The following is a 69,462-nucleotide window of genomic DNA, read 5'->3' as shown; positions in this document are numbered from 1 at the left end:
AGTTGCAAGCCCTAAACCAGCATAAAAGAAAGTGAATGATGAAGCAGAAAGAAACATTGAACAAGACCTGCAACAAGGAAATTTTAAGCTATTGAGGAAAGACCATTCAGAAGAAAAAGTAGATGTGCCTATGAATTCTGAAAGGAAAACCAAAAAGCAACTCTTTGAGGAAGCTTGTAAGCCAATAGACCCAGAAAAATACAAGACGCTGCCTTATCCTCAAAGAGTCCAAAATCCTAAACAAGAGGAACAATTCGAAAGGTTTATGAATGTCTTTAAGAAATTACAAATTAACATTCCTTTTGCATAAGCTTTGGAGCAAATGCCTTCATATGCAAAGTTCATGAAAGAACTACTTTCCAGAAAAAGGAAGCTAGAGCATGACAAAACAGTACCTTTGACAGAGGAGTGCAGTGCCATTCTTAAGAGAAAACTTCCTCAAAAGTTGAAAGACCCTGGATCATTTGGCATTCCTTGTGAAATAGGAAACTGCACTATGGGAAGAGCATTGTGTGACTTGGGAGCAAGCATAAATCTGATGCCATTAGCTGTTCTACAGAAACTTGGCATAGAGGAAGTGAAGTCTACCAACATTACACTGCAGCTAGCTGATAGATCATACACTTATCCATATGGAGTTGTTGAAGATTTATTAGTTAAAGTTGATAAGTTCATTTTTCCTGCAGATTTTGTAATTCTGGACATGGAAGTGGATTCTAACATTCCTTTGATCCTAGGGAGGCCATTTCTTGCAACCGGGAGAGCTTTAATAGATGTGCAAAAAGGTGAACTTATGCTTCGAGTTCAAGATGAGAAGGTAATATTTAATGTGTTTGAAGCTTTAAAATATCCAGTTGAAGATAATACATGTATGAAGGTAGATATACTGGATGCTTTTATTACACAACACCATATGAAAGAATTTGATGAAACTGCTGTGTTAGAAGAAATAATATCTGCAGGGAATGACAAATCTGAAACTCTAAATGAAGAAGATATCATGGAAATGCAGCAGCAATTGGAAGCTCTGCCGATGCAAAAACCTGTAGAAAATTTGGTGAAAGAAGAGCTGAAAAAGGACGCTAAAGAAGAGGAAAGGCAAAGGCTAGAACTGAAACAACTCCCTTCCCACCTGCGGTATGCATTTCTGGATGAGAAACATGAAAATCCAGTCATCATCAATAATGAACTTAAGGAAGAACAAGAGAAAAAATTGCTCAAAATTTTAAGAGAACACAAATCTGCAATTGGATGGAGTATTACAGATCTGAAAGGTATAAATCCTTCATTTTGTAAGCACAGAATTTTATTTGAAGAGAATTTTAAACCTGTTGTGCAGCCACAAAGGTGGTTAAACCCAGCCATGAAATAGGTAGTTAAAAAAGAAGTTATTAAGCTGTTAGATGCAGGAATAATATATCCTATTTCTGACAGCAATTGGGTAAGTCCAGTCCAAGTTGTTCCAAAGAAAGGTGGTATGACAGTTGTACCTAATGAAAAGAATGAACTTGTCCCTACTAGGACTGTGACTGGATGGAGAATGTGTATAGACTATAGGAAATTAAATAATGCAACCAGAAAAGACCATTTCCCACTACCATTTGCAGATCAAATGCTAGAAAGACTTGCTAGACATTCATTTTATTGTTTTCTTGATGGGTATTCAGGATATAATCAAATAGCTGTGGATCCTTTGGATCAAGAGAAAACTGCATTTACATGTCCATTTGGAGTCTTTGCATATAGGAGAATGCCATTTGGTTTGTGTAATGCCCCTGCCACTTTCCAAAGATGCATGCTTTCTATTTTTTCTGATTTGGTAGAAAACATCATAGAAGTGTTCATGGACAATTTCTCTGTTTTTGGTGATTCTTTTGATGATTGTTTAGCTAATCTATCCACTGTTTTGCAGAGATGTCAAGATACTAACCTTGTGTTGAATTGGGAGAAGTGCCATTTCATGGTACAAGAAGGCATTGTCCTTGGTCACAAAATTTCAGAGAAAGGAATGGAGGTGGACCAAGCTAAGATAGAAATCATTAGTAAATTGCCTCCACCTATCAATGTTAAGGGAGTTAGAAGTTTTTTAGGACATGTTGGTTTTTATAGAAGATTCATAAAAGATTTTTCTAAGATTGCTAAACCCTTGAGTAATTTACTTATAAAAGATGCAGATTTCATATTTGATGATAATTGTTTGCATGCATTTTCTGTTTTAAAATGAGAATTTGATTTCTGCACCTATTCTTGCAAAACCAGATTGGAAATTACCTTTTGAACTCATGTGTGATGCAAGTGATAGTGCAGTGGGTGCTGTGTTAGGACAGAGAAAAGATAGGAAATTACATGCTATCTATTATTCAAGCAAAGTGTTAAATCCTGCACAAGTGAATTACACAACAACAGAAAAAGAACTTTTAGCTGTTGTACATGCTTTTGATAAGTTTAGACCATATTTAATGGGTTCAAAAGTGATTGTATACACTGATCATACTGCTCTTAAATACCTTTTGACAAAACAAGATACAAAACCCAGGTTATTAAGATGGATTTTGCTACTCCAAGAATTTGATCTAGAAATCAAAGACAAGAAAGGAAAAGAAAATTGTGTAGCAGACCACTTGTCCAGACTTCCTTTGGAGAGTTTAACCACTGAATCATTGGAAATAAATGAAGAATTTCCAGATGAAAAGCTGTTTGCAGTGGAAAACATGCCTTAGTTTGCTGACATTGCAAATTTTAAAGCCACTCAATTCATTCCAAAGAGGTTTACTTGGCAGCAAAAGAAGAAGTTCTTATATGATAGCAAATTCTATGTGTGGGAAGACCCATATCTGTTCAAAATTGGAATAGATGGGTTAATTAGAAGATGCATTCCACAAAGTGAGCAAGCTGAGATACTATGGCATTATCACAATTCAGAATATGGAGGCCACCATGCAAGTTCAAGGACTGTTGCAAAAGTCTTGGAAGCAGGTTTCTTTTGGCCTACACTCTTCAAAGATGCCAAGAAGTATGTGGAAAACTGTGATAAATGTCAAAGAACTGGAAATATTTCAAGAAGACATGAGCTGCCATTAACCAACATCCTAGAAGTGGAACCATTTGATGTATGGGGGATTGATTTCATGGGACCATTTCCCCCATCATTCTCACACGAATACATTCTAGTTGTAGTGGATTATGTGTCTAAATGGGTAGAAGAAATTCCCACCAGATCAAATGATGCAAAGGTAGTGATTTCTTTTATAAGAAAGAACATTTTTTCAAGATTTGGTGTGCCTAGAGTGCTGATAAGTGATGGAGGTACTCACTTCTGCAACAAGTATCTTGAAGCTGTATTAAGGAAATATGGTGTGAAGCATAAGGTTGCTACTCCATACCATCCACAAACAAGTGGACAAGTGGAGGTTTCAAATAGAGAGATCAAGCAAATTCTAGAGAAAGTAGTGAACAGTTCAAGGAAGGATTGGTCAAAGAAACTGGATGACTCACTGTGGGCATATAGAACTGCTTTTAAAACTCCAATTGGTATGTCTCCATATCAGCTAGTATTTGGAAAGGCCTGTCACTTACCTCTAGAGCTGGAGCACAGAGCATATTGGACTACCAAGTGGCTTAACTTTGATTTGTCAAGTGCTGGAAAGAAGAGAGTTTTACAGTTGCATGAATTGGAAGAATTCAGACAACAAGCTTATGAGAATGCAAAGTTGTACAAAGAAAGAACCAAGAGGATCCATGACAAATTTATTCTGCAAAAAGATTTCAGACCTGGCCAGCAAGTACTATTATTCAATTCAAGATTAAAATTGTTTCCAGGGAAACTGAAATCTAGATGGTCTGGACCGTTTTTAATTAAGCAAACTTCTCCCTTTGGAGCAATTCTTATAGAAGATCTGAAAACAGGGAGAGAATTCAAGGTCAATGGCCAAAGATTGAAAATCTATCATGGAGAGGCATTTACAAGGAACATATCATGCATGAAACTGGTTTCTCTTGAGTGAGAAACATTTAATGTTAAGCTAATGACATTAAAGAAGCGCTTTGTGAGAGGCAACTCACATTTCTAACCCAATTTAAGTTTTCTGCATTATTTTTGAATTAACAGTATTCATAGAAGTCAAAGTCTGAACTTTTCATCTTGGTTACCTTGCTTAATCTGATGTTTGGAATAAATCTGGTGGCTGAAACAAGAATGCAGATTTGAATTAATTAGAATGCTTAAAGTTCTTGTACAGTCTGAATAATAGTTATCAAATTCTGCAAATTTTCTGCAAAATACAAAGTTCTGCATCATACTCATCATATTCTGTAATTTTGATGCAAAAAGTAAATTTTGAAGCATGCTAAATCTGTCATTTGTAGCAAATCTGATAAATGCAATTGGACTTCATGCTGTAATGTGTTATGGAAAAGTTAGAATTGCATTATGAATATGTTAAGCAGAAATTCTGCAGAATTCAACTGTGATGTTTGTTGCATGATAGGAATGTGTAATGTAAAAGTCAAAATTGCATAAGTAGGGAGTGAATACATATTCTGCAGAAATTCTGCAGAATTCAGCCTTGGATGAATGTTGCATATGTAATTAAGGGTGAACATGATGAGGGAAGTAGGTATTTTATATGGTGAGTGTGTATTGGAATGATTATGATTTGTTAAGTGAGCCAATTAAAGTTTGGAGAACTTGGATTGATGAAAGGAATCACTCTTTTGCAGGAAAGCAATCACGCAGAGATGGAATTCTGAGATTTCCCCTCTGGAACAATCACTCTCGCTGATGAGAGTGATAACGCAGAAACTGACTGGGAAACACAACTCTCTGGAACAATCACTCTCGCTGATGAGAGTGATAATGCAGAGGCAGATGGGAAAAACACACTCTCTGGATCACTTCCTTTCCTTGTCAAGAGTGACCACGCGCAAGTAAGTATGGAATATTTCATAGCGCGTTACTCCTTTTAATGAAAAAAGTGACCACATTCAAGCAAAAAGCTTGCGCGTTATCACTTTGCCTAGCAATAGTGATAACGCGCATTGCATTCAAAATTTCCAAGCTCTCTGGAACACTCACTCTGTTCGACAAGAGTGATAACGCAGAATTTTATTGATAAGGGAACGTTCACTTTTCACTTAAAAAGTGGTCACGTGCACACGCGTGACCCCTGACTCAATATAAAGGAACCACGCTCACATCCATTTAAACCTAAATCCCTATTTCCCTCTGAAATTCCTCTGACTTTCAATCTTTCGTGAAGCAACCAGCAAGCAATTACTCCCTCTTTTTCACTGTCATTCACATTTCTGAAGCTTAAGGTACGTTCTCTGCATTCTACGCAAGTGTATTTAGGGGTTTCTTTGTTGCAACTCTGGAAAAATGTCAAAAATGGCAAGTGGGGAAATATCTTGAGCGTATTCGATTTAAGGAACTTTAAATACTGTGAATAAGTTTTCAAAGCCATTCAATCTCCTCTGTTAACATATTCACATCTGCATTATGCGAAAAACCTGAACATGACTTTGAAAGAAATAGAAATATTGCAGTTGCCATCAACAAAAATACTCTTTGCATGCAATATTTGAATGTTGATGTCTGAACTGAATTGTATGGAATGAGTTACTGCTGTATATTTCACTGCATGATTGTACAGATACCATACTGATAAGTCCTGCATTAAGCTGATAATTAGTCTTTGATGATAATGAATGAGGGCACTGTTCTAATTGTATGTGATTCAAAGAAACAATAGGCAATATTCTGGATGGAATTTTACTGTCAGAAGATAATTTCTTTTAGGAACCATTAGTAGTTGAAATTTGGTTGAAAATGGTGATTCTTTTTCTGCATTCTTGGTGAAATTGTGAACTCTGAGGGAACAAATTATGAAGGCCAGTCTAAAATCTCCTGAATATGGTTTGATTAATTTTGTACCTAAGTTCTGGTATATCTGAAAAGTTAAGAGAGCATGTAAAAAATATGTTGATGACCTATAATAGCATCTCTACGTTAACTTGATGTGCTTTGAGAGTGTGCACTCTAAACTACAAATTTAAAGGTTTAACCAATTTTGACTGTGATTGCTTAGTAATTTGCAATATTGCTTGCGTGTTTATATGATTACATCCTCATGACAGCAGCTGATTGTAAAAAGATACATACTGCAAATTGGAATTCTGCACATGGATTGATTGAATTTGTCTAGTAAAGAGATGTATACTGTCACAATTCTATGTCATGAATTTTAAACTGTCAAATTACTTGCTTGTTTTTGCAGCCACTTCAAAATGGTCAGAACTTCTTTGAATACACCAGTTGGACCTTCTAAGAAGACCAAAGCTGGATCTGCCAGCAACACTCCAAGAAGGAGATCTATCAGGAATATGCAAGCTGGAACAGCCAGGAATTCTCCAACCACCAAAAGAGCAAGAACTGATGGTGTCTCACCTTCCTCACCCATTGAAATCGCTGACCCTCCTCAGCCAAGAGTAACCACACCTGCAACCTCTTCACCACCTCAGCCGACCAGAAGAAATGCTCCTTCTACCTCTACCCCTACTGATCATGATCCAAGGTTCAGGAGTATTGCTCACAAAAACGATTTCAAGGCAAATATTTTGAGGAGGAAGATTGTCCCAGATAGAGCCTTTGAAATTGCTGAAGGCAACTACCCTGAGTACTCAGAAGAAATTCAGAAAAGGGGATGGGACAACTTCTGCTTCTTGGCTGATAATGGTCGGAGAGAAATTACACAGGAGTTTTATGCAAATGTAATGCGGTTCAAGGGAGACCAAATTCCCAAATTTCACACAATGGTCAAGGGTATGAGGGTGGATTTCACTGCTACCAACATCAATCGAGTGTTGGAAATTTACACTGAAAGGCAACCTGGGCAGATGGACTTCACTGACTTTAAGAATAGTCCAGACAAGGATTATATTGAAATCCTGCACAGAATTGGAAGGCCAGGCACAACTTGGTAGCTGAACCTCGCCCAAAAACCTAAGTGTATCACCACCAAGAACCTGCTACCATTTGCTAAAGTCTGGAGTACTTTTCGGTTGAACTCTTTCATGCCAGTCAAGCATAGTTCAACCCTGGCAGTAAATAGGGCTGAATTATTGTTTGCTATCGTTAATGATATGTACATTGATGTGGGGGAAGTAATTAGTGAATGTATCTTAAATATTTTGAAAACAAAAAGAGATTCACTAGTCTTTCCCTCATTAATCACTTTACTTTGTGAGGATGCAGGGGTTGAAGTTGGAGAATACCAAGAGAAAATCAGATCTGTTCCCCCTATCTCTGTCTCAATGGTAAAGGAAATCTATGCCACCACCTCCTGCACTTCAGCTGCACCTATCCCCATCCAGTTCAGAAAGGAGAAACTAATGAAGATGAAGGACATCCTACATCTTTTGGTTGAAAGGCAAAATCAATTGGCTGAACGACAAACTGAGCTCCACAGCAGTTTGAAGGCAGGAACTTTGCTATTGGAATGTGTGTTGATGAATCTTGGTTAGAAGATGGGAATGACCAAAGATGAACTTTATCGCACACCAGATTTGGCCGAGAATGCTCAATGTCTACGCTCATCAGTCTTTAAAGACTTGCCAATTTACAAGACTCATTTTCCACATCCAACTGAAGAAGTGGTGGAGGAAGAAGAAGATGAGGAGGATGAGGAAGAAGATGAAGATGAAATTTCTGATAAGGAGGACGCCCAAGATGACTAGTTTAGGATTTTTGTTTTCTTTTCTGTTAATTCGAATTTTCTCTTGACAGTCTTGTAATTAAGTTTCAAACTTTTTGGTTTCATTTTAGAATTTAGGTTTGTAATTTGCACACTTGTTATATTTTGGTTTCATGCTAATTCTGAACAATTATGTTTTGAACACACATTAATTCTGCATAATTCAATCCCTTTTCACTTGATAATTGACGGAATTTTTGGTGTTTTGTGCAGAAAATGTCACAACCACACAACACTCACACACCATGGAAGCTGACACTTGCACAAGCTGCCATGAAAGGGGGGTTTCATTCTCTACCTCTTATTCATGAGTTAGCTTCACATTACACTGAATTAGTCCTGAAAAACACCAAAATACTAGAATAGATAATAAATTGTTGGCTGTTAATCAAATAAAAATGATTGACAATTTTGTGAATTCTGTGTGAATTTCTTTTTAAGTTGTTTTTCCCATTCTCAAAATGAGATCACACTTGTATTTTCAAAAATGACGTAGTTGCCACTAGGTGCATAGATTTCTGAAAAGTGCATTGTGTTTTCATTAATCCACATGATCACTTATAAATACCTAGTGAGATTTGAGCTGTCTAATTCTTTTTCTTGTGTGATTAATCATATTTGGCTGCATTCTCTAGAACTTGCCCTTGTTCTTAAAATGAATATGCATGTTACAGTTTTCACCCACATGATAGAGGCCATGATTGATATCCTAGTCAGCCTAAATGCCTTCCTTTATGATTGAATGTCTTAGTTCACCCTTTTGAGCTTAATATCACTTTTCTTGAAATTACCTCATTATAAGCCTTGCTGAAAAACCAATTTTTACCATTCAATTAATCAGAGGCATAGTGAGTTTAATCAAGAATGAGTTTTAAAACTAAGTTTGGGGTGGCATCCAGATTTTAATTGCTTGAGGACAAACAATGTTCTAAGTTTGGGGTGGGAAATAGCATGCTATCTAAGTTTGAGTTCAACAAGCCAGAAAGAAAGAACAAAAATGCTGCAGCAAAATGAAAAATTTATGAAGCAAAGCTGTGAAAAGAACAAAAATGTGACTTCAAAAGAAAAGAAGTGCAGCAAAGTGTTGCAGAAAAAGAAGAAAAGTATCAGTGAAAATTTTGCTGTAAGAAAAATTTTGTTTGCTGATAAGTGAGAGAATTAAGGAGGAATAATGCAGATCCAAGCTAGTTTTAAAACAAATCACTCAAAATGCCTCTGATCTTTTGAAATTGCATGTATTGTTTTCCATTTTCTTTGATACCTACCTTAACCTTAGCCTTGTTATAACCTGAAAAAGTCCTCTAGATGTGTGATTAATTGTACTAAGCAGAGGATATGGAGATATTGGGCAAGCATATGGTAGAGTGCAGTGAAATTGATGATTTAGAGTGAAAACAGCACCCAAACCATGTTGTGTGATGAGAGAAACACTTCCAAGTGAGCTGTGATCATGTTGATTAATTGTACTCACATGAATTTTGATGAAATATATGAACTTAGTTAGCAATTCTTACTCAATGATGATTATGCAGTAGGAATATCATGATGAGTATTTGGATGAACAACTTGATTGAAAATCTTGTAGAAAACACAGAATTGGAAATTGGAAAATCTGAGAAAAGCAGTTTGCTAATTGAATTTGAAAATGGAGGAACTTACCCTTGGTTTAGTTTGATTTGCTTGGGACAAGCAAAAATTCAAGTTTGGGGTGGTGATGAATCCATATTTTTACTGATATTTTAGCATAATTTTAGCTCATTTAATAAGGAAAATATATGAAGAAAGCAGAAAAACTCAGAAAAAGAGAATGATTGAAAGTTTTATTTCAATTTGTGGTTATTTTCGCATTTGTAGAATTTATGCTTAGTTCTTAAGGAATTTATCTTGTTTTTGAAGGAAAATCTAAGCAAAAGTCATGGAAATGGATTATCAATGGAAAGGAAGAGGAAGAATGGCAATGTTGGACTCCAAAATATAAGAATTATGGGATGCAGGCTGGGCGTGATCACTATTGTTAGTGAAAGTGATCATTCCAGAGCCTAAATGAGAAGAGAAGCCTGTGCGTAATCACTTTTATTTACAAGAGTGAGCGTTGCCAGTGTGCGTTATCACTTTCGCTAACGAAAGTGAACGTTCCAGAGAAGACTCCATTCCTGATGAGCTGCGCATTGTCACTTTCGCCAACGAAAGTGAGCGTTCCAGAGGCACTTGTATCAGGACAGCTTGCGTGTGGTTACTATTACTCACGAAAGTGATCATGCGCAGCCCTTAACCTCCTGTGTTGCCACTCTTATGAATAAAAGTGAATGTTCCAGAGAAGCCTTCAACTCTACAAGTTGCGTGTGGTTACTCTTGCTCTTGGAAGTGAACACGCGCACTACATGAAGCTTCTGCGTGGTTACTCTTGTGAAGAAAAGTGACAACGCGCAGAACTAGGGTTTCTATATATACAAGATTGAAGCGCGAAAACAGGGGTCTTTTGCTCATTTTCTGTTTTGTTAGTTAGATTCTAGTTGAGAGAGAGTGGAGAGAAGATCGGGGTCGAAGCTTCCAAGAAGAGGGATTGGATTGGAGCTCGTGGCCATGGCTGCTCTGCATTCTTCTTCATCTTCTTCTTCTTCTTTCTCTGTTTTTGTTGCAATGTGTGCTTAATTTCCCATAGTTAGGGGTTTATGGAACTCGAATTGATGTATTGATTCGACTTTATCTTCTGAACTTTAAGTTCTTGGATTAATTGAGTTGTTAATTCTGCTTTTCATGCAATCTTTGAATGGAAATTCATTTGATTAATCAAGAGGAATCTTTACCAATGGGAATTGGATTGTTTGCTCCGATTTGAATTGGCAACCAGAGTTTAGGGATTTCTTAGGGATAAGGAGACCTAATTCTGCAATCTTATATTCTAATTCTTAATGCAACCTGAAATTGAATCTCACCTAAGGGATTAGGGAGGTTTAGTGGATTGTTAGGGTCAATGAGTTAAGGAATTAACCTTTGGCTAGGTATATGTGAAACTGATTGTCAATTATTCAATTGCTTGAATGTTCAGAGGATTTAATTGGATTGATATTGATATTGTTGTGAAGTAAATTCCTAACTATCCTTCATTGCTATTTCATTTCATCACAAATCTTATACTCTATTTTTTTGCAAGTTCTTTACTTTTGATTGCTCTGATTATTGCTTTTATATGATACAACTCTCTTCCCAAATTTGTATGGCTCAAATGGTTATTTTTCTATGAAGTGATAATTGAGTTCCTAATTCCCTGTGAAGACGATACTCAGATCTTAAATTTCCTTATTACTTGCTGCAATCCTAGTGCACTTGCTAGTGTTTAGATTGCAAACAACAGGTGATAGGAACCGTGTGGATGTTTTCAAAAATTACAAAGTCCTAGTGCCAACCAACTCTTTTGAATCACTCTCCCTTCACATCACTCATTGTCTTATGGAAAACATGCAAAATTTGATAAACACCAAACCAAAATCAGCAAGGTAACTACCTTGGTTGGCCACCCACACACCAAGACACTTACTAACAAAAATCTCCTCTAATTCACTCTCCTTTCTCCCTAACCGAGAAGCACCCCTCCCATCTCACTCTCTTCACTCAACCATTCCATCATCACACACAATCTCATTCTCTCATTCTCTTGCATGCAACCGTGAAGCCTTACCTTTCCAACACTATCTTTTTCTCTCAAATTACCCAAACAAGACCGAGAGCCCTCAAGTCCCAAAACTCCACCACTCTTCACTCAAACACTCTCATTTTCCCCTTATTTCTTCAAGAAAACCAAGAGCATGTAAGCTCTCAAGTTCCACTCAAAATCCTCCCACTCTTCCTTTGTTCATTTCAAGCAAACTAAGAGGATCAACACTTTCGATTTCATCCATTTTTAACTCATTCTCTCAAGGTAACCGAGAAACTCATAGCCCTTTCTCTCTTTCTTTTTTCGTTCAAACCTTTTGGAGTTTTGTCCAAGTATTCTCCTTCTTATTCCCTTGAGTTTGATGGTTTCAAAGGATATTTTAGTGGAAGATTTTGAAGCTCTTAGAACAACTCCTTCTCGAATCCAACCTTGCGTTTGGAGAGTTCAAGCTCAAGCTACCTTCCTCTCTTCATTTTTGTTCTACACTTAAGGCAAGGAGGAGTTCTCACTCTTTTCTTGTCTATTTGCTTACCCTTGGCTGTTTTCGTGATTTCTAAATGAAAAATAAATGTTTTGCTCCTTGAAAATCTCTTTGTATTGTGAATGAGTTCCATGCATGTTGATTTCGAGACCTTTCTTGCTTGAAACCTTAAATTCTGTTCTTGCATGTGTGTTACCCCTTCAAAGTTCTCATTTTTAAGCATTACATGTTTATTTGGCATTATCACTTGCCTTGGTTTTCAATTGTCCCTTGCTGGACTTCTATTTAAATTGTTCCTCTTGTGTTAAAGTGATGGACCGTGAGTGTGTGCACCAAGATTTATCCCTTGCATGTTGTTTATGGTTTTAAAATTTCAATCTTTAACTTTGTATACGTCAACCATCTTAAAAGTTTCCATTTTTAAGCTTGCATGTCAATTTTAACTTGTATGCTGCCTCGGTTTTGTTCAACCCTTTGCTGAAAAATGTATTTAAATTCCTTTTTGCTTGAAATGTTGAGCCGTGAGTGTGTGTACAAAAAAATCCACTCTTGCATGTTGATTTGTTAGTCTAAAAGCTTTGATCTTTAGCCTTGCATGCATCGACCTCCTTGAAAGTTCTTATTTTGACCATTGCATGTGAAATTTCCTTGTGTTTGGCCTCGGTTTTTGCTAGTTAAAAGTCCAACATCTTGTACAAAGGCATTTCTACCTTAACGTGTTGAATGTTTGTTGTTTCTCTAAGAATTTCAGCTTGTGTGACCCTTGACACTTGGACAATGTTAGGAAGCGATTGCATGTACATTTTAAGAGGGCGTAAAGGTAGAAAATTAAAGGAAATTGGATGAGTTTAGGGGCTGGACAGTTTGGGACTTTGACATAAAAAGAGTGTTCCCTTTGTGAAATTTGATGTGGTGACATTGGGGAAATATTATGTGAGTTTAAGGGAAAGTGTTGCTTGTTGTATTCAAAAGTACATGTGTTGAGAACTTTGAAAATCATTGAGATAAGGTGCTGGACAGAATTGGAAAAGTGTTCAAGAAGAAAGTTTCATAAAAAAGAAATGGTAGGAAAAATCGTTTTAAACAAAGAGTAAAAATGTGGTGAAATTCCTTGCTGAAAATTATTTGGACAGCCTTAGTTTTACCTTTAAAAACTTGTTAAAGTAACCCCTAAGGTTTGGTAAAATTGCCTTGATACGCCTTAGTTCAAATTAAGACTTTTTGTTAAAAAGAAAAGGTTTCAATTTATTTTTACCTTAAGAAAAATGGCTCTGGAATGTGTGAATGAATATGTGGAAGTGCTTATAACTCTAAGGGTAGCCCCATGTGAATGTTGGTTATATGCTCATGAGTTTAGCCGTGAATAGGTGTGTGAAAATGTTGAATTGCCTATGATCTAGGTGCTGAAAAATGTGTGAATGGTGTGTAATGTGCGTCACTACTTGTGTGTGTGATTTTGAATGGACAAACGTGAAGCATGAACGCATGAAAGACCCAAAACATGAAAATATATGTGGCTGGAAATTGATGAATGATATGCCCTTGTGATGGATTGGTGATGTGTTAATCAATTTGGAGTGTTCATGCATCATGGTATTCTAATAAGACAAGAATCTGATGTAATAAATATGGTGCAACCTTTGACTCTAGATTTATGATGTTGATAAGTTAAGTTACTCTTGGGATTTTGTAATCCAAAATGAACTTGTGGCTTGGTAAATGGATGGCTTGTGGCAAGTAAGGAACCGAGAGTGTAAGGAGGTAAATGGTGTGAATAACTTGTAAGAAAAGAAAGAAAACCAAGAGAGAATACTAGGAGTGTGTGGTAAAAAGGTTTAGAACGTGTGAAGGATTAAAAGTAACTAAGTTAAGTCCAAACTTCAAAATTAAAATGGGAAGCCGAGAGAATAGGTAGTTTGTATTCATGTGAGGAAACATACTTAAAACAAAAGATTAGGTGGGAGCTAAGCAAAAAGAAAAAAAAATAAAATAAAATAGAGGTTCCCTAACTAAAGAGAGCAAAACCAAGAAGAGAAACCTAAGTGAAAGTGTGATTCAATAAAAGTGAGTTAATAATTTAAAAATAAATTAGAGGTTAACTTAATGAGAAAGTCAAGATGGGAAAAGTAGCGGGCAACAAGAACACTTGAACTAAAATATAGAAGAGAGAGAGAGGATGTGGATTTAACAAAGGAATGGTGAATGTAATAAGCCACTGAGTCTTGATATACTTAATAATGCCCTACCCTAAGAATTGTGAGAAGTGGAACCTATCCACAAGGATGTTTGAAACCATGGAATCTATCCATGTCTCTAAGTCATTTGACTGGAAACTTGCATCGTTATATTCTTTCCATACGATGCTGGGTTGTTGTGCTTAATTCTTTTGAAATGAGAAAACTATTGAATAAAATTGAGGATGTCACTTCATGCATCATGTCATTGTGTGAAACGACTCGAAGGCAATTACAAACGCATAACTTGAAGGTGTGGTAGGTTCGGTCCCATGGTTGACCTACTGGGGGTGGTGAAAGTGGATCTGGAGACTCAAGTGGTAACAGGTAAGAGGCGCGCCTGCAGCCGAGTCATGATCCACCTGCAGACCTTAGCCAAACCCGACAAGGACCGCGCATTCTATGGTCGTTGAGATCCATTCCCGAAAAGACCCACTGAGGGGCCAAACACCATTGGTGTTCTTTGATGCTGAGCACATCCGATATATGTATAAATTTTATACTGTTGTGCAGAACGATGCAGGGAATGGAGTCCTCCGATTGCCTTTCCGACTCGAATTGTCTAACTCTATGGTACAACTGGGAGAGTCGCCAGTCATAGAGGATGGGATCCCCATGCATTCCATATGCATATGATTGAAACATAAGAGGCAACCTCTGTGAGGCTGAAACTTGCATCATGCATCATTTGCATTACCTTTAGAAAATGAATTGATTGTGCATGATCGTGATTGAGACTCTTCGAAATAAATCTATGTTGTTTAATGCACATCGTATGTGGTCATGTCTTGAATATCCTAGAAATAGTACTTGCTGTGGTGACTGAAATTGATTATGTCTGAGATGTCGCCTTCCTTGGGGCATGGCAATTGCTTGTTGTTTGTATTTGGAGAACTCACCCCTTGGTTCGTTGTTGTCTGTGTTCTTTCTATATGTTTAGATGGCCAGGAACAGTGCACAGATGCTGATCATTCCCTCTAAGGAAGACATGTGGGTGTATGACGCCACGGCCCAGCAGAGTATATTTCGTGGCTTCGCTCGCCTCAGCTATGGACAAGAAAGTGAAGGCTCTTGGTTGACCCATCTTGTAGCCGATACTCCTATTGAGATTGTTTTCTCTATACCCCCTGGTGATACACAGTTACCCTATCCTGCTTTGAATACTACCCCCTCACCTATGTCTGTCGACCGTTCTCCTACCCCTGGACCTACTCCCCAGCCTGTACCATTCCCTCCTTTCCACACTGACTCCCCACCTGCACCTACTGAGAAGGATGTCCATGTGGTGGAATCCTCAGTGAGGTGTGGAGCTAGACCATCTTACATGTCACCCACCTACCGGTCGCCCCATTCCCCTTTTGTTTTCTCTCGCTCACCTCCTAGCACTGCCGGTTGGATTGAGGAGAGTGATGGAGAACCTGCTGTTGCTGCTGCTGTGTCTGCTTCACCTACCTCGTTCGAGGAGTCTGATCCTATAGAGGATTATTCCCCTCTCGATTGATTTGGGATAGTTTATCTGTTATTGTTAGGGAACTGCTCTTAGGGAGTCGACTATGTTACGTTTTGAAATTTCAGATTTTGCTATTTACTTCCTGCTATGCTTTAAGTTCTATGACTGACTTTGTTGAATCATTTCGCTTCTATTTACTGGGGAAGTAGCTTAATACTAGAGATATGTTGGCATGATTTCTCTTTAACTCAATTACTATGATCTAAAGTAGCGAACCTCTAATGAGGAAAGAATGTGTTGGTTGAAATGACGTTGTGCACGTTAACTCTCTCACCTTGCAAAAGAACTTTTACCATGTAAAAAAAAAAAAAAAAAAAAAGGTCTCAGATTTTGGTGTTTTCTGTATGTGCGATATCAGAGATATGTTTCTACAATGTGTGGATTTGGGTCATTACAAAACTGATTGTCATTCTTTCCAATTGCTTGTTAATTCAGAACTTTATTGATTAAACATTGGAGTTTTGGTGAAGCAATTCCCTAGCTATGATTTCTTCCTCTATTATCACATAACTGTGTGTTCATTATTCTGTTTTCTGCAAGTTCATTTTACTTTTAATTGTTCTAGTTTGCTATTATTACATGTTACCACTCTCCTTAAAATTTTGAAAAAGCTTAAATGGTTATAATTCTATGAAGTGATACTTGAATCTAAATTCCCTGTGGAGACGATATTTGGATCTTAAATTTACTCATCACTTGCTGCAATCCTAGTGCACTTGCTAGTGTAGATTGCTAACAACAAGTTTTTGGCGCCGTTGCCGGGGAATTTTGCATTTCAATATCATTAGTAGTAGAAAAGTAACTAGATTGAGCATTTATTTTGTTGCTTTGCTTTCAAATTGCTTTCTGCATAATTTTACTGCACTTTGTGTAATATTCTGCATAATATTTCTGTCTGCTACAAAGAGTTTTTACATCATTGTTTATCTGCATAATTTCAGTTTTCATTGTTCTTCATATTTGTAATTACCATTCTGCATATTGGTACATGAATTTACAATTCGGTAACTGCTAGATTTAAGTTTCTATATGCTTTTACTGATAGATTTTGCATGAATTCTGTTGTACATTTCTGAATATCAATTGTAGTCTAATTTTGCTTTAATCTGATTTGTATATGCGTGGTAAAAACAAGAATAAATCAATTCTGGTCTTTGATCTTGACATAGACATAACTTTAAGAAGATTGAGAAAAGGGTCTAGAGCAGAAAAAGCCATAGGGAGTGATAGTGAGTTAGAAGCTGTCCATTCTCCAGAATCTCAGAGTAATCCTAGAGTGAAAAGAACATCTACACCCTTGAGACAACCAAATCCAGCAATAAAAATGGCAGAGCAGAACAGAATTAGAACATTAGGGGACTATGCTATTCCTAACATGCAAGGTTTTAACTCTTCTATAATTAGGCCAACTATTCAAGCCAACCATTTTGAGATTAAACCTGCCCTACTACATTTAGTCCAACAGGATCAGTTTTCTGGAGGAAATTCTGATGATCCTAACCTGCATATTTCAAATTTTCTGCAGCTATGTGACACCATAAGAATGAATGGAGTTAGTGAAGAAGCTATCAAATTAAGACTATTTCCTTTTTCCTTGAGAGATAGAGCAAAATGTTGGTTACAAGCTCAACCACAAGGAAGCATCACAACCTGGACAGAACTTGTGAATAAGTTTTTAACTAAGTACTTCCCTCCATCCAAAGCTGCTAAGTTGAGAGGAGAAATTACATCCTTTGTGCAGCAAGAAGGAGAATCATTGTATGAAGCCTGGGAAAGATACAAAGAATTTCTTAGAAGGTGTCCACATCATTGTATTCCAGATTGGATGCAATTGGAGACTTTTTATAATGGGATGAAAGCGGTAACAAGAACAATGGTTGATGCTGCTGCTGGAGGTTCATTAAATACAAAATCCTTGGAAGAAGCTCAGAGAATTATTGAGATGATGGCATCTTCAATGTATCAGAATTCAAACTCAAGAAATCAAGGAAGAAATTCTGGTCATGAAGCTAAGGTTCTGGAAACCTTTCTTCCACAGAATCAGCTACAAAATCAAATGTTTTCAGAACAATTAGCTGCCTTAACACAACAAATCAGCAACCTGCAAACAGGAAGTATGCCTACCAGTCAGCTGAGTTGTGATTTTTGTGGAGGAAACCATGCAAATGGTGCATGTGAGGCATCCACAAGTGAAACACAAGAGCAAGTGAATTATATGAATAATTTTCAGAGACAACAGCCATCATATCCTCCAGGATTTCAATTTTCGAATAATAGAACTCAGCAGTATTCTAATTGGAATAATTAATATTCTGCTGCAAAGAATTCTAACTCAATTTTGCCTTTTTCTAATGCAGGTCCTGCAACACAATAACCTTATTTTCAGAGGAATTCATCCACTCAACCTTAAGGAAATCAGAAATTTTCCAAGCCTATGAATGAAAGGTTGACTGAGATGGAAGAGACTATGCTGCAATTCATGAAGGTGACTCAAACAAGCTTCAAAAACCAAGAAGCTTCCATGAAGAAACTAGAGACACAGATCGGACAATTAGCTGAACAACTATCTAGCAGGGATGAAGGAAGATTTCCAAGCAATACAGTAATCAATCCTAAAGAGCAATGTCAAGCCATAACTACAAGGAGTGGAGCTGTAGTTGCAAGCCCTAAACCAGCAGAAAAGAAAGTGAATGATGCAGCAGAGAGAAAAATTGAACAAGATCTGCAACAAGGAAATTTTAAGCTATTGAAGAAAGACCATTCAGAAGAAAAAGTAGATGTTCCTATGAATTCTGAAAGGAAAACCAAAAAGAAACTCTTTGAGGAAGCTTGTAAGCCAATAGATCTAGAAAAATACAGGAGGCTGCCTTATCCTCAAAGAGTCCAAAATCCTAAACAAGAGGAAAATTTGAAAGGTTTATGAATGTCTTTAAGAAATTACAAATTAATATTCCTTTTGCAGAAGCTTTGGAGCAAATGCCTTCATATGCAAAGTTTATGAAAGAACTACTTTCCAGAAAAAGAAAGCTAGAGCATGATAAAACAATACCTTTGATAGAGGAGTGCAGTGCCATTCTCAAGAGAAAGCTTCCTCAAAAACTGAAAGATCCTGGATCATTTAGCATTCCTTGTGAAATAGGAAACTGCACTGTGGGAAGAGCATTGTGTGACTTGGGAGCAAGCATAAATCTGATGCCATTGGCTGTTCTGCAGAAACTTGGCATAGAGGAAGTGAAGCCCACCAACATTACACTGCAGCTAGCTGATAGATCATACACTTATCCATATGGAGTTGTTGAAGATTTATTAGTTAAAGTTGACAAGTTCATTTTTCCTGCAGATTTTGTAATTCTGGACATGGAGGTGGATTCTAACATTCCCTCGATCCTAGGGAGACCATTTCTTGCAACCAGGAGAGCCTTAATAGATGTGCAGAAAGGTGAACTTATGCTTCGAGTTCAAGATAAGAAGGTAGTGTTTAATGTGTTTGAAGCTTTAAAATATCCAATTGAAGATAGTACATGTATGAAGGTAGATATACTGGATGCTTTTATTACACAACGCCATATTAATGAAATTGATGAACTTGCTGTGTTAGAAGAAATAATATCTACAGGGAATAACAAATCTGAACTTCTGCATGAAGAATACATTATGGAAGTGCAGCAGCAACTAGAAACTCTGCCAATTCAAAAATCTGCAGAAAATTCAGTGAAGGAGAAGCTAGAAAATGATGATAAAGAAGAGGAAAAGCAAAAGCTAGAACTGAAACAACTCCCTTCCCACCTTCGGTATGCATTTCTAGATGAGAAACATGAAAATCCAGTTATCATCAATAATGAACTTAAGGAAGAACAAGAGGAAAAATTGCTCAGAATTTTGAGAGAACATAAATCTGCAATTGGATGGAGTATTACAGATCTGAAATGTATAAATCCTTCATTTTGTAAGCACATAATTTTATTTGAAGAAAATTTTAAACCTGTTGTGCAGCCACAAAGGAGGTTAAACCTAGCCATGAAAGAGGTAGTTAAAAAAGAGGTAATGAAGCTGTTAGATGCAGGAATAATATACCCTATTTCTGACAACAATTGGGTAAGTCCAGTCTAAGTTGTTCCAAAGAAAGGTGGTATGACAGTTGTACCTAATGAAAAGAATGAACTTGTCCCTACTAGGACTGTGACTGGATAGAGAATGTGCATAGACTATAGGAAATTAAATGATGCAACCAGAAAAGACCATTTCCCACTACCATTTGCAGATTAAATGCTAGAAAGACTTGCTGGACATTCATTTTATTATTTTCTTGATGGGTATTCAGGATATAATCAAATAGTTGTGGATCCTTTAGATCAAGACAAAACTGCATTTACATGTCCATTGGAGTCTTTGCATATAGGAGAATGCCATTTGGTTTGTGTAATGCCCCTGCCACTTTCCAAAGATGCATGCTTTCTATTTTTTCTGATTTGGTAGAAAACATCATAGAAGTGTTCATGGATGATTTCTCTGTTTTTGGTGATTCTTTTGATGATTGTTTAGCTAATCTATCCACTGTTTTGCAGAGATGTCAAGACACTCATAGTACAAGAAGGCATTGTCCTTGGTCACAAAATTTCAGAGAAAGGAATGGAGGTGGACCAAGCTAAAATAGAAGTCATTAGTAAATTGCCTCCACCTATCAATGTTAAGGGAGTTAGAAGTTTTTTAGGACATGCTGGTTTTTATAGAAGATTCATAAAAGATTTTTCCAAGATTGCTAAACCTTTGAGTAATTTACTTATAAAGGATGCAGATTTCATATTTGATAATAATTGTTTGCATGCATTTTCTGTTTTAAAAGAGAAACTGATTTCTGCACCTATTCTTGCAAAACCAGATTGGAAACTACCTTTTGAACTCATGTGTGATGCAAGTGATAGTGCAGTAGGTGCTGTGTTAGGACAGAGGAAAGATAGGAAATTACATGCTATCTATTATTCAAGCAAAGTGTTAAATCCTACACAAGTGAATTACACAACAACAGAAAAAGAACTTTTAGCTGTTGTATATGCTTTTGATAAGTTCATATCATATTTAATGGGTTCAAAAGTGATTGTATACACTAATCATACTGCTCTTAAATATCTTTTGACAAAACAGGATGCAAAGCCCAGATTATTAAGATGGATTCTACTCCTCCAAGAATTTGAGCTAGAGATCAAAGACAAGAAAGGGAAAGAAAACAGTGTTGCGGACCACCTATCCATATTACCTTTGGAGAGTTCACCCACTGAATCATTGGAAATAAATGAAGTATTTCCAGATGAAAAGCTGTTCGTAGTGGATAACATGCCTTGGTTTGCTGACATTGCAAATTTTAAAGCCACTCAATTCATTCCAAAGAGGTTTACTTGGCAGCAAAAGAAGTTCTTACATGACAGAAAATTCTATGTGTGGGAAGACCCATACCTGTTCAAAATTGGAGTAGATGGGCTACTTAGAAGATGCATTCCACAAAGTGAGCAAGCTGAGATATTATGGCATTGTCACAATTCAGAATATGGAGGTCACCATGCAAGTTCAAGACTGCTGCAAAAGTTTTGCAAGCTGGTTTCTTTTGGCCTACACTCTTCAAAGATGCCAAGAGGTATGTAGAAAACTATGACAAATGTCAAAGAACTGGAAATATCTCAAGAAGACATGAGCTGCCATTAACCAACATCTTAGAAGTAGAACTATTTGATGTGTGGGGGATTGATTTCATGGGACCATTTCCCCCATCATTTTCACACGAATACATTCTAGTGGCAGTGGATTATGTGTCTAAATGGGTAGAAGCAATTCCCACCAGATCAAATGATGCAAAGGTAGTGATTTCTTTTATAAGTGATAGAGATAAGTGATAGAGATACTCACTTCTGCAACAAGTGATAGAGATACTCACTTCTGCAACAAGTATCTTGAAGCTGTATTAATGAAATATGGTGTGAAGCATAAGGTTGCTACTACATACCATCCACAAACAAGTGGACAAATGGAGGTTTCAAATAGAGAAATCAAGCAAATTCTGGAGAAAGTAGTGAACAGCTCAAGGAAGGATTGGTCAAAGAGGTTGGATGATTCATTGTGGGCATACAGAACTGCTTTTAAAACTCCAATTGGTATGTCTCCATATCAGTTAGTATTTGGAAAGGCATGTAACCTACCTCTATTGCTGGAACATAGAGCATATTGGACTACAAAATGGCTTAATCTCGATCTGTCAAGTGCTGGAAGGAAGAGAGTTCTGCAGTTGTATGAATTGGAGGAATTCAGACAGCAAGCATATGAGAATACGAAGTTGTACAAAGAAAGAAACAAGAGAATCCATGACAAGTTCATTCTGCAAAAAGATTTCAAACCTGGCCAGCAAGTGCTGCTATTCAATTCGAGATTAAAATTGTTTCCAGGGAAATTGAAATCTAGATGGTCTGGACCATTTTTAATTAAGGAGACCTCTCCCCTTGGAGCAATTCTTATAGAAGATCAGAAAACAATGAGGGAATTCAAGGTCAATGGCCAAAGATTGAAGATCTATCGTGGAGAAGAGTTTGCAAGAAACATATCATGCTTGAAATTGGTTCCTCTTGAGTGAGGAACAACTAATGTCAAGCTAGTGACATTAAAGAAGCGCTTTGTGAGAGGCAACTCACATTTCTAACCCAGTTTAAGTTTTCTATAGTGTTTTTTAGAATTCTGCATATTAATGTTCTGTAAATTTCTGATATTTTGTGAAAATTCTGTAAAAATACTGCTGAATCTGATTTTCTAAAGTGCATCTGGATGCTTAAATTGAGAATTGATGAGGTGAATGTGAATAAAAGGGTTAAAATTCTGCATAATCAGATTTTCCAATTTTCTATTTTTCTGTTATGTAATTTTGCTGCATATCTTTGTTGAGGTGAAATTGATATGTTAATGGAGATCTAAGATGTCTAATGTGTATGTACAGAATTAGAAATATGTATAATCATGTTTGACAATTTTATCCAAGTTCTGCATATATGTTGCTAAAGCTGTCTTAAGAATTGAATCTGATAAATGGGCAGAGGTTTGAAATTGATATTCAATGTGGAGAGTGTGTATTTGATGGATTCGAGAGTGAAAATTGAATTAATTGAGGTTTTAGAGGTATTTGATTAATGAGAGGAGTCACTTTATTGCAGAAAAGAAGCTACGCAGAGAATGCATTTTGAGGTTTTCTGCTGGAACAATCACTTTTACTGATAAAAGTGATCACGCAGAGACAGATGGGAAAATGGGCTCTCTGGAATGCCTCCTTTTTCTGTCAAGAGTGACTACGCACAGGTAAGTAAACTTTTAATACTTCCGTGTTAGTACTTTTACTGAAAAAAGTTATCACTTTACTGCGCGTTATCACTTTGTTCAGCAATAGTGATAACGCGCGCCTCACTCTGAAAAAAACTACTCTCTGGAACATTCACTCTTACGAATAATAGTGATAACGCTGGGAATTTTAATAACATAAAAGTCACTTTTATTCTCCAAAGTAGTCACATGCTTAGGCGTGCCTATAAATATTGCTAAGGGTGAATATGCACATACGTTTTTAAATCAAAAATCACTTCCCTCTCTGAGAGCTCTCCACTCATCAATCTCTGCATTGCGATTCAGAAGCTTCTTCTTCCCTGTTCGAACATCATTTCTGCATCACAACCAAGGTACACTTCCTTCACTTCTAAAATATGTGATTGGGGTTTCTGTATTTGTATAACTATTTTGGGGAAGTTGCTAAAAAAAGGGATAACTAAGAATGTTCGAGGCAATTAAATCAATTTGGGGATACAAAATACTGAGATTAGGTTTTGCTGTGATGTGAGTTCTCTGAGAAAATTCAATTCTGCATTGCACTTTTCACATTAACAAACTTCTGCAGAAATTGATTTGACCTAAAAGACTTTAATGACAATGTTCTGATTGAAAGATATTGAATTTGAAAGTCTGAAATTATCTATTGTACTGTGTTCTGCATGTACTGTTTTGGAAAATGTCGAGATGAGTGTTGGGAAACTATTTTGATAGTATTTGCTTCAAGAATGGAATGGACAATACTTTGAATTGGTCTTTCCCTATCAACTATGACATTTCTGCTGGAATAATTGAAACTGCATTGCATAATATATGTATCACATTCTGCAACATTTTAGTTGACTTAAATTGAAGTGTGTGAATTGGTTGATTGGAAATTTCTGAATATGACTATCTGAAATTACCTGTTGTGATGGTTGAGCATCTATTCTGTGCATATGTATAATACATGTTCTGACAGCAAACTTAATTTCAAATTTTGAGGCTATTTGGTTCAAAATAGAATGGATAATACTTCAAATAGCTGTTCTCTGTCATGTATGTTAGTTTGATGGGATAGTTGAATCACATTGCATTATATGAACCACATTTTTGCAGAATCTGAACTGATAGCAACAGAATTTTCTGAAACTGTGGAATTGAAAATTAGAATACATAGCTGTGCTGAAATTGAGTTAGACATTAAATTGGGAATATCTGAAATGCATACTTGATTGCAAAATGAATACAACTTGGGAATTTTTTTGCTATCAGCACAAAATCAGTTTGAAATTTTGGTCAAGGCATGTAATTATCTTTCTGCGTTACCCTGATATTTGATAAGAGTGTGCACTCTGAATTCTACTATTAGATTTTGCATGTTTTGAATAAGTTGTGCAATTGGGTGTTGGTATTTGAATGTGAATGATATTATTAGCAGATTGCATGATGAGAAGTATTAGAAAATTTAAATTTCTGCAAACTGCTTGATTGAATTTTCTGCAGTATAGGATTATTCTTTGATTCTAAAATTTGAAACTGACAATTACTCCTTTCATGCAGAAAATTCCAAAATGGTTAGGACTTCATTCAACACACCTGTAGGTCCTCCTAAGAAGAAGCAAGCTGCATCTTCTACCACTCCTAAGAAGAGGCAAGCTGCATCTTCTACCACTCCTAAGAAGAAACGAGCTGCATCTTCCACAACCCCAACAAGAAGATCCAGCCAAAATCTCCAAGCTGCAGCATCAAAGAGGGCCAAAACTGATGGTGTCTCAAGCTCTTCACCTATTCAGATCTCTGAATCCTCACCTTCTCCCTCACCTCAGATAAGATAATCTGCACCTACATCTGAACTTTCACCTACACCATCATCCCCACCAAGAATAGCTGCACCCTCAGGATCCTCACCACCAGCCACACATGATCCGAGATTCAGAAGTTTGGCTCAAGAAAACTTTTTTAGAGCCAATATTCTAAGAAGAAAAATTGTTCCTGACAGAGCATTCCAAATAGCTGGGAACAATTACCATGAATTCAAAGAGGAAATCCAGAAAAGAGGCTGGGAATTCTTCTGTGCAACAGCTGGCCTGGGTTGGAGGGAAATAACTCAGGAATTCTATGCCAATGCCATGAGGTTTAAAGGGAAAGGAACCCCTAAGTTCAGCTCCATGGTCAAGGGCATGAGAATTGACTTCTCACCAGCAAATATCAACAGGGTGCTGGAAATTAATTCTGCACAACATGCTGCACAGCTGGACTTTAAAACATTTAAGGAAAGTCCAGATATTGATTTTGTGCAAATTCTGGAAAGGATTGGGAAACCAGGCACCACATGGGAACTTAACCAATCTAAGAAGGCAAAGCATATTGTCACCAAGAATCTTCTGCCCTTTGCCAAAGTATGGAGCATGTTTATCTTAAATTCTTTCATGCCTGTCAAACATAGCTCCACACTAGCTGTGAAGAGGGCTACTCTGCTTTTTGCCATAGTCTCCGACATCTACATAGATGTGGGAGAGGTAATAAGTGAATGTATCTTGGGAATACTGAAGACAAAAAGGGATTCATTAGCCTTCCCTTCAGTAATTACATTACTTTGTGAAGACGCAGGAGTAGAGTTTGGTGATTATCAAGAGAAAATCAAAGCTGCACCATCCATCTCTGCAGCTCTGATCAAAGAGATTTATGCAAATGTCTCCTGCACCTCTGCAGCCCCAATTCCTTCACAATTCAAGAAAAAGAAACCAATGATGATGAAGGACACTCTAAAGCAGCTAGCTGAAGGGCAGAATCAACTTGCTGAAAGGCAGACTGAGCTGCACAATAGCCTCAAAGCTGGAGTTATGTTAATGGAATGTATTATGCTGAATATTGGTCAGAAATTGGGAATGACCAAAGAAGAAATGTATCATACTCCAGACTTGGCAGAGAATGCCCAGTGCCTTCGTTCTTCTGTTTTCAAGAATATGCCAATATACAGAACCTACTTTCCTCAGCCACTATTTGAAGAGGTAATGGAAGAAGAAGAAGAAGGTTCTGAAGAGGAAAGCTCAGAGGAAGAAGATGCAGCAGAAGATTAGTTTAGGAATTTATGTTCTGTTATTTAGATTTTTGTAAATTTCTGGTAGTTTTAAGCTTTTTGGGTTGTAATCACTAATTGGTACAATTTGGTTTAATTTTCACTTACCTATTTTCCAATTATATTAGCTTTTTAACTAATTACCTTTCTCTTGCTGCGAGTTAAAGGAATTCTGGTGTTTTTGTGCAGAGAATGTCACACACACAACACTCACACACATTAGATGGTGACTCTTGCACAAGCTGCCATGAAAGGGGGGTTTCATTCTCTACCTCTTATTCATGTGTAGCCTCACATTACACTGAATTGTTTTTGAAAAACACTAAATACTAGAATAAATAATAAACTGCTGGTTGTGAATTCTGTGTGAATTTCTTTTTAAGTTGTTTTTCCCATTCTTAAAATGAGATCACACTTGTATTTTCAAAATGAGGCAGTTGCCACTAGGTGCATATATTTCTGAAAAGTGCATTGTGTTTTCATTAATCCACATGATCACTTATAAATTCCTAGTGAGACTTGAGCTGCCTATTTCTTTTTCTTGTGTGATTAATCAGATTTTACAGCATTCTCTAGAACTTGCCCTTGTTCTTAATTGAATATGTATATTACAGTTCTCACACACATGATAGAGGCCATGTTTGATATAATTAGTTAGCCTAAAATGCCTTCCCTTATGATTAATTGCCCTAGTTTACCCTTTGAGCTTAATATTCCCTTTTCTTGAGTTAACTTCATTACAAGCCTTGCTGAAAAACCAATTTTACCATTCAAAGGAAAAGAGGCATAGTGAGTTCAATCAAGAATGAGTTTTAAAACTAAGTTTGGGGTAGCATCAATTTATGTTGCTTGAGGATAAGCAAATTTTTAAGTTTGGGGTAGGGGAATAGCAAGCTATCTAAGTTTGAGTTCAAAAAGTCAAAAAGAAAGAACAAAAGTGCTGCAGAAAAATGAAAAATTATGCAGCAAAACTGTGGAAAGAGTAAAACATGAGTTCAAAAACAGAATCTGAGTTAAAAAGAGAAAAATGGAGAGCAAAAAGAAGAAATTCACATTAAACTGTTGCAGAGAAAAAGGAAAAGAAATTCGAGGAAAAGGAAAGAGTAAATGGAAGTAAGAGAAGAAAAAGGGAAAATGAAAATTCTGCTGCACAAAAACAATTTATTTGCTGCATAATTGAGGGATTTAATGTGAATTGATGCTAAACCAGACTAGTTTTAAAGTCATTCACTCAAAATGCCTCTGATCTTTTGAAATTGCAACTTGTTCTTATTCTGTTCAGTATCTACCTTAACCTAAGCCCTGTTATAAACTGTAAAAAGTCCTCTTGATGTGTGATTGGCTGTACTAAGCAGAGGAGATGGAGAAATTGGGCAAGCATATTGTAGAGTGTAGCTGAATTGATGATTAAAGAGAGAAAACAGTACCTTAACACTGCTGAGAAATGAGGGAAACACTATCCAGTGAGAAGTGATCATGATTTTAATGTTTCTCACATGAACTTGGCTGATATATATGAACTTAGATAGCAATTCTTGCTTAAAATTTGATGAATGCATTGTGATTGCAACGATGAGTAATTGGATGAACATCTTGATTGAAAATTTTGCAGAAAACACAGAATTGGAAATTGAAAAATATGAGAAAAGCAGTTTGTGAATTGGTTTTTGAGAAGTGGAAGAATTACCCTTGGTTTAATTTGATTTGCTTGAGGACAAGCAAAAATTCAAGTTTGGGGTAGTGATGAATCCATATTTTGACTGATATTTTAGCATAATTCAAACACAAATGATAAGAAAAATATATAAAGAAAGCAGGAAAACTCAGAAAAAGAGAAGGAATTGAAGTTTGTTTACATATGTAGTTATTTTAGCAATTGTGAAATTTTTGCTTAGGAATTAAGTTTTCAATCTTGTTTTTGAAGGAATAAATTGAGCAAGGATCATATCCATGGAGGTTTGATGACAAGGAAGAGGAAAGAAGCAAGTCTGGACTCCAAAAACACAAGAATAAGAAATTGCAGACTGGGCGTGATCACTATTGTTAGTGAAAGTGATCACTTCAGAGCTCAAAGAAGAAGTGATGCCTGGGCGTTACCACTTTTATCATTAAAAGTGATAGTTCCAGAGAGACAAAATATCAGGAAAGCTCTGTGTAACCACTATTGTCATCAAAAGTGATCGTTCCAGAGAGTCTTCAACTTGGCGAGTTGCACGTAGTCACTTTTATCAACAATAGTGATAACGCGCAACTACCTTGGCTCTGCGTTGTCACTTTTATCATCAAGAGTGATAGTTCCAGAGAGCTCTCAATATCAGGAAAATGCGCGTGGCCACTATTTCTGGGAAAAGTGTTAATGCGCAACCAAAAACTCTTTGCGTAACTACTATTTCTCATAAAAGTGATAACGTGAAAATCTGGGAAATTTTATAAATACCAGAAACGATCCGGAAAGAGGGGATTATGTTCATTTTCAGTTTTTTTAGTTAGCTTCTTGTTAGAGGAAGTGAGAGAGATGAGTGGGGATTCGAATCTTGGAGCTTCACGAAGAGGAATTGGAGTGGAGCAAGCTTCCATGGCGTTTCTGAGTTTCTTCTTCTCTTCTTCTCTTTCTTTTCTTTTCTCTACTGCCATGGCTGTGTAATTCATTCATAGTTAGGGATTTAGATCTGAAACGAACATGTTGAATTGATTTGGATCTAAATTTCAAGCTTTGGAATAGATTGAGTGATTGATTCTGAACTTCACGTGGAAATTGAATGGAAATTTGATTAACTAAATTCAGAGGAACTCCTGTCAATGGAAATTGAATTTGTTCTTCAGATCTGAATCAATCACCAAGATTTTAGTTTTCTTAGGGATAAGGAATTTTGATCTTGCAATCTGTTGGTTTCTTACACTTAAAGCAACATTGAATTGAATCAGATCTAAGGAATTAGAATGGTTTAGTTGAATGTAAGGTTCACTGAGTTAAGGAATTAACCTCTGAATAATACAATGTGAAACTGATTGTCATTCTTTCCAATTGCTTGTTAATTCAGAACTTTATTAGTTAAACACTGGAGTTTTGGTGAAGCAATTCCCTAGCTATTGTTTCTTCCTCTGTTATCACATAACTGTGTGTTCATTATTCTGTTTTCTGCAAGTTCATTTTACTTTTAATTGTTCAAGTTTGTTGTTGATACATGTTACCACTCTCCTTACAATTTCAAAAAAGCTTAAATGGTTATAATTCTATGAAGTGATACTTGAATGTAAATTCCCTGTGGAGACGATATTTTGATCTTAAATTTACTCATCACTTGCTGCAATTCTAGAGCACTTGCTAGTGTAGATTGCTAACAACACTAGGACTAATAGGAAGAGTTCCCTGTCTCTCTCTCGCCTCCTGGCGCCTCTGGTCCCCAATTCCAATTTGGGTCTCGCTTGGGTCCTCTTTTGCTTCGTCCCGAACGAACGCGAAACAAAACTCGTCTCGGGCCACTGAAACACCTTGGAAGTGACTGCTAGGACTAATAGGAAGAGTTCCCTGTCTCTCTCTCGCCTGCTAGCACCTTTGGGCCCCAATTCCAATTTGGGTGTCGCCTCGGTCGTCTTTTGCTTAGTCCCTAAGGAACGCGCACAAAAGTCATCTCGGGGCACTGAAACACCTTGGAAGTGACTTCTAGGACTAATAGGAAGAGTTCCTTGTCTCTTTCTCGTCTACTGGCGCCTCTGGGCCTAAATTCCAATTTGGGTCTCGCATGGGGTCCTCTTTTGCTTTGTCGCTAAGAAACGCATGCAAAACTTATCTCGGGCCACTGAAACACCTTGGAAGTGACTGGTAGGACTAATAGGAAGAGTTCCCTGTCTCTCTCTCACCTCCTGACCCCTTTGGGCCCAAATTCCAATTTCAGTCTCGCCTGGGTCCTCTTTTGCTTAGAGTTCCCTGTCTCTCTCTCGTCTCTTGGCGCCTTTGGGCCAAAATTCTAATTTGGGTCTCACCTAGGTCCTCTTTTGCTTAGTCGCTAAGGAACGCGTGCAAAATTCATCTCGGGGCACTGAAACACCTTGGAAGTGACTGCTAGGACTAATAGGAAGAGTTCCCTGTCTCTCTCTCGCCTCTTAGCGCCTTTGGACCCAAATTCCAATTTGGGTCTCGCCTGGGTCCTCTTTTGCTTAGTTGCTAAGGAACGCATCCAAAACTCATATCGGGCCACTGAAACACCTTGGAAGTGACCGCTGTGACTAATAGGAAGAGTTCCCTGTCTCTCTCTCGTCTCCTTGCCCCTTTGGGCCCAAATTCCAATTTGGGTCTCACCTGGGTCCTCTTTTGCTTAGAGTTCCCTGTCTCTCTTTCGCTTCCTGGCGACTTTGGGCCAAAATTTCAATTTGGGTCTCGCCTGGATCCTCTTTTGCCTAGTCGCTAAGGAATGCGTGCCAAACTCATCTCGGGGCACTGAAACACCTTGGAAGTGACTGCTAGGACTAATAGGATGAGTTCTCTGTCTCTCTCTCGCCTCCTGGCGCCTCTGGTCCCCAATTCCAATTTGGGTTTCCCTTGGGTCCTCTTTTGCTTTCTCCCGAAGGAACGTGCAACAAAACTCATCTCGGGCCACTGAAACACCTTGGAAGTGACTGCTAGGACTAAAAGGATGAGTTCCCTGTCTCTCTCTCGCCTCTTGGCGCCTTTGGGCCAAAATTCCAATTTGGGTCTCACCTGGGTCCTTTTTTGCTTAGTCGCTAAGGAATGCGCAACAAAACTCATCTCGGGCCACTGAAACACCTTGGAAGTGACTGCTAGGACTATCAAGATGAGTTCCCAGCCTCTCTCTCGCCTCTTGGCGCTTTTAGGCCAAATTTCAAAATTGGGTCTCACCTGGGTTCTCTTTTGCTTAGTCGCTAAGGAACGCGTGCAAAACTCATCTCGAGCCACTGAAACACCTTGGAAGTGACTGGTAGGACTAATAGGAAGAGTTCCCTGTCTCTCTCTCGTCTACTGGCGTCTCTGGGTCTAAATTCCATTTTAGGTCTCGCCTTAGTTCCTTTTTTGCTTTGTCGCTAAGGAACGCATGCAAAACTCATCTCAGGCCACTGAAACACCTTGGAAGTGACTGCTCAGGCTAATAGAAAGAGTTCCCTATCTTTCTCTCGCCTCCTGACCCCTTTGGGCCCAAATTCCAATTTCAATCTCGCCTGGGTCCTCTTTTGCTTAGAGTTCCCTATCTCTCTCTCGCCTCCTAGTGCCTTTGGGCCCAAATTCCAATATGGGTCTCGCTTGGGTCCTCTTTTGCTTAGTCGCTAAGGAACGTGATGAGTCCATATTTTTACTAATATTTTAGCATAATTTTAACACAATTGATAAGAAAAATATAAGAAGAAAGCAGAAAAACTCAGAAAAAAAAGAAGGAATTGAAGTTTGTTTACATATGTAGTTATTTTAGCAATTGTAGAAATTTTGCATAGAAATTAGGTTTTTAATCTTGTTTTTTGAAGGAATAAATTGAGCACGGATCATGAAAATGGAGGCTTGATAACAAGGAAGAGGAAAGAAGCAAGTTTGGACTCCAAAATCACAAGACCAAAGAAAGTGCAGACTGGGCGTGATCACTATTGTCAGTAAAAGTGATCACTCTAGAGTTCAAAGAAGAAGAAAGCTTGGGCGTTATCACTTCTGCTAGGAAAAGTGAGAGATCCTGTGAAGTCTCAGACTCAACATGCTAGGCGTTATCACTTTTATCAGTAAAAGTGAGCGTTCCAGAGAGGTAAATATTAGGAAAAGCTCTGCGTAACCACTATTATCAGGGAAAGTGAACGTTCCAGAGAGCCTTCATTTTGGCGAGTTGCGCGTAATCACTTTTTCTCATAAGAGTGATCACGCGCAACCACTTGAGCTCTGTGTTGTCACTTTTATCAGCAAGAGTGATAGTTCCAGAGAGCGGCCAATATCAGGAAAGTTGCGCGTGGCCACTTTTTCTCATAAAAGTGTTAACGTGTAACAATAAACCTTCTACGTAGTTACTATTTTTCATAAAAGTGATGACACGCAAATCTGGGAAATTTTATAAATACCAGAAACGTTCCGAAAAGCGGTGATTTTGTTCATTTTCAGTTTTGTTAGTTAGATTCTCGTTAGAGGAAGTGAGAGAGAGGAGTGGGGATTCAAATCTTGGAGCTTCACGAAGAGGAATTGGAGTGGAGCAAGCTTCTATGGCGTTTCTGAGTTTCTTCTTCTCTTCTTCTCTTTCTTTTTCTTTCTCTGTTGTCATGGCTGTATAATTTCTTCATAGTTAGGGATTGTAGACCTGAAACGAACATGTTGAATTGATTTGGATCTGAATTTCAAGCTTTGGAATAGATTGAGTGATTGATTCTGCATTTCACATGGAAATTGAATGGAAATTTGATGAACCAAATTCAGAGGAACTCTTGTCAATGGAAATTGAATTTGTTTTTCAAATCTGAACCAATCACCGAGATTATAGTTTTCTTAAGGATAAGAGACTTTAGTCTTGCAATCTTCTGGTTTCCTACAATTAAAGCAATATGAAATTGAATTAGATCTAAGGAATTAGAATGGTTTAATTAAATGTTAGGTTCACTGAGTTAAGGAATTAAGCTCTGAACAATATAACGTGAAACTGATTGTCATTTTTTCCAATTTGCTTACTAACTGTTTGTTCATTGTTCTGTTTCTGCAAGTTGCTTTTACTTTTAATTGTTCTGGTTTGCTGTTGTTACATGTTGCTACTCTCCTTCCAATTTCGAAAAAGCTCAAATGGTTATAATTCCATGAAGTGGTACTTGAAACCTAAATTCTCTGTGGAGACGATATTTAGATCTCAATTTTACTCATTACTTGCTGCAATCCTAGTGCACTTGCTAGTGTTAAATTGTGAACAACAAGTTTTTGGCGCCGTTGCCGGGGAATTTTGCATTTGAATATCATTAGTAGTAGAAAAGTAGCTAGATTGAGCATTTATTTTGTTGTTTTGCTTTCAAATTGCTTTCTGCATAATTTTTCTGCACCTTGTGTAGTATTCTGCATGATATTGTTGTCTGCTGCATAGAGTTTTTACATCCTTTTTATCTGCATAATTTCTGTTTTCATTGTTCTGCATAATTGTGATTTCCATTCTGCATATTTTTACATGATTTTACAATTTTGCAACTGCTAGATTTAAGTTTCTATATGTTTTACTGATAGATTTTGCATGATTTCTGTTGTGTATTTCTGAATATTGGTTGTAGTCTATTTTTGTTTCATTGAAATTTGTATATGCGTGGTAAAAACAAGAATAAATCAATTCTAGTCTTTGATCCTGACATAGACATAACTTAGAGAAGATTGAGAAAACAGTCTAGAGCAGAAAAAGTCATAGGGAGTGATAGTGATTTAGAAGTTGTCTATTCTCCAGAAATTCAAAGTAATCATAGAGTGAAAAGAACACCTACACCTTTGAGACAACCAAATCCAGCAATAGAGATGGCAGAGCAAAATAGAATTAGAACATTAGGAGACTATGCTATTCCTAACATGCAAGGTTTTAACTCTTCTATAATTAGGCCAACTATTCAAGCTAACCATTTTGAGATTAAACCTGCCTTACTACACTTAGTCCAACAACATCAGTTTTCTGGTGTAAATTCTGATGATCCTAACCTTCATATTTCAAATTTTCTGCAGCTATGTGACATCATAAGAATGAATGGAGTTAGTGAAGAAGCTATCAGATTAAGACTATTTCCTTTTTCATTGAGAGATAGAGCAAAATGCTGGTTATAAGCTCAACCACAAGGAAGCATCACAACCTAGACAGAACTTGTGAATAAGTTTCTAACTAAGTACTTCCCTCCATCCAAAGCTGCTAAGCTGAGAGGAGAAATTACATCTTCTGTGCAGCAAGAAGGAGAATCATTGTATGAAGCTTGGGAAAGATACAAAGAATTGCTTAGAAGGTGTCCACATCATTGTATTCTAGATTGGATGCAATTAGAAACTTTTTATAATGGGATGAATACAGCAACAAGAATAATGGTTGATGCTGCTGCTGGAGGTTCATTAAATACAAAGTCTTTGGAAGAAGCTCAAAGAATTATTGAGATGATGGCAACTTCAATGTATCAGAATTCAAATTCAAGGAATCAAGGATGAAACTCTGGTCATGAAGCTAAGGTTTTGGAGACTTTTCTTGCATAGAATCAGCTACAAAATCAATTGTTTTCAGAACAATTAGCTGCCTTAACTCAACAAATCAGCAACCTGTAAACAGGGAGTATGCCTACCAGTCAGCTAAGCTGTGATTTTTGTGGAGGAAACCATGCAAATGGTGCACGCGAGGCATCTACAAGTGAACCACAAGAACAAGTGAATTATATGAATAATTTTTAGAGACAACAGCCATCATATCCCCCCTGGATTTAAATTTTCAAATAATAGAACTCAGCAGTATTCTAATTGGAATAATCAATATTCTGCTGCCAAGAATTCTAACTCAAATTTGCCTTTTTCTAATGCAGGTCCAACAACATAACAACCTTATTTTCAGAGGAATCCATCCACTCAACCTCAAGGAAATCAGAAATTTTCCAAACCTATGAATGAGAGGTTGACTAAGATGGAAGAAACCATGTTGTAATTCATGAAGGTGACCCAAACAAGCTTCAAGAACCAAGAAGCTTCTATGAAGAAACTGGAAACACAAATCGGACAATTAGCTGAACAACTATCCAACAAGGATGAAGGAAGATTTCCAAGCAAAACAGTAATCAATCCTAAGGAGCAATGTCAAGCCATAACTGCAAGAAGTGGAGCTGTAGTTGTAAGTCCTAAACCTGTAGAAAAGAAAGTAAATGATGCAGTAGAGAGAAAAATTGAACAAGATCTACAATAGGAAATTTTAAGCTATTGAAGAAAGATCGTTCAGAAGAAAAAGAAGAAATTCCTATGAATTCTGAGAGGAAAACCAAAAAGCAACTCTTTGAGGAAGCTTGTAAGCCAATAGATCCAGAAAAATACAAGAGGCTGCCTTATCCTCAAAGAGTCCAAAATCCTAAACAAGAGGAACAATTTGAAAGGTTTATGAATGTCTTTAAGAAATTACAGATTAACATTCCTTTTGCAGAAGCTTTGGAGCAAATGCCTTCATATGCAAAGTTTATGAAAGAACTACTTTCCAGGAAAAGGAAACTAGAGCATGATAAAACAGTACCTTTGATAGAGGAGTGCAGTGCAATTCTCAAGAGAAAGCTTCCTCAAAAACTCAAAGATCCTAGATCATTCAGCATTCCTTGTGAAATAGGAAACTGCACTATGGGAAGAGCATTGTGTGACTTGGGAGCAAGCATAAATTTGATGCCATTGGCTGTTCTGCAAAAACTTGGCATAGAGGAAGTGAAGCCCACCAACATTACACTGCAGCTAGCTGATAGATCATACACTTATCCATATGGAGTTGTTGAAGATTTATTAGTTAAAGTTGATAAATTCATTTTTCTTGCAGATTTTGTAATTCTGGACATGGAGGTGGATTCTAATATTCCTTTGATTCTAGGAAGGCCATTTCTTGCAACATGGAGAGCCTTAATAGATGTGCAGAAAGGTGAACTTATGCTTCGAGTTCAAGATGAGAAGGTAGTGTTTAATGTGTTTGAAGCTTTAAAATATCCAATTGAAGATAGTACATGTATGAAGGTAGATATACTAGATGCTTTTATTACACAACACCATATTAATGAATTTGATGGAACTGCTGTGTTAGAAGAAATAATATCTACAGGGAATGACAAATCTGAACTTCTACATGAAGAAAACATCATGGAAGTGTAGCAGCAATTGGAAGCTCTGCCAATTCAAAAATCTGCAGAAAATTCAATGAAGGAGAAGCTGGAAAAGGATGATAAAGAAGAGGAAAAGCAAAAGCTAGAGCAAGAGGAAACATGAGAATCCAGTTATCATCAACAATGAACTTAAGGAAGAACAAGAGGAAAAACTGTTGAGAATCTTAAGAGAACACAAATCTGCAATTGGCTAGAGTATTGCAGATCTGAAAGGTATAAATACCTCAATTTGTAAGCACAGAATTTTATTTGAAGAAAAATCCAGCCACAGAGGAGGTTAAATCCAGCCGTGAAAGAGGTAGTTAAAAAGGAGGTCATGAAGCTGTTAGACGCAAGAATAATATACCCTATTTCTGACAGCAATTGGGTGAGTCCAGTCCAAGTTGTTCTAAAAAAAAGGTGGCATGACAATTGTACCTAATGAGAAGAATGAACTTATCCCTACTAGGACTGTGACTGGATGGAGAATGTGCATAGACTATAGGAAGTTAAATGATGCAACCAGAAAAGACCATTTACCACTACCATTTGCAGATCAAATGCTAGAAAGACTTGCTGGACATTCATTTTATTGTTTTCTTGATGGGTATTCAGGATACAACCAAATAGCTGTGGATCCTTTAGATCAAGAGAAAACTGCATTTACATGTCCATTTGGAGTCTTTGCATATAGGAGAATGCCATTTGGTTTGTGTAATGCTCCTGCCACTTTCCAAAGGTGGATGCTTACTATTTTTTTTGATTTGGTAGAAAACATCATAGAGGTGTTCATGGATGACTTCTCTGTTTTTGGTTATTCTTTTGATGATTGTTTAGGTAATCCATCCACTGTTTTACAGAGATGTCAAGACACTAACCTTGTGTTGAATTGGGAGAAGTGCCATTTTATGGTACAAGAAGACATTGTCCTTGGTCACAAAATTTCAGAGAAAGGAATGGAGGTGGACCAAGCTAAGATAGAAGTCATTAGTAAACTGCCTCCACCTATCAATGTTAAGGGAGTTAGAAGTTTTTTAGGACATGCTGGTTTTTATAGAAGGTTCATAAAAGATTTTTCCAAAATTGCTAAACCCCTTAGTAATTTACTTATAAAGGATGCAGATTTCATATTTGATGATAATTGCTTGCATGCATTTTTTGTTTTAAAAGAGAAACTAATTTCTGCACCTATCCTTGCAAAATCAGTTTGGAAATTACCTTTTGAACTCATGTGTGATGCAAGTGATAGTGTAGTGGGTGCTGTGTTAGGACAGAGAAAAGATAGGAAATTGCATGCTATTTACTATTCAAGCAAAGTGTTAAATCCTGCACAAGTGAATTACACAACAACAGAAAAAGAACGTTTAGCTGTTGTATATGCTTTTAATAAGTTCAGATCATATTTAATGGGTTCAAAAGTGATTGTATACACTGATTATGCTGCTCTTAAATACCTTTTGACAAAACAGGATGCAAAGCCCAGATTATTAAGATAGATTCTACTTCTCCAAGAATTTGAGCTAGAGATCAAAGATAAGAAAGGGAAAGAAAATGGTGTTGTTGACCACTTATCCAGATTACCATTGGAGAGTTTAACCACTAAATCATTGGAAATAAATGAAGAATTTCCAGATGAAAAGCTGTTTGCAGTGGAAAACATGCCTTGGTTTGTTGACATTGTAAATTTTAAAGCCACTCAATTCATTCCAAAGAGGTTTACTTGGCAGCAAAAGAAGAAGTTCTTACATGACAGCAAATTCTATGTGTGGGAAGACCCATACCTGTTCAAAATTGGAGTAGATGGGTTACTTAGAAGATGCATTCCACAAAGTGAGCAAGCTGAGATATTATGGCATTGTCACAATTCAGAATATGGAGGCCACCATGCAAGTTCAAGGACTGCTGCAAAAGTTTTACAAGTAGGTTTCTTTTGACCTACACTCTTCAAAGATGCCAAAAAGTATGTGGAAAACTGTGATAAATGTCAAAGAACTGGAAATATCTCAAGAAGACATGAACTGCCATTAACCAACATCCTAGAAGTGGAATTATTTAATGTATGGGGGATTGATTTCATGGGACCATTTCCTCCATCATTCTCACACGAATACATTCTAGTTGCAGTGGATTATGTGTCTAAATGGGTAGAAGCAATTCTCACCAGATCAAATGATGCAAAGGTAGTAATTTCTTTTATAAGAAAGAACATTTTTTCAAGATTTGGAGTGCCTAGAGTGCTGATAAGTGATGGAGGTACTCACTTTTACAACAAGTATCTTGAAGCTGTATTAATGAAATATGGTGTGAAGCACAAGGTTGCTACTCCATACCATCCACAAACAAGTGCACAAGTGGAGGTTTCAAATAGAGAAATCAAGCAAATTCTAGAGAAAGTAGTGAACAGCTCAAGGAAGGATTGGTCAAAAAGGCTGGATGATTCATTGTGGGCAAATAGGACTGCTTTTAAAACTCCAATTGGTATGTCTCCATATCAGTTAGTATTTGGAAAGGCCTGCCACCTACCCCTAGAGCTAGAACATAGAGCATATTAGACTACCAAATGGCTTAACTTTGATCTGTCAAGTGCTGGAAGGAAGAGAGTTCTGCAGCTGCATGAATTGGAGGAATTCAGACAGGAAGCTTATGAGAATGCAAAGTTGTACAATGAAAGAACCAAGAGAATCCATGACAAGTTAATTCTCTAAAAAGATTTCAGACCTGGTCAGCAAGTGCTGCTATTCAATTCAAGATTAAAATTGTTTCCAGGGAAACTGAAATCTAGATGGTCTGGACCATTTTTAATTAAGGAGACTTCTCCCTTTGGAGCAATCCTTATAGAAGATCAGAAAATAGGGAGAGAATTCAAGGTCAATGGGCAAAGATTGAAGATCTATCATGGAGAGGAGTTTGCAAGGAACATATCATGCTTGAAGTTGGTTCCTCTTGAGTAAGGAACAACTAATGTCAAGCTAGTGACATTAAAGAAGCACTTTGTGAGAGGCAACTCACATTTCTAACTCATTTTAAGCCTTTTGTATTGTTTTAGGAGTTTGCATTTCATATTCTATAGTTTCTGCAATTTGTAATTCTGCATATTCAATTTTTTTTAATTTCCTGCAAGTTCTGCTGCATCTGATTTTCTGAGGTGCATCTAGATGCTTAAATTGAGAATTGATGTGGTGAATGTGAATCAAAGGGTTAAAATTCTGCATAATCAGATCTTCCAATTTTCTGTTCTTCTGCTATGTGATTTTGGTGCATATCTCTGTTGAGATGAAATTGATATGTGAATTGAAATCCAAAATGTCTAATGTGTATCTGCAGAATTAGAAATCTGTATAATCATGTTTTACAATTTTATCCAAGTTCTGCATATATGTTCCTACAACTGTCTTTCTTAATTGAATCTGATAAATAGTCAGAGATTTGGAATTGAGATTCAATGCTAAAGTGTGTATTTGATGGATTAGAATGTGAGAAGTGAGTTCATTGAGAGTTTCAAAGTAATTGGTTAATGAAAGGAGTCACTTTGTTGCAGAAAAGAAGCTACGCAGAGAATGCATTTTGAGGATTTCTGCTGGAACAATCACTTTTACTGATAAAAGTGATCACGCAGAGACAGATGGGAAAATAAGCTCTCTGGAACGCTCCCTTTTTCTGTCAGAAGTGGTTACGCACAAGTGAGTAGATTTTCAATATTTCTGCGTTACTCCTTTTAGTGAAAAAAAGTTATCACTTTGCTGCGCGTTATCACTTTTCTAAGCAATAGTGATAACGCGCGCCTCACTCTGAAAAATCCACTCTCTAGAACATTCACTCTTATGAATAATAGTGATTACGCTGGGACCAATTGATTTTACAACGTTCATTTTTGTTTAAAAAATTGTCACGTGGCCAGCATAATCATATATAATCCCTAACCTGAGCACGCACACACACTTTTCACGCTTAAAACTTCATCTCTTTCTAAGTTTTCTCTGCAAATCTCACTCTGTGTGTGTGTCGACCTAGAATCCACAAGCATTTCTCATTCAATACTACATCTTCCTGCAAGGTACACTTACTCTCATCCCTCTGTAACTGTAGTTAGGGTTTTCTATGTTTGAAGTTTTGGAAAAATGTGGAATGGGGTACTGAGGCATTGAAGGAACAATACACTGAAGAAGTCTTCCCTGTCATTTATTGAGCATTTGAATCTGCATTGTACATATTTGAATAAAATTTCTGCAGAAATTGGGATGACCTAAAAAGACTTCAGTGAAATTGTTTGAACTAAAATTGTTGAATGAGATTAACTGCAACCATACACTGCATGTAATACAATCGAATGTTTGAAAAATACCAGGACAATCAATTCTGCATTACTTTGATAAAATAACTTTTTGCTGAAAATGATTGGGTTGCAAGTTATGTTTGAAAATTGGTTGAAACTTGAAAATATTGCTGTGTGCTACCCTAATTCTTTATGACAGTGAACACATCCTGAACTTCCAAATTAGGAGTATCAAAATTTCTATGAATGTGATGGATTAATGTTGTGCATCTATACTGTTGCATCTGTATAATACAGGTTCTGATAACTTGAATTCATGTTCTGAGGTTAGTTGGTTCAAAATAAAATGGATAATACTCTAAATAGGTGTTCTCTATCATGTATGTTAAATTGATGGGATATTTGAAATCACATTACACTATATGAACCAAATCTCTGCAGAGCCTGAATTGATAGCAACAGAATTTTCTGAAACTGTGGGATTGGAAATTAGAATACATGACTATGCTGAAATTGAGTTAGACATTAAATTGAGAAAATCTGAAGTACAGACTTGATTGCAAAATTAATACAAACCTGTAAATTTGATAATAAACTGCTGATAGTACAAAATTGTTTTGAAAATTTGGTCAAGGCCTGTAATAATCTTTCTGCGTTACTCTGATATTTTATAGGAGTGTTCATTCTGAAATCCTACTGTTAGATTTTGCATGTTTTGACTAAGTTGTGCAATTGGGTGTTGGTATTTGAATGTTGAATGATATTATTAGCATATTGCATGATGTGAAGTATTAGAAAAATTAAAATTCTGCAAACTGCTTGATTGAACTTTCTGCAGTATAGAATTATTCTATTGTTCTAAAATTTTTAACTGACAATTACTTCTTTCTTGCAGAAAACTGCAAAATGGTTAGGACTTCATTCAATACACTAGTGGGTCCTCCTAAGAAGAAGCAAGTTGCATCTTCTACCACTCCTAAGAAGAAGCGAGCTGCATCTTCCACAACTCCAACAAGAAGATCTAGTAGAAATCTTCAAGCTAGGAATACTTCAGCTGCAAAGAGGGCTAGAACTGATGGTGCCTCAAGTTCTTCACCTATTCAAATCTCTGACCCACCTCAACCAAGATCACCTGAACCTTCACCTTCTCCACCACCTCAGCCAAGATCCCCTGAACCTTCACCTTCACCATCACCTCCACCAAGAACAGCTGCACCCTTAGGATCTTCACCACCTGCCACACATGATCAAAGATTCAGAAGTTTAGCTCATGAAAACTTTTTCAAAGACAACATTCTAAGAAGAAAAATTGTTCCTGACAGAGCATTCCAAATAGCTAGGACTGATGAAACGATATTTGAGCTATTCGTCATGCAAAAGATTGTCGTTAATCCTCATCAAATATGCAAAGAAATGAATGCAGTACTAGGGTGTTATCCTAGGTCGTCTCCAAGGAATTTTTGGTTGGGAACATACATCAAACAAGTGTAAACATGTATTTTAAAGCAAATAATTTGGGGGGAGGTTTGTCAATTTCTGGATTTTAATCAAGAACGAAATGTAAATTTAATGAAATTCAATCAATTAAAATGAGTAATCCCTAGTCAAGCAATGAGTTCCATCATTATTCTTTCAAATGATTCAATAATCCCCTTTCTTCCCCTTGAATTAAGTTAATCTAACAAGCGAAGACTAACTTTAACATCCCAATTAAAATTAAGCATCTTAATGGGCTCTAATCTCTATCCCTAAGATTAAGCAACCTCAAGGATTAATCAAAATTAAGCAATTTTGATCTAGAATTTCGTTAGGTAAATTAGGGTTCATTAAGCAATGTTCCCTTCATGCAAATTCCATTTCATTCAGAGATTGGGGTTAATAAATTCAAGGAAAGAAAGATTTGTATTGCAATTAATCCTAAGAATTCAAGATTCATGTGCATTGACTAGGAATTACAAGAAAGTTTAGCCCTCCATATGGATGGGCTTCACAAATGAGAGAAGGAAATGCAAGAACGTAAACATCATTAATGTAAATTCAACAAAAATCAAAAGAGAAATTGGAAATTAAAACCTATAGAGGACCCTTGGCTGTCACCCAAGACTCCAATGTCGTACGAAATTATCCCAATTTGGCAAAGGAAAATTGTGTAAAATGTCAAAAGTCCCGTACCCTAATTCCTAAAATCTATTTATAGTGGATGACATGTCACCAAAGTGTCCACTTTTGCCTTTGAAAGTGTCCACTTTGGGTCTTGAAAGTGTCCACGCGCAATTCTCGTAAAATTGTCAATTCTCGGGAGTTGCCACTATTGGTCTTGAAAGTGGGAACTTTGGATGCGCGTAGCCACTTTGAAAGGCAATAGTGGCCACGCGCTTCATGCTTCAAAATTGGCGTTCCTGGAGCTTCTGGAGTTGCCACTTTTGGTCTTGAAAGTGGCTACTTTGGATGCGCGTAGCCACTTTGAAAGGCAATAGTGGCCACACGCATCATGCTTCCAATTTAGCATCCCTGGAGCTTCTGGAGTTGCCACTTTTGGTCTTGAAAGTGGCTACTTTGGAACTTTTAATGCCCAGACTTGCTGTAGTTGCCACTTTTGCTCCTAAAAGTGGCTACTTTGGGGGCAACTTTCATCCAAGGACCAAGATTTCTCAAATTTAACTTGGGCACTCTGCAAAATCATCAAGATAATTAAAATTGCAATCTATATCTATGTAATTAAATGCAAATTAACCAAAAATTAATAAACCTATGATATTTACTCAAAATGTGATTTCTATATTATTTTTACTATCTAAGTCCATTTTTTCTATCAAAGAGCACCAAAAAGGCAAGTAAAAATATAATAAAAAGTGGATTCATCACAACCCCAAACTTAAACTTTTGCTTGTCCTCAAGCAAATCAAAATTCAAGCAAATCAAATGAACAGGGTTGGATTTATCCATTTTTTTTTTTTTTTTGAGATTTTCATTTCAACTTCATGCTTTAATTAGCACTTCCAACATCTTCACAACCATAGACTCATTCAATAGAGGAATCATATTCATGTCAAATATTCCATGCAAAGTCCCACTAAATTGAAACAAAAGAATCAAGCAAGGTTTCATGTGACTCACATAATGTAAAGAAACTATCCATCTCACAAGGTGGTGTTTCACTCATCACTCAATAACATTTCAGGCTGAGTGTTTTCCCTCAATCCATGTATTTAGCCTCACCCTACCATAGGCTTACCCATATTCTCAATCTCCTTTGCCTAGACACAATGAACCACCTATCATGAGGGCTTTGTTGGTCACAAATGGGGTTAGGATAGGCTCAAATTTAACCAAGGAGGGTGACAAGATCAAGTGGGTACTCAAGAGGAGGGAGTTCTTTTGAGTGATTTAGTACAACAACTAGAGTGGAATGCCTTAAATGATGTAGCTTAAGATGTTCAAGCATTCTTTCACCACACTTTTTTTTTTTTTAATTTGCCTTATGTGGAAATCCTTTTTCAACTCAAAAGCCTTGCTATGTTTTTCTTTCTTTCTTTTCTCCTTTTTCATTCATTCATTCATATTTATGTGATGTCATGGACTTTGTCAATCATTCTTTTCTTCTTCTCTTTTGTTGTTTGCAATCTAAACACTAGTAAGTGCACTAGGATTGTAGCAAGTAATGAGTAAATTTAAGATCCGAGTACCGTCTCCACAGGGAATTAGGAACTCAATTATCACTTCACAGAAAAATAACCATTTGAGCCATATGAATTTGGGAAAAGTGTTGTATCTTATAAAAGCAATAATCAGAGCAATCAAAAGTAAAGAACTTGCAGAAAAATAGAGTATAAGATTTGTGATGAAATGAAATAGCAATGAAGGATAGTTAGGAATTTACTTCACAAGAATATCAATATCAATCCAATTAAATCCTCTGAACATTCAAACAATTGAATAATTGACAATTAGTTTCACATATACCTAGCCAAAGGTTAATTCCTTAACTCATTGACCCTAACAATCCACTAAACCTCCCTAATCCCTTAGGTGAGATTCAATTTCAGGTTGCATTAAGAATTAGAACTATAAGATTGCAGAATTAGGTCTCCCTAAGAAATCCCTAAACTCTGGTTGCCAATTCAGATCGGAGCAAACAATCCAATTCCCATTGGTAAAGATTCCTCTTGATTAATCAAATGAATTTCCATTCAAAGATTGCATGAAAAGCAGAATTAACAACTCAATTAATCCAAGAACTTAAAGTTCAAAAGATAAAGTCGAATCAATACATCAATTCGAGTTCCATAAACCCCTAACTATGGGAAATTAAGCACACATTGCAACAAAAACAGAGAAAGAAGAAGAAGAAGATGAAGAAGAATGCAGAGCAGCCATAGCCACGAGCTCCAATCCGATCTCTCTTCTTGGAGCTTCAAGCTTCGACCCCAATCTTCTCTCCACTCTCTCTCAACGAGAATCTAACTAACAAAACAGAAAATGAGCAAAAGACCCCTAGTTTCGTGCTTCAATCATGTATTTATAGAAACCCCAGTTCTGTGCATTGTCACTTTTCTTCACAAGAGTAACCACGCAAAAGCTTTATGTAGTGCGCGTGTTCACTTTCAAGAGCAAGAGTAACCACGCGCAACTTGCAGAGTTGAAGGCTTCTCTGGAACATTCACTTTAATTCATAAGAGTGGCAACGCAGGAGGTCGAGGGCTGCACATGATCACTTTCGTGAGTAATAGTAACCACGCGCAAGCTGTCCTGATACAAGTGCCTCTGGAACGCTCACTTTCGTTGGCGAAAGTGACAACGCGCAGCTCATTAGGAATGAAGTCTCTCTGGAACGTTCACGTTCGTTGGCGAAAGTGATAGCGCACACTCGCAACGCTCACTCTTGTAAATAAAAGTGATTACGCCCATGCTCTTCTTCTCATTTAGGCCCTGGAATGATCACTTTCACTAACAATAGTGATCACGCCCAGCCTGCATCCCATAATTCTTGTATTTTGGAGTCCAACATTGCCATTCTTCCTCTTCCTTTCCATTGATAATCCATTTCCATGACTTTTGCTCAAATTATTCCTTCAAAAACAAGATAAATCCCTTAAGAACTAAGCATAAATTCTACAAATGCGAAAATAACTACAAATTGAAATAAAACTTTCAATCATTCTCTTTTTCTGAGTTTTTCTGCTTTCTTCATATATTTTCCTTATTAAATGAGCTAGAATTATGCTAAAATATCAGTAAAAATATGGATTCATCACCACCCAAACTTGAATTTTTGCTTATCCTCAAGCAAATCAAACTAAACCAAGGGTAAGTTCCTCCATTTTCAAATTCAGTTCATAAACTGCTTATTTCAGATTTTTCTAATTTCTAATTCTGTGTTTTCTGCAAAATTTTCAATCAAGTTGTTCATCCAAATACTCATCATGATATTCCTATTGCATAATCATCATTGAGTAAGAATTGCTACCTAAGTTCATATTTTTCATCAAAATTCATGTGAGTACAATTAATCAACATGATCATAGCTCACTTGGAAGTGTTTCTCACATCACTCAACAGTGTTTAGGTGCTGTTTTCACTCTAAATCATCAATTTCACTGCACTCTACCATATGCTTGCCCAATTTCTCCATCTCCTCTGCTTAGTACAATTAATCACACATCTAGAGGACTTTTTCAGGTTATAACAAGGCTAAGGTTAAGGTAGGTATCAAAGAAAATGGAAAACAATACATGCAATTTCAAAAGATCAGAGGCATTTGGAGTGATTTGTTTTAAAACTATCCTGGATCTGCATTATTCCTCCTTAATTCTCTCACTTATGCAGCAAACAAAATTTTTCTTGCAGCAGAATTTTCATCTCTTTTCTTCTTCTTTTTTTTTCTTTTTTATCTTTTTCTGCAGCACTTTACTGCACTTCTTTTCTTTTGAACTCACATTTTTGTTCTTTTCACAGCTTTGCTTCATAAATTTTTCATTTTACTGCAGCACTTTTGTTCTTTCTTTCTAGCTTGTTGAACTCAAACTTAGATAGCATGCTATTTCCCACCCCAAACTTAGAACATTGCTTGTCCTCAAGCAATTAAAATCTGGATACCACCCCAAACTTAGTTTTAAAACTCATTCTTGATTAAACTCATTATGCCTATGATCTTTTGAATGGTAAAAATTGGTTTTTCAGCAAGGCTTATAATGAGGTAATTTCAAGAAAAGGGATATTAAGCTCAAAAGGGTGAACTAAGACATTCAATCATAAAGGAAGGCATTTAGGCTGACTAGGATATCAATCATGGCCTCTATCATGTGGGTGAAAACTGTAACATGCATATTCAATTTAAGAATAAGGGCAAGCTCTAGAGAATGCAGCCAAATATGATTAATTACACAAGAAAAAGAATTAGACAACTCAAATCTCACTAGGTATTTATAAGTGATCATGTGGATTAATGAAAACACAATGCATTTTTCAGAAATATATGCACCTAGTGGCAACTGCCTCATTTTTGAAAATACAAGTGTGATCTCATTTTGAGAATGGGAAAAACAACTTAAAAAGAAATTCACACAAAATTGTCAATCATTTTTATTTGATTAATAGCCAGCAATTTATTATCTATTCTAGCATTTTGGTGTTTTTCAGGAATAATTCAGTGTAATGTGAAGCTAATTCATGAATAAGAGGTAGAGAATGAAACCCCCCTTTCATGACAGCTTGTGCAAGTGTCAGCTTCCATGGTGTGTGAGTGTTGTGTGGTTGTGACATGTTTTGCACAAAACACCAAAAATTTCGTCAATTATCAAGTGAAAAGGGATTGAATTCTGCAGAATTAATGTGTGTTCAAAACATAATTGTTCCGAATTAGCATGAAACCAAAATATACCAAGTGTGCAAATTACAAACCCAAATTCTAAAATGAAACCAAAAAGTTTGAAACTTAATTAAAAGACCGTCAAGAGAAAATTTGAATTAACAGAAAAGAAAACAAAAATCCTAAACTAGTCATCTTGGGCATCCTCCTCATCAGAAATTTCATCTTCATCTTCTTCCTCATCCTCCTCATCTTCTTCTTCCTCCACCACTTCTTCAGTTGGCTGTGGAAAATGAGTCTTGTAGATTGGCAAGTCTTTAAAGACTGATGAGCGTAGACATTGAGCATTCTCGGCCAAATCTGGTGTGTGATAAAGTTCATCTTTGGTCATTCCCATCTTCTGACCAAGATTTATCAACACACATTCCAATAGCATAGTTCCTACCTTCAAACTACTGTGGAGCTCAGTTTGTCGTTCAGCTAATTGATTTTGCCTTTCAACCAAAAGATGTAGGATGTCCTTCATCTTCATTGGTTTCTCCTTTCTGAACTGGGTGGGGATAGGTGCAGCTGAAGTGCAGGAGGTGGTGGCATAGATTTCCTTTACCATTGAGACAGAGATAGGGGGAGCAGATCTGATTTTCTCTTGGTATTCTCCAACTTCAACCCCTGCATCCTCACAAAGTAAAGTGATTAATGAGGGAAAGGCTAGTGAATCTCTTTTTGTTTTCAAAATATTTAAGATACATTCACTAATTACTTCCCCCACATCAATGTACATATCAATAACGATAGCAAATAATAATTCAGCCCTCTTTACTGCCAGGGTTGAACTATGCTTGACTGGCATGAAAGAGTTCAACAGAAAGGTACTCCAGACTTTAGCAAATGGTAGCAGGTTCTTGGTGGTGATACACTTGGGTTTTTGGGCGAGGTTCAGCTGCCAAGTTGTGCCTGGCCTTCCAATTCTATGTAGGATTTCAATATAATCCTTGTCTAGACTATTCTTAAAGTCAGTGAAGTCCATCTGCCCAGGTTTCCTTTCAGTGTAAATTTCCAAGACTCGATTGATGTTGGCAGCAGTGAAATCCACTCTCACACCCTTGACCATTGTGTGAAATTTGGGAATTTGGTCTCCCTTGAACCGCATTGCATTTGCATAAAACTCCTGTGTAATTTCTCTCCAACCATTATCAGCCAAGGAGCAGAAGTTGTCCAATCCCCTTTTCTGAATTTCTTCTGGTTACTCAGGGTAGTTGCCTTCAGCAATTTCAAAGGCTCTATCCGGGACAATCTTCCTCCTCAGAATATTTCCCTTGAAATAGTTTTCGTGAGCAATACTCCTGAACCTTGGATCATAATCAGTAGGGGTAGAGGTAGAAGGAGCATTTCTTCTGGTCGGCTGAGGTGGTGAAGAGGTTGCAGGTGCGGTTACTCTTGGCTAAGGAGGGTCAGCGATTTCAATGGGTGAGGAAGGTGAAACACCATCAGTTCTTGCTCTTTTTGTGGTTGGAGAATTCCTGGCTGTTCCAGCTTGAATATTCCTGATAGATCTCCTTCTTGGAGTGTTGCTGGCAGATCCAGCTTTGGTCTTCTTAGAAGATCCAACTAGTGTATTCAAAGAAGTTCTGACCATTTTGAAGTGGCTGCAAAAAAAACAAGCAAGTAATTTGACAGTTTAAAATTCATGACACAGAATTATGACAGTATACATCTCTTTACTAGACAAATTCAATCAATCCATGTGCAGAATTCCAATTTGCAGTATGGATCTTTTTACAATCAGTTGCTGTCATGAGGATGTAATCATATAAACACACAAGCAATATTGCAAATTACTAAGCAATCACAGTCAAAATTGGTTAAACCTTTAAATTTGTAGTTTAGAGTGCACACTCTCAAAGCACATCAGGTTAACCCAAAGATGCTATTATAGGTCATCAACATATTTTTTTACATGCTCTCTTATGTAAGGACAAAAGTTATTTATCAGAGCAAAATTGTCACTTTTCAGATATACCAGCACTTAGGTACAAAATTTATCAAACCATATTCAGGGGATTTTAGACTGGCCTTCCTAATTTGTTCCCTCAGAGTTCACAATTTCACCAAGAATGCAGAAAAAGAATCACAATTTTCAACCAAATTTCAACTACTAATGCACTTTCATTCTGCCCACTAGAAGTGCAATACATGCTCGAATGGTTCCTAACAGAAATTATCTTCTGACAGTAAAATTCCATCCAGAATATTGCCTATTGTTTCTTTGAATCACATACAATTAGAACAGTGCACTCATTCATTATCATCAAAGACTAAATATCAGCTTAATGCAGGACTTATCAGTATGGTATCTGTACAATCATGCAGTGCAATATACAGCAGTAACTCGTTCCATACAACTCAGTTCAGACATCAACATTCAAATATTGCATGCAAAGAGTATTTTCGTTGATGGCAACTGGAATATTTCTATTTCTTTCAAAGTCATGTTCAGGTTTTTCGCATAATGCAGATGTGAATATGTTAACAGAGGAGATTGAATGACTTTGAAAACCTATTCACAGTATTTAAAGTTCCTTAAATCGAATACGCTCAAGATATTTCCCTACTTTCCATTTTTGACATTTTCCCAGAGTTGCAACAAAGAAAGACCCTAAATACAATTTCGTAGAATGCAGAGAACGTACCTTGAGCTTCAGGAATGTGAATGACAGTGAAAAAGAGGGAACAATTGCTTGCTGGTTGCTTCACGAAAGATTGAAAGTCAGAGGAATTTCAGAGGGAAATGGGGATTTAGGTTTAAATGGATGTGAGCGTGGTTCCTTTATATTGAGTCTGGGGTCACACGTGTGCACGTGACCACTTTTTAAGTGAAAAGTGCACGTTCCCTTATTAATAAAATTCTGCATTAACACTCTTGTCGAACAGAGTGAGTGTTCCAGAGAGCTTGGAAATTTTGAATGCAATGCGCGTTATCACTATTGTTGGGCAAAGTGATAACGCGCAAGCTTATTGCTTGAGCGTGGTTACTTTTATCAGTAAAAGGAGTAACGCGCTATGAAATATTCCATACTTACCTGCGCGTGGTCACTCTTGACAAGGAAAGGAAGTGATCCAGAGAGTGTGTTTTTCTCATCTGCCTCTACGTTATCACTCTCATCAGCGAGAGTGATTGTTCCAGAGAGCTGTGTTTCCCAGTCAGTTTCTGCGTTATCACTCTCATTAGCGAGAGTGATTATTCCAGAGGGGAAATCTCAGAATTCCATCTCTGCGTGATTGCTTTCCTGCAAAAGAGTGATTCCTTTCATCAATCCAAGTTCTCCAAACTTTAATTGGCTAACTTAACAAATCATAATCATTCCAATACACACTCACCATATAAAATACCTATTTCCCTCATCATGTTCACCCTTAATTACATATGCAGCATTCATCCAAGGCTGAATTCTGCAGAATTTCTGCAGAACATGTATTCACTCCCTACTTATGCAGTTTTGATTTTTACATTACACACTCCTATCATGAACTCTCAATTCATTCATCATTTTTGCTCCAAATTACAGATGCAACAAACATCATAGTTGAATTCTGCAGAATTTCTGCTTAACATATTCACAATGCAATTCTGACTTTTCCATAACACATTATAGCATGAAGTCCAATTGCATTTATCAGATTCGCTACAAATGACAGATTTACCATGCTTCAAAATTTACCTTTTGCATCAAAATTACAGAATATGATGAGTATGATGCAGAACTTTGTATTTTGCAGATAATTTGCAAAATTTGATAACTATTATTCAGACTGTACAAGAACTTTAAGCATTCTAATTAATTCCAATTTGCATTCTTGTTTCAGCCACCAGATTTATTCCAAACATCAGATTCAGCAAGGTAACCAAGATGAAAAGTTCAGACTTTGACTTCTATGAATACTGTTAATTCAAAAATAATGCAGAAAACTTAAATTGGGTTAGAAATGTGAGTTGCCTCTCACAAAGCGCTTCTTTAATGTCATTAGCTTGACATTAAATGTTTCTCACTCAAGAGAAACCAGTTTCATGCATGATATGTTCCTTGTAAACTCCTCTCCATGATAGATCTTCAATCTTTGGCCATTGACCTTGAATTCTCTCCCTGTTTTCAGATCTTCTATAAGAATTGCTCCAAAGGGAGAAGTTTCCTTAATTAAAAACGGTCCAGACCATCTAGATTTCAGTTTCCCTGGAAACAATTTTAATCTTGAATTGAATAATAGTACTTGCTGGCCAGGTCTGAAATCTTTTTGCAGAATAAATTTGTCATGGATCCTCTTGGTTCTTTCGTTGTACAACTTTGCATTCTCATAAGCTTGTTGTCTGAATTCTTCCAATTCATGCAACTGTAAAACTCTCTTCTTTCTAGCACTTGACAAATCAAAGTTAAGCCACTTGGTAGTCCAATATGCTCTGTGCTCCAGCTCTAGAGGTAAGTGATAGGCCTTTCCAAATACTAGCTGATATGGAGACATACCAATTGGAGTTTTAAAAGCAGTTCTATATGCCCACAGTGAGTCATCCAGTTTCTTTGACCAATCCTTCCTTGAACTGTTCACTACTTTCTCTAGAATTTGCTTGATCTCTCTATTTGAAACCTCCACTTGCCCACTTGTTTGTGGATGGTATGGAGTAGCAACCTTATGCTTCACACCATATTTCATTAATACAGCTTCAAGATACTTGTTGTAGAAGTGAGTACCTCCATCACTTATCAGCACTCTAGGCACACCAAATCTTGAAAAAATGTTCTTTCTTATAAAAGAAATCACTACCTTTGCATCATTTGATCTAGTGGGAATTGCTTCTACCTATTTAGACACATAATCCACTGCAACTAGAATGTATTCGTGTGAGAATGATGGGGGAAATGGTCCCATGAAATCAATCCCCCATACATTAAATGGTTCCACTTCTAGGATGTTGGTTAATGACAGCTCATGTCTTCTTGAAATATTTCCAGTTCTTTGACATTTATCACAGTTTTCCACATACTTCTTGGCATCTTTGAAGAGTGTAAGCCAAAAGAAACCTGCTTGCAAGACTTTTGCAGCAGTCCTTGAACTTGCATGGTGGCCTCCATATTCTGAATTGTGACAATGCCATAGTATCTCAGCTTGCTCACTTTGTGGAATGTATCTTCTAATTAACCCATCTATTCCAATTTTGAACAGATATGGGTCTTCCCACACATAGAATTTGCTATCATATAAGAACTTCTTCTTTTGCTGCCAAGTAAACCTCTTTGGAATGAATTGAGTGGCTTTAAAATTTGCAATGTCAGCAAACCAAGGCATGTTTTCCACTGCAAACAGCTTTTCATCTGGAAATTCTTCATTTATTTCCAATGATTCAGTGGTTAAACTCTCCAAAGGAAGTCTGGACAAGTGGTCTGCTACACGATTTTCTTTTCCTTTCTTGTCTTTGATTTCTAGCTCAAATTCTTGGAGTAGCAAAATCCATCTTAATAACCTGGGTTTTGTATCCTGTTTTGTCAAAAGGTATTTAAGAGCAGTATGATCAGTGTATACAATCACTTTTGAACCCATTAAATATGGTCTAAACTTATCAAAAGCATGTACAACAGCTAAAAGTTCTTTTTCTGTTGTTGTGTAATTCACTTGTGCAGAATTTAACACTTTGCTTGAATAATAGATAGCGTGTAATTTCCTATCTTTTCTCTGTCCTAACACAGCACCCACTGCACTATCACTTGCATCACACATGAGTTCAAAAGGTAATTTCCAATCTGGTTTTGCAAGAATAGGTGCAGAAATTAGTTTCTCTTTTAAAACAGAAAATGCATGCAAACAATTATCATCAAATATGAAATCTGCATCTTTTATAAGTAAATTACTCAAGGGTTTAGCAATCTTAGAAAAATCTTTTATGAATCTTCTATAAAAACCAACATGTCCTAAAAAACTTCTAACTCCCTTAACATTGATAGGTGGAGGCAATTTACTAATGATTTCTATCTTAGCTTGGTCCACCTCCATTCCTTTCTCTGAAATTTTGTGACCAAGGACAATGCCTTCTTGTACCATGAAATGGCACTTCTCCTAATTCAACACAAGGTTAGTATCTTGACATCTCTGCAAAACAGTGGATAGATTAGCTAAACAATCATCAAAAGAATCACCAAAAACAGAGAAATTGTCCATGAACACTTCTATGATGTTTTCTACCAAATCAGAAAAAATAGAAAGCATGCATCTTTGGAAAGTGGCAGGGGCATTACACAGACCAAATGGCATTCTTCTATATGCAAAGACTCCAAATGGACATGTAACTGCAGTTTTCTCTTGATCCAAAGGATCCACAGCTATTTGATTATATCCTGAATACCCATCAAGAAAAAATAAAATGAATGTCCAGCAAGTCTTTCTATTTCTCGCATTTGATCTGCAAATGGTAGTGGGAAATGGTCTTTTCTGGTTGCATTATTTAATTTCCTATAGTCTATGCACATTCTCCATCCAGTCACAGTCCTAGTAGGGACAAGTTGATGAAATGATATTTAGGCTACTCGTCATGCAAAAGATTGTCGTTAATCCTCATCAAATATGCAAAGAAATGAATGCAGTACTAGGGTGTTATCCTAGGTCGTCTCCAAGGAATTTTTGGTTGGGAACATACATCGAACAAGTGTAAACATGTATTTTAAAGCAAATAATTTGGGGGGAGGTTTATCAATTTCCAGATTTTAATCAAGAGCAAAGTGTAAATTTAATGAAATTCAATCAATTAAAATGAGTAATCCCTAGTCAAGCAATGAGTTCTATCATTATTCTTTCTAATGATTCAATAATCCCCTTTCTTTCCCTTGAATTAAGTTAATCTAACAAGCGAAGACTAACTTTAACATCCCAATTAAAATTAAGCATCTTAATGGGCTCCAATCTCTATCCCAAAGATTAAGCAACCTCAAGGATTAATCAAAATTAAGCAATTTTGAATTAGAATTTCGTTAAGTAAATTAGGGTTCATTAAGCAATGTTCCCTTTATGCAAATTCAATTTCATTCAGAGATTGGGGTTAATAAATTTAAGGAAAGAAAGATTTGTATTGCAATTAATCCCAAGAATTCAAGATTCATGTACATTGACTAGGAATTACAAGAAAGTTTAGCCCTCCATATGGATGGGCTTCACAAATGAGAGAAAGAAATGCAAGAACGTAAATATCATTAATGTAAACTTAACAAAAATCAAAGGAGAAATTGGAAATTAAAACCTATAGAGGACCCTTGGCTGTCACCCAAGACTCCAATGTCGTAAGCAATTGTCCCAATTTGGCAAAGGAAAAATTGTGTAAAGTGTCAAAAGTCTCGTACCCTAATTCCTAAAATCTATTTATAGTGGATGACATGTCACCAAAGTGTCCACTTTTGCCTTTGAAAGTGTCCACTTTGGGCCTTCAAAGTGTCCACACGCAGGATGGAAGGAATGCCGCTTCTCTGGAGTTGCTACTATTTGTGCTGAAAGTAGCTACTTTGGATGGGCGTAGCTACTATGAGAGCCCATAGTAACCACGCGCAGGAAGGCTTCAAAATCAGCGTCCAGGAGCTTCTGAAGTTGCCACTTTTGGTCTTCAAAGTAACTACTTTGGATGCGCGTAGCTACTATGAGAGCCCATAGTAACCACGCGCATCATGCTTCAAAATTGGCGTCCCTGGAGCTTCTGGAGTTGCCACTTTTGGGCTTGAAAGTGGCTACTTTGGAACCTTTAATGCCCATGCTTGCTGTAGTTGCCACTTTTACTCCTCAAAGTAGCTACTTTGGGGGCAACTTTCATCTAAGGACCAAGATTTCTCAAATTTAACTTGGGCATTCTGCAAAATCATCAAGATAATTAAATTGCAATCTATATCTATGTAATTAAATGCAAATTAACCAAAAATTAATAAACCTATGATATTTATTCAAAATGTGATTTCTATATTATTTTCACTATCTAAGTCCATTTTTTCTATCAAGAAGCATAAAAAAGGCAAGTAAAAATATAATAAAAAGTGGATTCATCACAAGTTCATTCTTTTCATTAGGTACAATTGTCATACCACCTTTCTTTGGAACAACTTGGACTGGACTTACCCAATTGCTGTTAGAAATAGGGTATATTATTCCTGCATCTAACAGCTTCATGACCTCTTTTTCAACTACCTCTTTCATGGTTGGGTTTAACCTCCTTTGTGGCTGCACAATAGGCTTAAAATTCTCTTCAAATAAAATTCTGTGCTTAAAAAATGAGGGATTTATACCTTTCAAATCTGCAATACTCCAGCCAATTGCAGATTTGTGTTCTCTTAAGATTCTTAACAATTTTTCCTCTTGTTCTTTCTTAAGTTCATTGTTGATGATGATTGGATTTTCATGTTTCTCATCCAGAAATGCATACCGCAGGTGTGAAGGAAGTTGTTTCAGTTCTAGCTTCTGCTTTTCTTCTTCTTTAGCATCCTTTTTCAGCTCTTCTTTCACTAAATTTTCTGCAGGTTTTTGTATCGGCAGAGCTTCCAATTGCTGCTGCATTTCCATGATATCTTCTTCATTCTGAGTTTCAGATTTGTCATTCCCTGCATATATTATTTCTTCTAACACAGCAGTTTCATCAAATTCTTTCATATGGTGTTGTGTAATAAAAGCATCCAGTATATCTACCTTCATACATGTATTATCTTCAACTGGATATTTTAAAGCTTCAAACACATTAAATATTACCTTCTCATCTTGGACTCGAAGCATAAGTTCACCTTTTTGCACATCTATTAAATCTCTCCCGGTTGCAAGAAATGGTCTCCCTAGGATCAAGGGAATGTTAGAATCCACTTCCATGTCCAGAATTACAAAATCTGCAGGAAAAATGAACTTGTCAACTTTAACTAATAAATCTTCAACAACTCCATATGGATAAGTGTATGATCTATCAGCTAGCTGCTGTGTAATGTTGGTAGGCTTCACTTTCTCTATGCCAAGTTTCTGTAGAACAGCTAATGGCATCAGATTTATGCTTGCTCCCAAGTCACACAATGCTCTTCCCACAGTGCAGTTTCCTATTTCACAAGGAATGCTAAATGATCCAGGATCTTTTAACTTTTGAGGAAGTTTTCTCTTAAGAATGGCACTGCACTCCTCTGTCAAAGGTACTATTTTGTCATGCTCTAGCTTCCTTTTTCTGGAAAGTAGTTCTTTCATGAACTTTGCATATGAAGGCATTTGCTCCAAAGCTTCTGCAAAAGGAATGTTAATTTGTAATTTCTTAAAGACATTCATAAACCTTTCGAATTGTTCCTCTTGTTTAGGATTTTGGACTCTTTGAGGATAGGGTAGCCTCTTGTATTTTTCTGGATCTATTGGCTTACAAGCTTCCTCAAAGAGTTGCTTTTTGGTTTTCCTTTCAGAATTCATAAGAACATCTACTTTTTCTTCTGAATGGTCTTTCTTCAATAGCTTAAAATTTACTTGTTGCAGATCTTGTTCAATTTTTCTCTCTGCTGCATCATTCACTTTCTTTTCTACTGGTTTAGGGCTTGCAACTACAGCTCCACTCCTTATAGTTATAGCTTGACATTGTTCCTTAGGATTGATTACTATATTGCTTGGAAATCTTCCTTCATCCCTGCTGGATAGTTGTTCAGCTAATTGTCCAATCTGTGTCTCTAGTTTCTTCATGGAAGCTTCTTGGTTTTTGAAGCTTGTTTGAGTCACCTTCATGAATTGCAGCATAGTCTCTTCCATCTCAGTCAACCTCTCATTCATAGGTCTGGAAAATTTCTGATTTCCTTGAGGTTGAGTGGATGAATTCCTCTGAAAATAAGGCTGTTGTATTGCTGGACCTGCATTAGAAAAAGGCAAATTTGAGTTAGAATTCTTTGCAGCAGAATATTGATTATTCCAATTAGAATACTGCTGAGTTCTTTTATTCAAAAATTGAAATCCAGGGGGATATGATGGCTGTTGTCTCTGAAAATTATTCATATAATTCACTTGCTCTTGTGGTTCACTTGTGGATGCCTCACATGCACCATTTACATGGTTTCCTCCACAAAAATCACAACTTAGCTGACTGGTAGGCATACTCCCTATTTGCAGATTGTTGATTTGTTGTGTTAAGGCAGCTAATTGTTCTAAAAACATTTGATTTTGTAGCTGATTTTGTGCAAGAAAAGTTTCCAGAACCTTAGCTTCATGACCAGAGTTTCTTCCTTGATTCCTTGAGTTTGAATTCTGATACATTGAAGATGCCATCATGTCAATAATCCTCTGAGCTTCTTCCAAGGACTTTGTATTTAATGAACCTCCAGCAGCAGCATCAACCATTGTTCTTGTTACTGCATTCATCCCATTATAAAAAGTTTCCAATTGCATCCAATCTGGAATACAATGATGTGGACACCTTCTTAGCAATTCTTTGTACCTTTCCCAAGCTTCATACAATGATTCTCCATCTTGCTGAACAAAGGATGTAATTTTTCCTCTCAGCTTAGCAGCTTTGGATGGAGGGAAGTACTTGGTTAGAAACATGTTCACAAGTTCTGTCCAAGTTGTAATGCTTCCTTGTGGTTGAGCTTGTAACCAGCATTTTGCTCTATCTCTCAAGGAAAAAGGAAATAGTCTCAGTCTGATGGCTTCTTCACTAACCCCATTTATTCTTATGGTGTCACATAGCTGTAGAAAATTTGAAATATGTAGGTTAGGATCATCAGAATTTCCACCAGAAAACTGATCTTGTTGGACTAAGTGTAATAAAGCAGGTTTAATCTCAAAATGGTTGGCTTGAATAGTTGGCCTGATTATAGAAGAGTTAAAACCTTGCATGTTAGGAATTGCATAGTCCCCTAATGTTCTAATTCTATTTTGTTCTGCCATCTCTATTTCTGAATTTAGTTGTCTCAAAGATGTAGGTGTTCTTTTCACTCTAGGATTGTTCTGAAATTCTGGAGAATGGACAGCTTCTAATTCACTATCACTCCCTATGACTTTTTCTGCTCTAGACTCTTTTCTCAATCTCCTTAAGGTTATGTCTATGTCAGGATCAAAGACTAGAGTTGATTTGTTTTTGTTTTTGCCACGCATATACAAATCAAAATGAAGCAAAAGTAAACTACAAGTTAGTATTTAGAACTGAACCACAAAAATTATGCAGCAAATATCAGTAAAAGTAATTGAAACACAAGTTTAAAAGCTGCAGAATTATGCAGAATGGACAAAATGTCTAACTACAGACTAATACTACAGAAATTCAGAGAAACAAAATACTCAATCTAGCTATTCTTATGTTACTAATGATATTGAAACTCAAATTCCCCGGCAATGGCGCCAATCTAAACACTAGCAAGTGCACTAGGATTGCAGCAAGTAATGAGTAAATTTAAGATCCGAGTATCGTCTCCACAGGGAATTAGGAACTCAATTATCACTTCACAGAAAAATAACCATTTGAGCCATACGAATTTGGGAAGAGAGTTGTATCATATAAAAGCAATAATCAGAGCAATCAAAAGTAAAGAACTTGCAAAAAAACAAAGTATAAGATTTGTGATGAAATGAAATAGCAATGAAGGATAGTTAGGAATTTACTTCACAAGAATATTAATATCAATCTAATTAAATCCTCTGAACATTCAAGCAATTGAATAATTGACAATCAGTTTCACATATACCTAGCCAAAGGTTAATTCCTTAACTCATTGACCCTAACAATCCACTAAACCTCCCTAATCCCTTAGGTGAGATTCAATTTCAGGTTGCATTAAGAATTAGAACTATAAGATTGCAGAATTAGGTCTCCTTATCCCTAAGAAATCCCTAAACTCTGGTTGCCAATTCAGATCGGAGCAAACAATCTAATTCCCATTGGTAAAGATTCCTCTTGATTAATCAAATGAATTTCCATTCAAAGATTGCATGAAAAGCAGAATTAACAACTCAATTAATCCAAGAACTTAAAGTTCAGATGATAAAGTCGAATCAATACATCAATTCGAGTTCCATAAACCCCTAACTATGGGAAATTAAGCACACATTGCAACAAAAACAGAGAAAGAAGAAGAAGAAGATAAAGGAGAATGCAGAGCAGCCATGGCCACGAGCTCCAATCCGATCCCTCTTCTTGGAGCTTCAAGCTTCGACCCCAATCTTCTCTCCACTCTCTCTCAACGAGAATCTAACTAACAAAACAGAAAATGAGTAAAAGACCCCTAGTTTCGCGCTTCAATCATGTATTTATAAAAACTCCAGTTCTGCGCGTTGTCACTTTTCTTCACAAGAGTAACCACGCAGAAGCTTTATGTAGTGCGCGTGTTCACTTTAAAGAGCAAGAGTAACCACGCGCAACTTGCAGAGTTGAAGGCTGCTCTGAAACATTCACTTTAATTCATAAGAGTGGCAACGCAGGAGGTCGAGGGCTGCGCGTGATCACTTTCGTGAGTAAGAGTAACCACGCGCAAGCTGTCCTGATACAAGTGCCTCTGGAACGCTCACTTTCGTTGGCGAAAGTGACAACGCGCAGCTCATCAGGAACGAAGTCTCTCTAGAACATTCACTTTCGTTGGCGAAAGTGATAACGCATACTGGCAACGCTCACTCTTGTAAATAAAAGTGATTACGCCCAAGCTCCTCTTCTCATTTAGGCTCTGGAATGATCACTTTCACTAACAATAGTGATCACGCCCAGCCTGCATCCCATAATTCTTGTATTTTGGAGTCCAACATTGCCATTCTTCCTCTTCCTTTCGATTGATAATCCATTTCCATGACTTTTGCTCAGATTATTCCTTCAAAAACAAGATAAATTCCTTAAGAACTAAGCATAAATTCTACAAATGCGAAAATAACTACAAATTGAAATAAAACTTTCAATCATTCTCTTTTTCTGAGTTTTTCTGCTTTCTTCATATATTTTCTTTATTAAATGAGCTAGAATTATGGTAAAATATCAGTAAAAATATGAATTCATCATCTTTTTTTTTTTACATGTATTATTAACATGTATGCTGTCCACCACCCCAAACTTAAGATGTTGCTTGTCCTCAAGCAACTACACTCATAATCGGCACCCCAAACTTAGGTGCTTGCACTAAATCTTGAGGCAACTCAAAAGAAATGCCTTTCTTAAGGAAGGAAAATTATTGGTGCAGACTAAGTTTGGTGAAAGTAAGACATGGGGAACAAGGGAAAGGAGGTGCAAGGGTGGGGGTATGTGCAAAGAAGGCCTCAATCATCTAGATGGAAAATTGCACAATGCATATTCAATTAAGAAACAAGGCAAGTTCTGGAGGATGAATGCAACAATACATGTAATATGCACACAGAAAAAGAAGTAAGAGGCCCAATTCACTACCATGGTAAAGGTGACAAGAACTTGCAATAATGTGAGCACAATTCACCCGGCAAGAAAATATGTTCAAAATGTTAGGAACGGAAATATGTACAAAAATGAGAATGAGTATGGGTTGGATGGGAAATGCAATCAGAGCATAAAAGCAAAATTATAAAACAGGACTAGATTAAAAAGAAAAGAGAAGGCATGAAATGAGGAAAAGTAAGCGAGAAATAAATGCAAAACAGGGACAAAGAGTTCACCCCCTTTTTTATAGATGATGTATTCAAAGTTCCTTCTAGGATTGCTTGACAATATCTGCAGAGAAGAAAGAATATGTGAATGGGTAGTGCAGGGAAATTGGGTCAACCCTCCATGGTAACACACAACAGCAAGCAATCAAACCAGGGGCTGCAAAATAATTTGATACCATCCTAAGTAATTTGTGTGCAAAAGGGTGTATAGTGCTACATATGACTCAGAGGGCAACCAATGTCAATCATGGTACATAGCCTACAAACACATTCCATTCCATAAAAAGAGGCATTCTATAGGCAAAGCATAGAGCTCAATTGGTACAGACAAGAACAATTAAGCACAGAGAATGGTGTGGCATACAGTCACTATGTATAGCAATCAAATGTATAGCAAAATATGGCTTCTAAGCTCAAGGACCATAATGCAGCAATTAGTGAAATTAAAGTCACGAAAAGCATGTTCAACACCCAGAAAGATCAACAATCATGGTTAATTATGTAATGTGCATGAGGATCAAGTGCAGCAAAAGTAAAATGGCATGGAATTGAAAAGCAAAACAGCAAAATGGAGGGGCCAAAACTAAATGGAAATGGGCACGAACCAAATTCAGGCACTAACATACATGAACAAGAAGTTTAATATCATTTTTGGCATGTTTAGAGGAGAAAAATGAGGGAGGGGAGCATAACAAAAACGATAAATGGAAGTCATGGCAAGGAGGAAGTGGGCGTGGCCACTATTGGGGCCAAAAGTGGGAACGCCCAATTGAATGGGAGTAATACGCCCCTTTGGGTGTAATTTAGGGACCTCACCCTCTCTAATTCAAGTAAGAATGCTCAATTACACAAGAATTACACCTCAATTTCAAGAAAAAAACAAGTAAAATTGAAAAGCCCCAAATTGGGGAATCTATGAACCTTAACCATAAATGGAGAGAAATTGAGAGAATTACCTTGTTTGAAGCCTTGGGTGTGGTGAGGGAAGGTGTGTCTTGGGACTAGGAGTGAGTAGGTGTGAGTGGGTGTGAATGGGGGTGAGTGGGTGTGAGTGGGTGTGTGAAATTTTGAACGTGAAAGTGGGTGCGCGTGGCCACTTTCAAGGAAGAAAGTGGCAACTACAGTGAGGTTGTGTGTGTGGGCATATGTGCGTGGTTACTATGGGGCTTCAAAGTGGGAACTCCAGAGAGTTCCTCTTTGTGAGCATATGTGCGTGGTTACTTTCATTGAAGAAAGTGCCAACTACAGTAAGCCCCAAATTGCAAAGTGAATTGCACGTGGCCACTATTGAACTTGAAAGTGTCCACGCGCAAACTATTGACCTCCTGGGTGTCAAAGTAGCCACTTTCACTCTTAAAAGTGGGAACTACAGAGAGAAATATGCTTACCTTGAGCCAAAGTGACCACTATGGCTTATGAAAGTGACCGCTCCCACGAAAAACAATTTGTACCAAGCATAAATGAGTACCCAAAGTGTTTGCTGCTGCCACAATCCCTGCAAAAATTCTGAGTCCATAGAAAATTATTCACACAAAATTGAATTGTATCTACAAATGAAAACAAATAAAAACAAAAACTCAATTGAAAGAATGCAAAGGGAAAGAACAAAATTCCTTATTCACGTGTGAGTTGCCTCTCACAGAGCGTTTCTTTAACGTTACTAGCTTGACGTGCGAAGTGATTTACTCATGATAGGGGTCTTGGTTGAAGGAATTGATGGAGGAGTACACATCCACCTCTTCAATCTCCTCCAAGGGAACTGAGTTCTCCAAAAAAATGCTTTAGGCGATGTCCATTCACTGTGAAACATTTGTTAGTGGAGCCACTCTTGATTTCCACTGCACTATTAGGAAATACTTGCGTAACTGTGGATGGACCAATCCACCTGGAATGCAGCCTTCCAGTCATGAACTTGAGACAAGAGTTGAATAGAAGCATCTTTTGACCTACGCAGGACTCTCCTCTACCTATCAATTTATCATGATACTGCTTGGTTCTCTCCTTATAGGTTCTTGAGTCTTCATATGCACCTAAGTGCAGCACTTCTAGTTCTTGGAGTTGTGGCTTCCTTTTCCTCTTCCTCTTTCTCTTTCTTTTCCTCTGAAGCTGCTTCACTAGTTTAGTCCCCTCTTTCAACAGAATTTTGTGCATGCATAGGAGAGGGCTAATACCAGGAATGTCAGCTAAAGTCCATCCAATAACTCTCTTGTGCCTTTTAATTACTTCCAACAATATCTCCTCTTGATTGCCTTCAAGCTTGGTGGAAATAATGACCGGAAGCTTCTCATAATGTTCTGGTAGGGGCTTCAACTCCAATGTGGTAGGTTGCTCCACAAAAGGAAGTGATTTGGCACTTTCATTTGACGAAGTCTCTGCAATATTCAAACCAAAGGCATTAGATTCAACTGTATTTGTTATACTCAATACATCACATTCTAATCCTATAGAATTTTCAGGTTCATCAACGTTGAAAGTAGTAGAATTTGCATTCAAATAATCAGAAATCTCAGCACAAATGTCACACAGAGAAGAACTATTACACGATTCACAATTGGAAGTATCTACACAATCAGAAAAATTAAGGAGTGAGTCTCCTCCTAAAAATTCAGACAAATTATCATCTATTGATTTATCAAGATGATTAATGTGGAAAACAGAGTGTTCTTCATTTGGGTGCTTCATAGCATCTAGTATGTTAAAGCGGACAACACTGTCTCCAAACTCCATAGTAAGTGATCCGGCATGCACATCAATCTTTGTTCTCGCAGTCTTTAAGAACGGTCTTCCCAAAATGATTGGTGCAACACTATCCATTGACTCTTTCATGTCAAGGATGTAAAAATCAGCTGGAAAAATGAGGTCATTCACCCTCACTAACACATCCTCCACAAGTCCAGCTGGATGTGTTGTGCTCTTGTTTGCTAGCTGGATGATGACACCTGTGGGCTGCAATGGTCCAAGACAAAGATGTGAAGATAGATAAAGGCATAACATTAATAGATGCACCTAAATCAAGCATGGCATTATCTATCCTATTGTTGCCTATAATGTAGGGAATAGTAAACGTCCCTGGATCTTTGCATTTCTCAGGCATGGAAGTTTTCTGCCTCTCAAAAAGAGCTGATACATTTCTCCCCATGTTCACTCTTTCATTACCCTTTAGCCGCCTTCTATGAGTACACAAGTCCTTAAGGAATTTGGCGTACTTTGGGATTTGCTTAATAGCATCTAACAAGGGGATATTGACTTAAACTTTTCTGAAAGTATCCATAATTTCTTTATCAACCTCTTCTTGCTTCTTGCTGGGTTGAACCATTCTTTGAGGGAAAGGAATAGGAATAGACCTCTCCTCTTTGTCTACCACTTTTGGTTGACATGGTGTGGGCATAGGTGCAGGCTGCTCTTGACTCTTGATCTCTCCTCCTTCACCTTCTGTAGCTAAAGTGCGACTAGGATCCTTCTTCTTAGGCATTTCTGGCTCTTGCATCACCTTACCAGATCTCAAGGTAATGGCACTCACATTTTTTGGGTTTGTTACAATTTGTGCAGGGAGATTGCCTGAACCTTGAGATTGAAGTTGATTTAGGGATGAAGCAAGTTGACCCATTTGATTCTCCAAGGTCTTGATACTTGCTTAAGTCTGTTGTTGGAAGGCCTGACTCTGTTGCTGGAAATTGAGATTACTCATGGTGAGTTGCTTCACAAGGTCTTCCAAAGATGACTCACTTTTTTGAGGTGCAAGAGCTAGTGAAGGGGATGTTTGATGGTGTTGTTGAGATGAAGATGATGGATGGTGATGTTGTTAGGCTGAATATGGCTTGCTTTGTCCAGCTTGATGCGGTTGGAAATGGTTGGCTAAAGCCTTGATGCTGTGCATTTCCTCCCCACCTTAAGTTAGGATGGTTCCTCCAACCGGGATTATATCTATTGGAAGATAAATCCCAGCTTGGTTGTTGCTGCGGCTGTTGAAAAGGGAATGTATTAGCATAAATATTAGCAGCGTAAGCTTGAGGATTACCTTCTGAAGATTCAGTTTCTTGCAATGTGGGGCAACTATCAGTGAAGTGATCCGTAGATGAACAAATCCCACAAAGCATTGCTGGAATGGATGGAGATGGAGGTGTATATGCACCAGAATTCTTTTGGATGGATGCCAACTGTTTTACCATAGAAGTGATCTAGCTTATGCTCCAGCTTGTGTGAATCTGAAGTTTGAATCTCATTGACACTCCTGGACATGAGAGAATTTTGCCTTCAAGCAAACTGTTGAGAGTTAGCTGCCATATTTTCAATGAGGTTTCTAGCGGCAGCGGGAGTCTTGTCAACTAGGGCTCCCCCACTAGCTGCGTCGATCATGCTCCTATCCATTGGGTGTAAGCCCTCATAGAAGTATTGGATTAGGAGCTGGTCACTTATCTGATGATGGGGGCAGCTAGCACAAAGTCTCTTGAAACGCTCCCAATATTCATACAAACTTTCCCTTTCTAACTGCCTAATACCACATATTTCCTTTCTTATTGAGGCAGCTCTTGAGGTAGGGAAAAATTTTTCCAGGAACAATCTCTTGAGGGTGTCCCAACTTGTAATAGAGCCACGTGGAAGATAATACAACCAGTCTTTAGCCAAATCTATAAGAGAGAATGGAAATGCCTTCAATTTGACATGCTCCTTCAGAACACCTTGAGGTCTCATAGTGGAACATACAATGTGAAACTCCTTCAGGTGTTTGTGAGGGTCTTCACCTGCAAAACCATGGAATTTAGGTAGAAGGTGAATTAATCCAATTTTCAAAACAAAAGGGGCATCCACATCTGGATATTGGATGCACAATGTTTGGTATGTGACATCCGGTGCAGCTAGCTCCTTAAGAGTCCTCTCATCACCTGCCATTGCTCCAAAACTAGAGTCAAGTGAAAATGTAGAAGAGTAAACAAAAATTGGTGTCACAGATTGCAAAGATGCAGTAGGAGATGATGGTTCAGAGTGTTCAGAGTGATCCCTATGTGTCCTAATATCAATCTCCTGGTCTAATGGATACAAATCCCCAGGGTTTGATCGGGTCATGCACTAGATTTCAACTAACTAAATTGAAAGCAAATTCAGTAATAGAAATAACAAGAACAATTTGAAATAATTCTGCAGAATTCTACAGCAAGAGTGCAGAAAAAACAGGGTATAATGCAGCAAAATGAGTGTAGAAAATTGAAAGTGAGTAATTGAAAAATTGTAGTGCTCAAATGAAGGAAATGATGCAGAAAATCTTGCAATAACAACGTAGAAACAGACTACTAAATTCGTATGACTTTCAACACAACACAAAAACTCAAAATGAAACAAACACACTAACATGCAAGACACAAAAACAGAGTACCAAGCATGTTAAACATAAGTTCAGCACCAAAAACTCCCCGGCAACGGCGCCAATTTGATGAGATGAGTTTTGAGCTATTCGTCATGCAAAATATTATCGTTAATCCTCATCAAATATGCAAAGAAATGAATGCAGTACTAGGGTGTTATCCTAGGTCGTCTCCAAGGAATTTTTGGTTGGGAACATACATCGAACAAGTGTAAACATGTATTTTAAAGCAAATAATTTGGGGGGAGGTTTGTCAATTTTTGGATTTTAATCAAGAATGAAATGTAAATTTAATGAAATTCAATCAATTAAAATGAGTAATCCCTAGTCAAGCAATGAGTTCCATCATTATTCTTTCAAATGATTCAATAATCCCCTTTCTTTCCCTTGAATTAAGTTAATCTAACAAGCGAAGACTAACTTTAACATCCCAATTAAAATTAAGTATCTTAATGGGCTCCAATCTCTATCCCTAAGATTAAGCAACCTCAAGGATTAATCAAAATTAAGCAATTTTGATCTAGAATTTCGTTAGGTAAATTAGGGTTCATTAAGCAATGTTCCCTTCATGCAAATTCCATTTCATTCAGAGATTGGGGTTAATAAATTCAAGGAAAGAAAGATTTGTATTGCAATTAATCCCAAGAATTCAAGATTCATGTGCATTGACTAGGAATTACAAGAAAGTTTAGCCCTCCATATGGATGGGCTTCACAAATGAGAGAAGGAAATGCAAGAACGTAAACATCATTAATGTAAATTCAACAAAAATCTAAAGAGAAATTAGAAATTAAAACCTATAGAGGACCCTTGGCTGTCACCCAAGACTCCAATGTTGTAAGAAATTATCCCAATTTGGCAAAGGAAAATTGTCTATAGTCAAAGGCATGAGGATTGACTTCCCACCTACAAACATCAATAGCACAACATGCTGCACAGCTGGACTTCAAAACATTTAAGGAAAGTCCAGATATTGATTTTGTGCAAATTCTGGAAAGGATTGGGAAACCAGGCACCACATGGGAGCTCAACCAATCTAAGAAGCCAAAGCACATTGTCACCAAGAATCTTCTGCCCTTTGCCAAAGTATGGAGCATGTTCATCTTAAACTCTTTCATGCCTGTTAAACATAGCTCCACACTAGCTGTCAAAAGGGCTGCTCTGCTTTTTGCCATAGTCTCCGACATCTACATAGATGTGGGAGAAGTCATAAGTGAATGCATTTTGGGAATACTGAAGACAAAAAGGGATTCATTAGCCTTCCCTTCAGTAATTACATTACTTTGTGAAGACGCAGGAGTAGAATTTGGCGATTATCAAGAGAAAATCAGAGTTGCACTGATGAATCCATATTTTGACTAATATTTTAGCATAATTCTAACACATACTTTGTAGTTATTTTAGCAATTGTGAAATTTTTGTTTAGGAATTAAGTTTTTAATCTTGTTTTTGAAGGAATAAATTGAGCAAGGATCATATCCATGGAGGTTTGATGACAAGGAAGAGGAAAGAAGCAAGTCTGGACTCCAAAAACTCAAGAATAAGAAATTGTAGACTGGGCGTGATCACTATTATCAGTGAAAGTGATCACTTCAGAGCTCAAAGAAGAAGGAAAGCTCTGCGTAACCACTGTTATCATTAAAAGTGATAGTTGCAGAGAGGCAAAATATCAGGAAAGCTCTACGTAACCACTATTGTCATCAAAAGTGATCGTTCCAGAGAGTCTTCAACTTGGCGAAGTTGCGCGTAGTCACTTTTATCAACAATAGTGATAACGCGCAACTACCTTGGCTCTGCGTTGTCACTTTTATCATCAAGAGTGATCGTTTCAGAGAGCCCTCAATATTAGAAAAATGCGCGTGGCCACTATTTCTGGGAAAAGTGTTAACGCGCAACCAAAAACTTTCTGCGTAACTACTATTTCTCATAAAAGTGATGACGTGAAAATATGGGAAATTTTATAAATACCAGAAACGATCCGGAAATTGGGGATGTTGTTCATTTTTTAGTTTTTTATAAATACCAGTAACCTCTAAGCTAAAGCATCAAAGAGGGCCAGAACTGATGGTGTCTCAAGCTCTTCACCTATTCAGATCTCTGAACCCTCACCTTCTCCCTCACCTCAGACAAGATCATCTGCACCTACATCTGAACTTTCACCTTCTCCACCACCTTCAACAAGATCTCCTGCACCTGCACCCTTACCTACACCATCTCCCCCACCAAGAACAGCTGCACCCTCAGGATCCTCACCACCAGCCACACATGATCCGAGATTCAGAAGTTTGGCTCATGAAAACTTTTTCAGAGCCAATATTCTAAGAAGAATGATAACCACGTCGCAATGGTATCAAACAAGCTAGATTTTCTCAAAAATTATGCAATACAAGAAGCAAACCTAGGTCATCTCTCAAGGACATAAAATGCATTTTATTTTTAGTTCCATCATGTAATTTCAAATTAGATTAGGGGAGGATTTGTTTTGAATTTAAACGACAAAATAACAAAAATGAAAATTAAGGATTATGAAATTCAACCAATTCAAGATCTCAATCCCTACAATGCAATTCTCGTCGTTCACACAAATATAATCCCAATGAATTTCCAATCACACTAATTCAATGCGCATCAACAACCCTAAAATCTAAATCTAGATTATGAATTACATCAAAACAAGAACCGCAATCGCAAACCCAATGCTTTAACAAAATTTAGAACAATTGATTGATTAAATTAGGTGAATCCAATTAATTCAAATCTGAAATTAACCTATTATTTCTATTTAGGATGCAACGAAAATTCCATATCATGAAAAACGTAATTAACCTAATTAGAAAAGAGGAAGGAAAGGAGGAATTCAATAAAACCTATTTTGAAACTCGAATGCAATGTAGTTTTTGAAACCTTGAACCGGTTGATGAATTAGCCTTGCTTCATAATCATGTTGCTCGACCAATTAGATAAGGGGATGAAGTTTCCGAAAATAAAAGAGAGGGAGACGAGAGGAATCCTTACGAAAGCTTTTATTTAAAATTCTAAAAATTAAGGCAAAAAAGAGGGAAGAAGATTCCCACGCGAAATCATAAACCCTATGTAAAGACAAAATAATTGGGCTTAATTAAGGCCCATCTTCCTAACGAGGTTCCTAAAACCCTAATTAAGTAATGTCAACAATAAAACCAAATTCTGAAAAATTCATTGCAGGAGCGCAACATTGTGACGCAGGTTTGGGCCTGAAGATGTTCGAATTGGGCTTTTCTCGCAACAAAGAAGTTGTAGATCTCTCTCTTATCTTTCCAGGGACACCAATTTTGTCCAATTCCGAGTAGTGTAGCTCCAGATATGGTCTTTTCAAGAAACCATGTCAAAACAAGAATTTATGGCGGGAATTAAGAAAGATTTAAATTTAAATCCTAAATGACTTACCAACACAAATCTAAACTAACACATCAAAATAATATACTAAAAAGACTCAATTAAATTGAAAACATAGAGAGAAAGATGTATTAAAATATGACTATCACCCCCACCAAGAACAGCTGCACCCTCAGGATCCTCACCACCAGCC

General features: G+C 37.1%; 4 non-coding genes and 2 pseudogenes across 4 annotated transcripts; 2 read left to right on the top strand and 4 right to left on the bottom strand.

Moving 5' to 3' along the window:
• Positions 1–17,339: 17,339 nt before the first annotated feature.
• On the bottom strand, positions 17,340–17,446 carry LOC113848590. Its single transcript, XR_003501854.1, has one exon. It is a non-coding gene; the product is annotated as a small nucleolar RNA R71 (small nucleolar RNA).
• Positions 17,447–33,891: 16,445 nt separating this feature from the next.
• Positions 33,892–33,998, bottom strand: LOC113848577. Its single transcript, XR_003501841.1, has one exon. It is a non-coding gene; the product is annotated as a small nucleolar RNA R71 (small nucleolar RNA).
• Positions 33,999–41,209: 7,211 nt separating this feature from the next.
• LOC113874291 lies at positions 41,210–53,440 on the bottom strand (annotated as a pseudogene).
• A 3,898-nt stretch (positions 53,441–57,338) lies between these two features.
• On the top strand, positions 57,339–57,445 carry LOC113848729. Its single transcript, XR_003501989.1, has one exon. It is a non-coding gene; the product is annotated as a small nucleolar RNA R71 (small nucleolar RNA).
• Positions 57,446–62,061: 4,616 nt separating this feature from the next.
• Positions 62,062–65,320, bottom strand: LOC113874289 (annotated as a pseudogene).
• LOC113848644 lies at positions 64,950–65,054 on the top strand. Its single transcript, XR_003501908.1, has one exon. It is a non-coding gene; the product is annotated as a small nucleolar RNA R71 (small nucleolar RNA).
• Positions 65,321–69,462: the final 4,142 nt, after the last annotated feature.

Source organism: Abrus precatorius, unplaced genomic scaffold (genome assembly GCF_003935025.1).
Source record: "Abrus precatorius isolate BTA unplaced genomic scaffold, Abrus_2018 Scaffold8, whole genome shotgun sequence".
NCBI classification, from domain to species: Eukaryota; Viridiplantae; Streptophyta; class Magnoliopsida; order Fabales; family Fabaceae; genus Abrus; species Abrus precatorius.
Note: the sequence above shows the minus strand (reverse complement) of the source record. Positions and strands in the feature narration are given on the sequence as shown.